General features: G+C 37.9%; 3 protein-coding genes across 9 annotated transcripts in view; all 3 read right to left on the bottom strand.

Annotated features, from left to right (window-relative positions):
• Positions 1-3791: 3791 nt before the first annotated feature.
• LOC143038003 (BTB/POZ domain-containing protein 3-like) lies at positions 3792-52778 on the bottom strand. 7 transcript variants are annotated; one of them, XM_076206815.1, is made up of 7 exons: positions 52527-52572; positions 45471-45577; positions 43351-43486; positions 35225-35455; positions 26209-26304; positions 17177-17316; positions 3792-4648 (listed from the first exon to the last, which is right to left on the bottom strand). In XM_076206815.1, the coding sequence occupies exons 3-7, from the start codon at positions 43462-43464 to the stop codon at positions 4018-4020; spliced, it is 1212 nt and encodes a 403-aa protein (XP_076062930.1). In that variant the 5' UTR covers positions 43465-43486; positions 45471-45577; positions 52527-52572; the 3' UTR covers positions 3792-4017. The 7 variants fall into 7 exon arrangements, with proteins under 7 accessions (XP_076062930.1, XP_076062932.1, XP_076062928.1 ...); XM_076206817.1 differs by lacking the exons at positions 45471-45577; positions 52527-52572 and adding an exon at positions 52666-52778; XM_076206813.1 differs by lacking the exon at positions 45471-45577 and having other exon boundaries at positions 52527-52665.
• A 7144-nt stretch (positions 52779-59922) lies between these two features.
• LOC143037722 (uncharacterized) lies at positions 59923-61197 on the bottom strand. The gene is made up of 2 exons (XM_076206266.1): positions 60187-61197; positions 59923-60051 (listed from the first exon to the last, which is right to left on the bottom strand). The coding sequence occupies exons 1-2, from the start codon at positions 61195-61197 to the stop codon at positions 59923-59925; spliced, it is 1140 nt and encodes a 379-aa protein (XP_076062381.1).
• A 103-nt stretch (positions 61198-61300) lies between these two features.
• Positions 61301-72089, bottom strand: part of LOC143037723 (uncharacterized) — a 28991-nt gene continuing 18202 nt past the window's right edge. The window contains exons 2-4 of the mRNA XM_076206267.1: positions 62214-62365; positions 62109-62169; positions 61301-61917 (exon numbers count right to left, since the gene is read on the bottom strand). Of these exons, the coding sequence (XP_076062382.1) occupies positions 61301-61917; positions 62109-62169; positions 62214-62365 (830 nt within the window). The remainder of the gene's footprint in view (positions 61918-62108; positions 62170-62213; positions 62366-72089) is intronic.

Consider the following 72089-nt stretch of genomic DNA (forward strand, 5'->3'; position numbering starts at 1 on the left):
AGCCGCCTCTTTGTTTGAAGAACATTTTTCACCACATACTGCCCTAAACTTCAAGCCATGTTGCGACTTGAAACGATATAGCCAACCTTCTGAATAATCACATTTGTGTTGCAATCCCAGCTCTTCATGACACTTTGGCTTGGTCCTTTAATAAATCACCAGCAATTTCCACATCTTCACTAACACGAAGATTAAACCAGGTTATGAGAACTTGGTCCAGTTCTGAACATTTTCCCTGTGCTACTGACTTCTTTACAAACATTTTTTTCTTTGATCCACTCTCAGAAAAGAACTTTAGTTTTTCTTTCTGTTTTTTTATGTCATACACAGTGGAGGAGCCAATGTCATAAGTTTCACAAATGGTTCGCACAGACACATTGTTACTAAGTTTTTTAAATATTTCCACTTTCTCTGCCATTGATAACCCATGATGTTTGCATTTTATGCCACCTTTCTTCTTTGTTGATTCCATATTGGGGCTATACAACAAATAAATGCTATGAGGAGAATAATGAGAAAAATGAGCAGGATTACTTGTTAGCAGGTGGAAGCATGAACCAACAGCTGATTCTGGCATAAGCGGCAGCTCCAGAAAAGAGTGGCGCACCAACGCAGGAAATATGAAAATGCGCTCCCGAAATCTGTCCCGGATTTCTGAAGGTTCCGGATTTATGGTTGCCGGATTTTTGAATGTCAACCTGTATATATTCACTAGGGTGGAATGTAGTAACACATTTATAAATCACACAAAGAACCCACAGTTGGAGTAAAAGAAAACTTGGAAGAACATTTGACTTCTATATTTTGGCTACCAGCTGTAGCCCTCTTCAGGAAAGTACAATACAGCAGAAGTGGTTGTACATATATATACATATACTCCTTTGACATAAGGAAGGGAATGTAACTTGGAACAGCTTACATGATGGGCCAGATGACCTTGCTCATGGGAAAGTTGCAAGGTCAAGCATGGGGTTGTGTGGGGGGTCCGGAGGGTGATACTTACTGATCAAGTAACTTAACACTAACCATGAAATAATGTATGGAGACCATTGTCTTTTGGAGATGTTAAAATTGGGACATTCTTCAATTAAGGCAGAGTTAACCATTTTCCTCCTGAAACCACAACTGGACTTGAACACTAGTTTGGGTTTATCAATCTGGTGGTTTTGATGACTCACATGGTGGAATACAACTCTTGGGAATATTTGATGGATCTCTTATGGTTGGTCAATCTTCTAGTGTTCAAGTGTCTACCAGTTTGGCCAAGGTACACCAGATCACAATCTTGGGAGGGTAAGTTGTATACTCCTGGAGAATCAGCCCCCTAATCCTTTGATCAACATTCACAATTTGCTTATGAATTGTGTTTGGAGAGTGGTGAGCAAATGTGAGATAATCCTTAGGAATCAAATTAGCAGAAGAATTGATGGTACTGCTGTAAGGGAATTTTAAAATGTCTCTTATGAGATGGGTGTTGAGTGGTGGGAGCTGAAGTTTGAAAATGTTTGAAGGGTTGATCTTTACATTGTTACCATAGTCACCCCTGGTGTTTATTACGTTCTCTATTTTCTGTGTGCTGACATCACAAGTTCTGTTTACGTAGGTGCAGAATCGAGTTCCGAATCAAAGTGTTTCAAAATTTAATGTATCTGAAGATATGTTTATGCTTGTGAGATTACGGTGCTCTAGTGATGTAAGAATTCATAGAAGTACTTATTGTAATTCCTTTTGGTGTATGACCAATGTATGACTTGTATTTTACAATGTTGACGATGTATGCAGGTGGATCCGGAATATTATTGGAACTGTTGTGGCAGCGAATTTGAAAGAGGCACGGTTCTCTTTCTCTCCTGCGTGTGGTGTGAAATGGATGTATGCGTCCTTGAGGGGGATCAGAATAGGGTAAATGTGAAATAGGAGAGGTAAAATAAGGGGATATAATGAAACAAGCAGGAGGGGAAGAGCAAAGGATATTGGAGGTATGTAGATTCATGATTTGTAGAGATTGAAATCCATTGGAGAGATCAGTAGGGATCTAGATAATTGAGGTATTTCAAGGAGGCAGAGCCATGTTATAGAGGCTATACGAGTATTATGTAATGTGAATTTGTCTTGTAGAATCTGTATGTGCAATGTGGATTACCTAATGGTGCTTTTAGCTTATATTGAATGTAATGCAATGACTAAGTCGATGTGGAGACAGAGCAACTCAACTGAGTAGAAGTGGAGACATTGAATACTTACCTCATATGTATAAGGACATGCATGAGTTTGATATGTAGTAGTAAATGCATACATTTAGTTTTGGTATTGTTAGGTTTATTCAATATAGATATAATTATCCATCATCTTTATCTATTCCCATTTACAATGACAATTTGGAGTAAGATATAAATTGGAAATTGAATGGATAACTTTCTAACTGATGGAAATAATGTAGTATGCAGCAAGGATAATATATACATAAATAGAAAATGAACTTATCTATATACTGATGAAAAGTGGAATAGGTTATGAGTAATCTTGAATAAGAAAGGGGATTGCATGTGTGGTGAGTGAGATTGATAATCACTCTTTGTCACCCACCTTTAAGGGATGAGGCAAGATCTGTTATTGTCCTCCTAGATCCTTTATTTACTAACCAATTGTTTTAGGGTTAGAGGTGGCCCGTGACAACATCAAAGGAGTGTATATGTCCTACTACTTCTACTATTTTGTACTTTTCTGAAGAGGGCTACAGCTGGTACCCAAAATATAGAAGTCAAACATTCTCCCAAGTTTTCTTTTACTCCAACTGTGGGTCCTTTCAATGGCCTCTTGATTTTGGGGAAAAGCCAGAAGTCGCAGGGGGCCATATCAGGAGAGTAAGGAGCCTGTTGAACCACAGGAGTCTGGTTTTTCTTTAAAAAAAAAAGTTTGAATCAAGTTCAAGGAATGTGCTAGAGCATTGTTGTGATGGAGGCGCCAATTTCCTATTGACACAACTCCAGTGTTTTGTGCCGCACAGCTTCACGTAGGCGACAGAGGTCATCCCTGTAGTAGTCTTTCGTGATTGTCTGACCCTGTGGCACATACTTATGGTGTACCACACCGTGGGAGTCAAAGAAAACAGTCAGCGTCACTTTGATGTTGCTGCGCACTTTGCGGGCCTTCTTTAGTTTTGGTGACGTAGAATGCTTCCACTGTGACGACTGGGATCTGGTTTCCAGGTTGTACCCATACCCAGGACTTGTCACCAGTGATTATGGTATTCATGAAGTCGGGGTTACTGTTTGTGGAGTCCAGCATGTCCTGTGAGACTTCAACATGAAGTTGCTTTTGCTCCCCTGTCAGCAGCTTCAGCAACAAATATCTCCCTATATAATGTATTCATAATGCACTCCACAATGTCCCCTATTAATCCTGTCACATGCTTCTCAATGTCCATGAAAGCCTAAAAACAACCTTACCCTTTGCCCAAAATGTTTGCACTTGTCTCATCACAAATATTTGATCTACACACTCCACTCCTCTCTTAAACCCACACTAATAATCCTTTCATTCCCATCACAATTAACATATGTTCTTACACCTTACCAACCATAATCAACAGACTGATCCCTCTAAAAGTACTACATTCATACTTGTCTACCTTCACTTTGTATAGTAGAATTATACCTGCATTTCTCCAATTCACTGATACACTTCTTTTCTTTAGATACACATTAAACAAATTCACCAGTTACTCTTCCATAATCACTCCACCCTTTGTCAGACATTCCACTCAGAATATTAAAAGGAAAATAAAAATCTTTGAAACAGAGGATCTGGACATCGGGGTCTGTTGTGTACAAGGTTACAGTATCCCAAAATTTAATAAAAAATATACATCAACTAACATTACTTCATATTGCTCGCACTTGCATATAGCATTTGGTACTTTCCAACCCACAGTCAAAATTCCACTTAAATACATTAGGTACCTATAACTATAACTTCAATGCCAAATACAACACATACTCAGTCTTCCTACTCCCTCTAAGGCACTATGTACTTCTTAAAGTAAATATCTACTCCACTGAAAAGTCTACAATAGCCTTTGAAGGTGATACCATAACACTCTTTCACATTTTCCTCTACTTTTGGAAAGAGAAGAATACCAGTTGTTACCAAAAGCAAACGATATCTATCTCCCGCTTTGATATGGCTTTCCCGGTACTGATGAGATCCTATACTAGAGTATACCACACTTACAATTTCATCATCCCTCCTGATAATCAGTGACCCTCGATAACCTGACACAATTTTGCAGATTAATATATCATGGTCAGAAACAAAGGAGGCAATTTCTTCTCCTTCACTGTCAGGATCTACAACTCCCTGGTCTGCTTCCTGATGAGACTTCAATGGAATGTAGAGGAGATTATGAGTGCCATTTCTGGTCTCTCTGATGTAACTACAGGGAATTTTTCGTGGTACCCGTGCTCCTCGAATTGCCTTGATAATTCCCATGCATTCATATGGGGTAAAGATCCCCTCAGTTTCAACATGGTCCATGAACTCATTTAAGGTCAGAGTCAAGAACCTTATGGACCACAAAAATCGGTTTATTAGTCCTCGAAGCATCACACTAGAGTAGTAGGAGTCGGTTTGAACTTTAGCTTTACCCCTGTGAATGAGAAAATTAGACCAAATTTAATACTGGTTGTAATGTTCAGCTTAGAAATGGGAAGCTGTGAAAAAAAGAGCAGAAATGAAGATCAAAAAAGGAAATGAGAAGAAACAGAACTTATTCTATTTCACATGGGGTCATGAACACAATAAAGAAAAAATATGGTATTGGGGAAATTTTTACAAGGAAGGAAGCCATCTCTATTTATTCATTCAGTACCAAACAAGAATTCCATTAAACCATTACACATATCATTTTACATCCCTATTGTATAAATTAAGAAAGATTTCCTATTTCTCATTTGTTCATGAATTCCTTCTAATCTGCTAAAAGTTTCCCTTTTTTTTCTTCTTCCAGAAATTGTATCTACTTCATGCGCATGATTCATTTCTTGGGTCTGTGTTTCCACTTACCAACTGAAACTTGAATACATTATACTCATAAAAAAAGTCAAATTTTTTAGACAATTATAAGGTAAAAATTTTGAGGTCAACTATCATATGAATACTACCGTATTTTTCGGACCATAAGGTCCGGGCAAAATCTTTAAAATCGGCCAAAATTGGGTGGTGCGCCTTGTGTGGCTTCATTGCAAAAAAATGCCTCGGACAATGATGTACTATTTTCACACGTTTCGTAGCTAGCCTGCCGACGGCGACAGTGCATAGGCCTAGCAAAAGTTACAACCAAGTTATAACCAAGATGCATGTATCTTGACAAGAAAATTGCGAAAACTTCGACAGTTTTCGAGTCCATGCCACCGCATTCATTAACGCTATCATGGCTATGACATGATAGTGTCTACAACAAAGACAGCCATTTTACATTGGTCTAGTCTCACTCCACTCCAACTGTAGTCATTTGGGTATTTTTTAAGTTTCGACCATGGGTGCAATATAGCTATAGAAAATTAATTATTAATTTTGTAAATTAAAATGTATCAACGTAATATGCAATTTTGTTGGAGGAAATGGAAAAAAAAAAAAAAAAACTTGCTACAAGCAAATATGCTAATGAACGAAGTCGGTAGCATAGGAACTGTATACCCCGCAAGCTGAGAGAGTGGTTGAAAAGCCCGCCAACGTCTCTCACGATGACGACAACGAGGACGAGCCGGATGACATTTAATTTGCAGGTAACGATTTATTAAACACAGATTAGGTTAGACGTCGGCATCTATCATAACAAACATGGCGTACCGTTCGTCCGACAAGACTTCGTTACTTACGAAATCTGTTTTAGTAACTTTTTTTGTTTTTTATTTCTGCTCACAAAATTGCATATTACGTTGATACATTACAATTTATAAAATTAATAATTAATTTTCTATTGCTATATTGCGCCCATGGTCGAAACTAAAAATTTACCTTCATTTGTAATCTTGTGTTTTTAAGTGAATAGAGAATTCTGGGAATAAAACTGCTAATGCTGGTTTTATTCCCTACAATTCCTGTAACGTGTTTATGTTGTTTTTTAGGGGTATTGGTAGGGCAGACCATCCATGGAGGTGGTCTGATTTCACTGACCAAAATAAAAAAATATATCATTTATTTTTGTAATTTTGCTAAATCCCAAACGATTTTTCTCATTCGACAACGAAAATGATCAGTTCTGAATGCACTCACATAAGCATGATTATCCGATGACGAGACCAGCTGCGCCTTATGTAAGGACGGGGAATAGCAAATTATGGGTGCGCCTTATGGTACGAAGTGCCTTATGGTCCGAAAAATATGGTACTTTTGACAGGCTGAAATTCAAGCTAGAATCCAAAGTACTATACTGGTAGCAGAAAACCAACTGATCTATAACCACTACAGTTCAAGTCAAATTCTCGCATGCAGCATCGGCTGCCATATGTATGATTCATCACACTACTTGCATAATAAAATATAGTCATACATACATATACCAAAGGCTTTTTCCCCCTTACATGGGAGGTAGCCAAAAAGAAAAAGGCATAGAAATCACTCCCACCCATTTCATTTCCCATATATTCCACTCCCCTCCACCCTCCTATCTTGGCACCTCCTGGATGACAGGTCATCCCTGCATCCTGTCCACTGCCCTGAGTCAGAAGCAGTGTCGCAAGACAGCACATCTACAGCAAGGCCACTTCATAAATTCGGCGACCCCCCCCCCCTCTCCGTCCCCTCATGCAGGAAAGGAGAAGACGGGGAGAAATCCCTTCGGGCTGCGTCAATTTTTTTCTCATAAATGCTTCCTCACCCCCATCCCCCACCCACTCCCCCTCATGCATCACAGCCTCATCTATACACAACCCTTCTCCATTCACCCCTATCTTCTGTCCTGTATTACTCATTCTCTTTTACTCTGAGTAATAATAAACAAAGAAAACATGATCCAACCAGTTCACAGAATCCAGGGGTAACTCATGTACAACTACAAAAAATATATAATCAAGATGCTGACACTGGCATCCTTGTGTACCCATTTGTGCCTCATGACGCCTATGTAGGGGTCATCGTACCTAAGTGGTTAAGGAAATAAAAATACAGTTGACTTTTGGTAAGACGGACCCTGTTAATCCTGATATCTGATAAGACAGACATTGTCTGACTTAAGGGGGTGCTGCCTGATGTACAATAATTAGTTGATGCATCACAATATGTGCATTATAAAATATGAAGTTATAGCTGTAGTACTTGTTCTCTTTCACCCCGAATACTGATAACCACAGAAAAAATTATCCTGTTCACAGAACATGGGGGTCACTCAACTACATACATACATATACCAAAGGCTTTTTCCCCCTTACACGGGGGTAGCCAAAAAGAAAAAGGCATAGAAATAACTCCCACCCATTTCATTTCCCATATATTCCACTCCCCTCCACCCTCATGCAGGAAAAGGAGAGGACGGGGAGAAATCCCTTCAGGCTGCGTCAAATTTTTTCTCATACATACTTCCTCACCCCTCATCCCCCACCCACTCCCCCTCATGCATCACAGCCTCATCTATACACAACCCTTCTCCATTCACTCCTATCTTCTGTCCTCTCCTGTCCTTCCTCTACAGACATTCCCCTCTTTTGTAAAAAAAAATCCAAAGGTGATGAAAAAAGCTCCCCCCCCCCTCAAAAAAAAAAAAAAAAAAAAAAAAAAAAAAAAAAAAAAAAAAAAAAAAAAAAAAAAAAAAAAAAAAAAAAAAAAAAAAAAAAAATCCTACTAGTCCTTGACAGGACATAAATCTGCCTCCAAATGTTCTCCCAATTATGCTGAATCCGAAAAGGATTTGCAGTTGAAAATCAGTGAAGGCGTTTTGGATATGAATCAAGTTAACCTCTTCACTCCAGGGCACATCGCACGTCTGGCAGCATTAGCTGCCCGACGTGCAATGTTGCGTCATAATAATTGCATTATAAAAAATAAAAGTCACTGCTCAATCGCTCGTTCTCTTTCACCCATGAATTTTGATAACCATAGAAAATATGAAGAAGCCAGTTTAGAGAGAATGAGGGTCACGCAGGTACACCTACAATAAATATAATCAAGACGCCGACGTCAGCATCACCGCGTACCCACTTGTTCCTCATGATGCCTACGTAGGCGTCACCGTATGGAAGTGGTTAAATGTGCAAAAATCAAGTTTTTCAGGAATGAGCGTCATAGTTTTTTGTTCATGGATACTAACTGGATTCATCATATAAATCTGTAATTAATCAAAATCTGGCAACAAAGAGTAGGGTGGTGCCTATGATACCCTTTCAACACCATAACATCCTAAATAATGAAAGGGGACCAGTCGCCATGAACAAAAAACTGATGCTCATTCCTGAAAAAAAAAATCATTTTTGCACATATTACTTGATTCATATCCAAAATGCCTTCACTGATTTTCAACTGCAAATCCTTTTCGGATTCAGCATAATTGGGAAAACATTTGGAGGCAGATTTATGTCCTTCTGTCAAGGACTAGTAGGATTTTTTCATATATACATTTTGTTGTTGTTTTTTTTGCTTTTTTTCATCAAATTACTTTGGATTTGTTTTTCTCATAACAGATTGATCAGAACATCATAATTCTGGCTCCATTTCTTCATCTATCTTAGCCCATTATAAAGACAAAAAAATAATCAATATCCAGTCAAAGGTCTATCCTCTGAAAAAAAAAAAAAAAAAAAAAAAAAAAAAAAAAATTATCCCCTTGAAAATGAAAAATCACAATAAAAAAAGTATAAGCATAAATGTCTTTAAAACTCTGTGGTATCTTCTTTGAGACAAGCCAGTTACTAGGAAAAAATCTCAGCCACTTTCACTCCAAACAAAAAACGTTCAATTTTCTTAATGCTCACTTCCAGCCTACTGTCACTCTCTCCCCTTGTACATCTCATCACCTTACTTTTGCCCACATTTATCTTCAACTTCCTTCTTTCACACACCTTCTCAAACTCTGACACTAACTTCCTCAATCTCTCCTCTGATCCTGCTACAAGCGCAGTGTCATCAGCAAACAACAGCTGGCTCACCTCCCACTTTTCTCCATTTTCTTTAATCATCTCCAACCCCTGACCCACTACCCTTGCATTCACCCCTCGCACCACCCCATCCATATATAGATTGAACAGCCACTTCATCCTTCCCTATTTCTCCTTCATTTTCCTCACTCATCACTATCATTTTCTTAGCGCTTCCCACTGCAACTACCTTTCCCTCCCTACCCTCCTTCACATTTAGCAACTCCCTAAAATACTCTGCCCACCTTCCTCTCACTGCCTTCTCTTCCATTATCATCTCTCCTTCTGCACCTTTTACTTTTTCTTGTCTACTTGATTCGCCTCCTCTTCCTCTTTTACCTTCCTTCCAAAACATCTTTTTATTACTTTCAAAATTTTCTGTCATACTCTTTCCCCATTTCACATCTGCTCTCCTCTTTGCTTCCTTTATCTTATGCTTAACTTCCTTTCTCTTTAATTTGTACCTCTCATACGATTCCCTCGTCCTAATTTGTAGCCAATCTATGAATGCCTGCTTCTTCTCTTCTACACCCTTCTTTGCTTCTTCAGTCCACCACTCACTACCCTTCTTTCTATTTCCTCCCGCCCTCCTTGTTCCACACACCATCTTTGCACACCTTATGACTCCCTCCTTGAACCATCCCCATTCCTCTTCCACTCCTAGTTCTACTCTATCCTTTACTCTCTCAACTTCTTATCCTCAACTACAACTATAAAATAAATATAATCAGGATGCTGATGCCAGCATCCTCGTATAACCATGCGTGCTTTATGACACTGTTGGCGTCATCACATGCTAAGGGTTAAGAGAGCTACTATTTGTCTGAGTACCATTTTCCTTTGTTAGTGAGGGCAGCATCTAGTAGCTGCCCCAATATGGCCCCAACCATGTTTGCCATATACATGAATGAAGGAGTAGAGTGTTATACAGGGTCTAACAGATAAATCCGTACAAACTTTGAAGAGGTTTTAAGCACTTAAAAAGTAACATATGGCAATTCTGATTGTTTCCAGATACTTCCATTTGTCTAATAATTTAGCCAGTTGTATACTAGCACCGGTGCAATAAACATTAAGCAATGGAACAAGCCAAACGTTCAGCCATATGCTAACTTCGTCGCGCGGGTCACACTCCTAGCGCCATAATAAGGATGCTAAAATACTCCAGACCAACTGTTTACGATGTTTGTAAACGTTTTGATGACACCAGCGAAGACCAACGAGCTGCTCACAAGCCCAGAAGGGGCAGAATTCTAACACCTCGCTTTTTAGCTGGTCTCAAGAGAAGTGTCAATGCAAATCCAGCCTTACCATTATCGACATTGGCAAAGAAGAGAGGTAGCACAATGACAATTCACAGAGCATTAAAGAAATTGGGATTAACCTCATTCTCACAAGGAAAAAGACATCTTTTGACACGAAAAATGAAAGAAATCCGCTTGACCAGGTGCCAAAAGCTGTTGAACTGGATGAAGTCGAATGGCTCAGTCATCAAGTTTTTTTCCGACGAGAAGATTTTCACGGTTGATGCGACTTTCAATAAGCGGAATGATCGCTGGATAGCCTCCTCATCCTCAGAGGTTCAACACAAGACAGTGTGGTGTCAACTGAGGGGGACGTCTTCACTCACTTCTTCAACAACAAGGAGAAAGTCAATGCCGTTGTCTATTGCAAAGTTCTAGAAGAGAAAATAATATCCTGGATGAAAGATAAGGCTAGTGGCAACCAGTTTGTCTTCCAACAAGACTCGGCTCCAGCCCACACAGCGAAGAGGACCACCAACCTTCTCGAAGGGTCAAATGTGCAGTTCTGGAACAAAGAGTTGTGGCCCTCAAATTCGCCAGACCTAAACCCTTTAGATTATTATTTTTGGGCGCGAATTGAGGCCAAGGCATGTGACAAGCCACACAGAAGTATAACAACCCTGAAGACAGACATCAAGAAGGCTGTGGGTTCATTATTAAAGTCTGAGATCATCAACGCTGTATCCAAGTTTCGTAAACGCGTTGAAAGCGTCATAACAGCTGAAGGTGGTTACATTGAATGAAATCATTGTTCTTATTGCCTTTTCTAAATATACTGAAAATTTCATAACTCTCTGTTTATTATAACCCGAGATATTAATCTTAAAACATGTGATAAGAAGTTGTACGAATATATCTGACTTGGACAAGATCTGGAAATGGACTCAAAAGTGGGAAGTGAAATTCAATATCAAGAAATGTAGTATAATGGAATTTGGAAAAAGTAAAAACAGAATATCGAGAGATTATAAAATTGGTGAAGAGGTCAAAAAAGTACACTCGGAAAAAGACCTTGGAGTGATGATCAACAAAGACATAACACAGGACAAGCAAAGTTAATATAAGTGGCATTTGTCTAATTGGATGAAGAAATGATAAAAAAAAATTTAACTCCACTAATGAGACCAAAACTCGAGTATGCAGCAATACTATGGACACCCAGTACCAAAAAGAATACAAAAAAAATTAGAAAGAATACAAAGAGCAACAACAAAACTGGCACCAACTCTTTTCAAAATGACATGAACAAAGACTGTCCAAATTAGAATTACCAACTCTAGAACAAAGAAAGGAAAGAGACCTACTATCTATAGAATTATGAAAGGAATAGAAATCTTAGATAAGAATGATTTATTGAAATGGGACAATGGAATAACAAGAGGACACACAAAGAAGCTGAAAAAAAATAATTACAGAAGAGATCTGATAAACAAAAACAAAATAGCTTCCCACAGTGTGATAGATACTTGGAACAAATCAGATAAAGAAACAGTGTGTGCGCACACTATTCAAGATTTTAAGAAAAAACTTGATGCTGAGAGATACAAAGAAGGGCACCACGAGCATAGCTCCCTTCCCGTATAATACAACTAGGTAAATATATGGATCAGCCTTCAGTGCTCATGCCAATACCACCACCACTCAAAAGTGTGTTTACCTCTGCAAGTCCGCAACATTGTGCTGTGTTAATCTGCATTTTTTACAGATATTTCAGGGACTAGGTATAGTTCAGACTTGTGTTTTTCATCATGTCTTCAAGGGGTACTGGTACTACTCAGAGGAAGGTGGCCTTATCTGTGAACCAGATCTTTAACTTATCAAAAAGCTAAAGGCCAGTGCTTCGGCGGTGAAAATGTGTCAAGAATACAGAGTGAAAACACAAACAGTATCAGGCATAAGCAAGGCAAAGGTTGAACTCGTTACTTTTTCTTTTAAATATAATCTGCATGGTGGTCCTAAAACATTGTCTGCTGGTGGAAGAAGTGTATGCAAGTTGCAATGGATACAAATCTCGAGGAAGCTGTGACAAAGTGGTTTATACAACAACAATTATGTGGTAACAAAGTCCATGGTGTAGAAATTAAAAGTTTTCTGCCAAATTAGCAAAGCATATGAGAATTGAGAACTTCGAGGCTAATGATGGGTGGTTATGGCGATTTTGAAATCACTACAGAATGTGCAATAAACTTACACATGGTGAAGCAGGAAGTGGATGGAGGCAGTGGAGCCAAACCGGAAACAGCTTAATGATTTAATTAAGAGTGAAGGGCTGCTAATTTCCCAACTGTACCATGGAGATAAGATTGGATAGTTTTGGTGGTCACTCCCCAGGAATGCCCAAGCTTTTAAACATGAGAACACCTCACCTGGCCATAAAATAAGCAAAGAGTGTTTCATGGTGTTGTGCTGTGTGAATGGAGATGGCTTGCACCTTTTGAAGCTTGCAGTGGTTTGCAGGTCAGCTCACCAGCACGTTTTGAAAGACTACATGAACCATCTCCTAATGTAATATTACAGCTCCAACAAAGCATGGTTCAACATGACAATCTTCAGTGACTGGTTCTTCACCCATTTCATACCTGCACTGTGTAAACACCAGGAAGATGTCCTCAAACAGCCTGTTTATGAGGTGAAGGCATTACTTACTTTAGACAACACACCTGCTCACCCAAATGATGAGCAACTTGTAGTCAAGATGGGAAGATACGTGCAAATTTTTGCCACCCAATATTACCTCCTTGATCTAGCCCATGGATCAGGGGGTACTTGTATCCTGCAAGAGTACCAACACAGATATTTAGATGAGGTATTTGTGGTGCTAGAAGAGGAAGATGATCTTACAACACACAGGCAAAAGAACAATTGCAAGCATAAGAACCTACAACTTCAAATCAGCTATATTCAATGTTGTAGGTGCATGGAAATAAGTCTAAATGCTTGGAAAACATTCCTCTATGATGCAGAGGTGGATTATGACTTTGAAAGACCTGAGGCCAAGGATTTTCATTGTATTCTTCAAAGGGTGGTTGAAGGAGATGTGTCTGAAGATGATATAAAGACCTGGTTAGAAGACATAGAGGGTGACCCTGGATACCGGTGATGACAGATAAAGAAATAATTGAAGATATTCTCACCAGTGACAGCAGGGATGATAGTGATGAAGATGACAAACCATTGCTCAAGAAACCCAAGCTCTCTGTTGTATGTGAATCACTTGCTAATCTCATCAGCTACATTGATTTGTCAGTAGAAAGTGAAATTCAACAATATTATCAACATTTTTTAACCTTCAGGGAACTCATGATCTGGAAACAAAATCAGACAATCGGCTAAGATGGACACCCTTTCTCCTCATTAGTCAGTTTTAAAGAGGCTTGACTGTACAATGTAAAATGAATTACAGTAACATTATTGAGTCTAGTAAATAAACATAATGAAAACAACAGCAACAAATAACTGAGGCAATGAATCAAATGTTTGACGATTACAAGGAGACTGATTTTGGAATAGAGGGGGAATTCAGGAAGATTAGAACATCAAGAAAGAGAAGAATGCCAGGTGAACTCCAGAGGTGAACAATTTTATCCTACTATTATTTTGACCCCATCATTTCAATTTTGTCCTCAGATTATTGTCACTGTACACTTTTATTTCAATTTTCATCCTACTCCAGCATTTGAATTTCATATATTTATGTCATCCTACATATGATATTTTGATTTTGGCATTTGATTTACATGTATACTGCATTTGGCAACTTGACTCCAGGGTTTGAAGTTTGTTTGTCATTTTCCTTCTACTTTTGTTTTGATCTCACTGTTTGAATTTTGTCTATAGGTTGTCATCATACACTTTGAATTTAATTGTTATCCTACTTTAGCATTTGAATTTCATATATTTTTGTCATCCTGCATATATTTTGACTCTAGCATTTGATTTAAATGTATACTGCATTTGGTCATTTAACTAGAACATTTGAAATTCATCCATTATCTTTATCCTACATTTTGATCCCAGTATTTGAATTTTGTCTAAAGGTTGTCATTGTACACACTGAATTAAATTTCTATCCCTTTCTAGCATCTCAATTTTTCATATTATGTTATCCTACTTATATTCTGATTCTAGCATTTGATTTAAATGTACTGCATTTGGCAATATGACTAGAACATTTGAAATCTGTCATTTTCATCCAACTCTTGTTTTGATCCCAGTGTTTGAATTTTGTCTCTAGGTTGTCATCATATACTTTGAATTCAATTTTCTCCCTTCAACCTGTGGTTTTACTTTTTCTCTAATGAAAACTGACTTAAAATGTTTGCATATAACTTCCACCATTTCTGTATCTTCTATGTATTCAGTATTCCTTGGTGTAGTTTCATTATTTCCTGCTTGTTTTTCAGTTTCCCATTTACATATCTATAGAATAGTTTTGGCTGATCTTTACATTTATCTATTATGTCTTTCTCATATTTACATTTTCCTTCCCTACATATTTTTACATATTCGTTTCTTTGGTTAACATATAATTGCCACTTTCTAGGTTTCCTCTCTCCTCTCCATCTCTTCTAAGCTCTGTCTTTTCTATCTTTTGCTTCACTGCATCTTCGATTAAACCAGCATTTTATGTACACTCTCTCATTTTTGCTTTGGTACATATTTTTCCACTCTCCTTCTTTATAAATCTTCATCAGAATTATCCATTTTTCTTCCACTTGTGTTTCATCTTTGTAGAATTTTTCCTCATTTGCTTCAAGAAAAAAATTCTTAAGTTTCTCAAAGTCTGTTTTGCTATGCATCAGTCTACCCTTTATGTGTTCCTCATTTCTCTTTATATATATTTCCTCTTCTAATTCTAACTTGAGTAGTATATGACCACTCTTCGCATTTGGTGACTTGTATTCAATTTTGTCTACTATTTCAGGTTCTGACATAAATATTAGATCCAGTCTTGATGGTTCTTCATTATTTCTAAACCTAGTGTTCTTTACCAATTGTGTCATTGTATATTTCATGGTCATGTCGAGTAATAGATTTCCCCACTGATCTTCTCCACCTTTCACTGTCATCTCTTCCCAACATATTTCTAGCAATTTAAGTCACCAATGAGTACTGTGTTACTTCCATCCATTAGGATGACCTTTCATCCACAAGGTGCTATGATGAAAGGGAAACAATGGTGGTGGATGAGAGTGGAATGGGTAGAAGTGGGTGCATGCTTTTTGATTTGATTATCTCCCATATAGGAGGGGGGGGTGACCCCTCTGTATATAGACTGATATATTGGGAAATTCTTTTAGCATTTTGTTTCCTGTGGTTTGCTGTTTCTATATTCATCCAAGTTGAAATCACCTTCAACTGACAGTATTACTAAGTTACACTCATTCTTTTTTGGCTCATTACAAATCTCTGTTATGTTTTGATTCATTCTTCTATATTATTTTTTTTCCTTTTGATATTTACATCCCTAAAATTTTGCACATGGGGCAACTGCCCCTATGGCTTCTTTATGTTTGGCCATGTATGCAACAATTAAGAAAACAAGTACAAAATAAAAAACAACACCAAAATAACATTTCACTCATAAATCAAAATCCTTCCAAAAGAATAGAATACGAGTTCCCAATCATTCTTTGTTTCTTTTCCTTCATCTTAACTCTCATTTGTCCTCTAGATGTTCAACATTTGATGCCTTCTTTTCATTTTCATTTGCTGCCACAGTTAAAAGCCCTTGAATCCATTCAACTCTCATATTACATCACACAAACACAGCCCATTAACCCCTTCAGTACGATGATGGCTATGTAGGCATCATGAGGCACAAGTGGGTATACAAGGATGTCAGCGCCGGGGTCTTGATTATATTTATTTTGTAGTTGTAGCTGAGTGACCCCCATATTCTGTGAACTGGCTTGATCATATTTTCTGTGGTTATTAACATTCAGAGTGAAAGAGAATGAGTAATACAGCTGTAACTTTATATTTTATAATGCAAGTATTGTGATGCATTATCATACATGAGGCAGCTGATGCTGCCCACAAGAATTTGACTCCTATTGAAGAGGTTGAACACAACAGAAAAAAACTCTAGTAGTATTCTACTCAAGCATCTACAATAACATCCACTCAGCACCCCATATTATGTCCACACAAAAACATATAACTTCAGGCCATAATATTCCTTCATGACTGCAAAATTCTCTACTTTATCAAACTCCCAATGAAATCAACCTTGGAGAGAAATCACTCCAAATACAAGCAAGAATTACACTGGCATGCCTATTTTTAGGACAACACCCTGTATTAGAACAGTGCTATCACAGAATCAGCCTGGCAACAAACACCAATTGCCCAATGCAACCACTATACAACAGACACAGATCACCTTATATCACACTGTCCTACACTACACTGGTTTAATTTGACCTACAAGTCTCCTGGAAGAGATCAATCTGTTGCCTCAGATCTCTCCTCTCTTGCAAGAGAGGAACCAAGGTAATGGATTGATTAAATTTCACTGCTTCTGCCTGCACTTGATAACTAACAGTTAGTCCCCTCAGTCATGATCTTTCTTCTACTGATAGTTTTCTGATATTAAATCTAGTCTTTAATCTCCATAGACTTAAGCCATCGACTTTTTGATAACTTAAGTCTTCTGTGTGATTATTATCTCCCTTCATAATAAAGTCTGAAACTAAAAAATACATTAGTTTAAGCACAATTCTTGAAATATGGAAAACATACCACTTAATAACAGCTTGGAAGAGTCGAATCTCAGAAGAGACTTCAAAATCCTTCCTCTTCAATAGAGACTCCAACGCCCATGAAGATAGGCTACAGATATCCTGAGACTTAATTAAATCATCTTCTCTGCCTTTAATCATCTGAGGTTTTGGAGAGAGAGAAAAAAAAAAAAAAATCAATAAAACTCAAGAATCAGTTAGTATGCTCATCTGATATTGAGAAGGTCAGGTTTTAGACAAGACTGCAATTGCAGTCTAACTTGGAGATTCTAAAAATCAGCATGATTTTGAGACACTTGTGCCCTTTAAAGAAAGTATTTACAAAAGCAAGGTTAATGTTATTGGTAATGATGTTTCCTCAAACATTTGTTATTTACATCTATATATCAAAGGCTTCTTCACCCTTTATAAGAGAGGTAGACAAATCAAAGGCACACACCCACTCCCATCTATATGACTCCTATCTACCACCCTTATTTCCTTCTCATCTTAGCTCCTTGTGGATGAAGGGTCATCTGTCTCCTCCCCATTGCCTGGGTCAGAAAAGATGCAGCAAGGCACAGTACATCCATAGCAGGGTCACTTTAATTAATTTGTTCAAATTCAGCATTGCTCTGCCTCCCTCTCATTTCCTCCCCCTCCATGCCACCTCCAATCTCAATTTCCTTTCTATTACATAATAATCAGACTATGCACTCCTTTCTTCCATGAATATATTTACATCTGGTACTAGAGTATACCCATACTGGGGATATTTACTGATGTTATTGTGCAGTATTAATTGCACAGTAGCATGTAGCCAATGCTTTAGGGACTGTTTTGAGGCACTCCTACGAACTAGAGCCACATATAATTTTGTCTATATTAGAGTAAAATCTCTACTCCTATAGGAATTATGTTACTTTTGTACTATGACTACCCCTCTATTATGCTATTCCCTTGAAACTGTCCTGTACCACTTCTGTGAGAATACTTTTTCTTTCCTCATGTGTCCCCTGTGGTAGGGGGAGGAAATAATTCTTCCGTGTTTCCCATGTGAGTCATAAAAGGCAATAGTGTGGGACCAAGTGATGGGACTACATATCCTGCTCTCTATAAAATTACCCTATGAGAGGTCAAGGCAGATCTAGGATGAGATTTCCAACCAGAACCCTAAGATTTAGACCAAAAAATTATCTGATATTCCCCCACCCTCTCCCCTTAGAACATGTGCATCCTTAACTCTCCCTACTATACTCCTGGTTACCACTATATAGTCCATTAACGCTCTACCACCCTTCCATCCACCACCCTCTTCCACACGTCCTTATGCTTGACTTTCTTCCTAAACACTGTATTTGCTATCATCAACTCTCTAGATACATCTCCATCAACTCTCCACTACAATTTATTCCAGGAACTCCACATTTACCAACCACTCCATCTATTGTTTCATTTTCTACCACAGCATTAAGGTCTTCCAATACCACTACATTGACATTTCTCCCTAATCCCTCTATGTACTCATTTAAATCTATCCAAAAAGCCTCCTTTTCCTCTACATTCTTCTCACTACCAGGCCCATATGCACTTAAAAAACCCACACACAAACCCCAGTCTGGAACGGACATCAAGAACGAGGTCTGGAGAGCAGCACTTTTTCAATACGTTGGTGGAGACATCTAGTTTGGTACGGTATTGGTACAGGGGAGCTTTGTTTATCGAGTGACCGAAATGATATATTCTCGTAAATTCACTTAGTGGTAACAATTTAAAATAGAGGATGGAAGATAGACAAAAATATGGTGAACCAAGAAAGAGAAGACTCGCTGTAAGCAGGGTTGAATTGCCGTTGGGTGTCATCCCCCCAAAAAAACAAAACAAAAACAAAAATAAATTGCAACATGGAAAAGTCACAAAGGAATCAAAGGTACAAAAGTAATATTGCATTTTCAGGGTTTGCAAGATAAGGTGGAATACTAGGTAGAGGTATAAATTTGGAAAGGGAAACAAGGTATAAAAATATCCTAAGAAATCAAGAAATCACAGGACTAATAAATTAAATTATAGATCTGAAAGCAGAATACAGGGCAATGTATAGAGAAATGAACAAGTTGAAAAGACAAAATGCTGAAACAAACAGGGAGCTTAATGATCTAAAAATGAATTAAACATAGTCAAAAATGAGAATGAAAGAATAAAAAATGAAGATACTAACAAAAACGAGGCTTTGAAAAAAGAAGTAAAAGAAATACAAGCGATGAACGAGAAAGTTGGAGAAACCATAAAAGAGACAGATCTTCATGAAATAAAAATTAATTTAAAGTGGATCAAGAAAACCAAGAAATAACTTTCAAAGAAATTGTACTAATGGAAGAAAATGCAAAAGAAACAGTCATAAAAGTAATTAAAGAGAAAGAATATTGTGTCAGAGACAGAGCTGATAGAAAAGTATATAGTACTTTATGGTATTAAAGAAAAACACAATGTAGCTAGATACTTAGGAGAAAAAGAGGAAAAAGAAATAGCAAAAGAAATTCTGAAAGAGAAAAAAGACAAGGGGCAAGAGATGTAAAAAGAAATAGAGGAGGTGCATAGAACTAGACTATACTCTAAAGAAAAAATACACCACTAAAAATTAAAGTAAGGTCTATGATAGTGGAAGAAGCACTAACAAAAATAGCAAAGTTGGCAAAAAGTGAAAATTACAAAAATATATGGATAAAAAAAGAAATGAGCAATGAGGAAAGAGGAAAAAAACACTAAAAAAATTAAGCTAATGAAAAAAGCGAGAGAAGAACAGATACCGAAAAGAAGTAAGGAGTGTTTTTGAGAGTACTGGAATTGAGGCTGAGAAAATGGGAAAAAAAAAAAAGAAAAAAAAAAGAGAGAAACTAGATATAATGTAAATTGTGGAGATGAAATTAAAAGGTCCACTAACACCAAATACTGTTGGACAAGGTTTATATAATCACTGGATAAAAAATAGAGTGGAGAAACCGGGTGGAGTTATGTTTTTGATTAAGAAAGGCTTAAATGTGACAAAGGTAAGAGAAGGAAATAATAATGTGGAATTAATTATGATAAAAGTTGAAAATAGCAACATGAAAAATAGAGTAAATTTGTAATGATATACGTGCCCCCAAAACATATTATTGGAAAGAGAGTGACCATTCCAAAATGTTGGAAGACACAAGGCATGCATTAAGAGAGAGATGGTTGGGCAGACTGTGCCTTTCTGGACCTACAAAAGGCATTTGATAAGGTACCACACAACAAACTAAGATAGAATCAATAGGTGGCATCAGAGGAAAATTATTGGAATGGATGAAACTTCCTGACTGGACGGAAAATGAGAGTAGTAATTAGAAAAATTCTCAAATTGGGAAGAAATGAAAAGTGGTGTCCCGCAGGGATAAGTACTGGCCCCGATCATGTTTGCCATATACATAAATGACATGGATGAAGGAGTAGTGTGTTATATGAATTTCTTTGCAGACGGCGCAAAAATACTAAAGAAAGTAAAAAATGAGGAGGATTGCAACTCATTACAACAAGACTTGGACAAGATCTGGAAATGGACTCAAAAGTGGGAAGTGAAATTCAATATCAAGAAATGTAGTATAATGGAATTTGGAAAAAGTAAAAACAGAATATTGAGAGATTATAAAATTGATGAAGAGATAAAAAAGTAAACTCAGAAAAAGAGCTTGGAGTGATGATCAGCAAAGACTTGACATCGGATAAGCATAGGTATTAATAAAATAGTCGGAGAAACCTACAATTTATTGAGGTCAATAAAAGTGGCATTTGCCTATTTGGATGAGGAAATGATAAAAAAAAAAAAAAAAAAACTTAACCCCTTCCATACAGTGATGCCTACGTAGGCGGCATGAGGAGCAAGTGGGTACGCGAGGATGTTGACGTCGTGTCTTGATTATATTTATTGCAGTCGTACCTGCGTGACCCCCATACTCTGTAAACTGGCTTCATCATATTTTCTATGGTTATCAAAATTCACGGGTGAAAGAGAACAAGCGATAGAGCAGTGACTTTATTTTTTATAATGCGAGTATTATGATGCAACATCGCACGTATTGAAGGGGTTAACTACACTAAGACCAAAACCCGAATATGCAGCAACACTATGGACACCCAGTGGCAAAAAGAATATAAAAAAAATAGAAAGAATACAAAGAGCAACAACAAAACTGGCACCAACTCTTTCCAAAATGACATATGAACAAAGACTGTCCAAATCAGAATTACCAACTCTGGAACAAGGAAGGGAGAGAGGAGACCTACTAACTATCTATAGAATTATGAAGGGAATGGAAATCTTAGATAAGAATGATTTATCAAAATGGGACAATGGAAAAAAAAGAGGACATGAAAAGAAACTAAAAAAAGACAATTACAGAAGAGATTAAAAAAAAAAAAAAAAAAAGCTTCCCACACAGAGTGATACTTGGAACAAATTAAACACAGAAACAGTGTGTGCAAACACTATTCAAGATTTTATGAAAAACTTGATGCTGAGAGATACAACTAGGTACAACTAGGTACATGAAATACTGAAAGGAGGAAACTTAGTAATTATGGGTGACTTTAACTCTAAAGAAATATGTTGGGAGGAGATGACAGTGAAAGGTGGAGAGGACCTTTGGGGAAATATACTACTGGACATGACCATTGAATACACAATGACTCAATGGGTAAAAGAGAATACCAGATATAGAAATAATGAAGAACTGTTAAGACTAGAATTTATATTTATGTCAGAGCCTGAAATTGTGGATAAAATGGAATACAAGACACCAACTAGGAAGAGTGAACACATACTAATTGAGTGGAAGGGTGGTGAGATAAACACATGGATCTCACCACCCTTCCACTCATCTGTCTTATATACTTCAACATACTAATTGAGTTAGAACTATATGAGGAAATTTATTTGGGAAGAAATAAGAAACACAGAAAAGGAAGACTAATATATAACAAAATGGATTTGGGGAAACTCAGAAAATCGTTTCAAAAAGCGAGTTGGGAAAACTACTTTAATGAAGAAACACAGGTGGAAGAGTAATGGACAATATTAAAAGAAATCTATAATGAAAGAGTGGATAAAACATACCAAAACAAAAACAGGAAAGGTGTACATTAAGTGCTGGTACAACAAAAAATGTAGTGAGGCAAAAGATAGAAGAGACAAAGCTTGGAAAAAATGGAGAGAGAGAGAGAGAGAAAAAAGGGTAAGTGGCAAATATATATCAAACTAAGAAATGAATATGTAAACATATGCTGGGAAGAAAAAATAAACTATGAAAAAGACACAATAGACAAATGTAAGGATCAACCTAAATTATTCTACAGATATAAAGGTATCCTTCTTCCTGTAGCCCCAAAGGGGCTACAGGAAGAAGGATACCTAGTCCTATCCCCATCCCATTCTTGTCACCTTATACGACTCAAGTGGAAAGACTTGGTGGGAGTATTCTCATCCCCCACCACAGGGTTAGGTAAAATGACAAAAAGGAATATTCAGAAAAATGGTACAGGACAGTAACAAGAGTGGGGGGACAGCATAACAGAGGGACAGTCACAGTACAATAAAGTATCATTATTTTTCTTTGAATAGAGACTTCCTCTACCACAGACAAAACGATGTGTGGCTCTGGTCCATAGGGGCATCCCACTTAGACCCTAAAGTATCAGCTGCATTCTATTTAGCAGCTTTTAACCCCACAATAACATGCAGCCAATGCCCCAGATGGGGACCAGGCTCTATTATTCTTGTAAAAACTTTTGACTGCCCTTAACCTCTTCACTCCGGGGCACATCGCACGTCTGGCAGCATTAGCTGCCCGACGTGCGATGATGCGTCATAATAATCGCATTATAAAAAATAAAGTCAGTGCTCAATCGTTCGTTCTCTTTCACCCGTGTATTTTGATAACCATAGAAAATTGATGAATCCAGTTTAGAGAGAATGGAAATTACGTAGGTACGAGTACAATAAATATAATCAAGATGCCGACGTCGCATCATCGAGTACCCACTTGCTCCTCATGCCGCCTACGTAGGCGTCACCGTATGGAAGTGGTTAACAGCTTTCCCCTAATCCCATATATCTGCAATATCTCCCACAGTGCCTTCCTGTCTACCCTGTCATAAGAATTTCCAAATCCATAAAGGCCCAAAAAACATCCTCACTATTTCCTAAAGTTTCTAACATATTTACCTTGGTACAAAATTCTGATCCACACAATACCTAGCTTTACTAAACCCAAAATACTCTTTACCAATTACTCCATCTATTCCTTTCCTAATCCTCTCAATTAAAACCCCCCAAAAGCCTTCCCAACTACACTTGGCAAACTGACTCCCTAAAACTACTACAATCACATTTGTCCCCTTTTCCTTTGTAATGTGAAACTATACAGGCACTCCTCCAGTCCTGTGATATACGTATGTTAAATAAATTCATCAAATAAAACATTCATTCTTGTAGCAGACTAGAAATAGAGAAAGAAATAGAGGCTTTGGAAAATAACCTATATTAAACCAATAAAAACAAAAAATATGCATTAATTTAACCCAATGAAACACTATGAAACAAAGATAAATACCATTTCATATGCACATTTGTTAAGAAATAGAAGAAATATGTCAATGTTTTTGGGCTTCAGTCTGTTCCTTTTAGCTGACACTAGTTCTGTTTTTGAAAACAATCTTTCAGACAGCACTGATGTCATAGATACACACAAATATCTCTTCACTATTGTGGATAACCAAGGATATTCTAATGAATGTTTTTTCCAAAACTCAAGATATCAGTCCTAGTCATTAGTTTTCCTTCAATATAATGACTAAACTTAAATGTAAATAGGAATCTGCAGTAATTGTTTCAAATATTCAATTACTGAAAAAAATAATTGAATACAATATTTTTTCAGAGTAATCACAGTAATTGACTACAAAATGTTGATTATGCCCACCACTACTGGAAAGTAGAAGTGGATGGAGTGAACTTGCAGAGATGACCAATGATAAGATGGATGGATGGGGGTGAAAAGGACTTTGAGCAAGAGGGGAATGACTGTCTAACAAGGAAGGAAGAAGCCAGGGGATTGGGGTGAGTGGAGAATATCTGTGTATTTACCTAGTTGTATTTTGCGGGAAGGGGAGCTATGCTCGTGATGTCCCGCCTTTGTATCTTGCAGTGTCTAGTTTGTTTTTAAACTCATGAATGGTTTTTGCGCATACTATTCCATTGTCCAGTTTGTTCCAAGTGTCCAAAACTCTATGAGGAAAACTGTTTTTCTTCAGTTCTCTTCTATAGCTATGTTTTTTTATTTTCTTTCCATGTCCTCTTGTGTTTCTTTTGTCCCAGTTAAGTAAGTTCTCACTATCGAGTACCTCTGTGCCTTTCATGATTCTGTAGATGGTCAATAGGTCACCTCTCTCTCTTCTTTGCTCCAGTGTCGGTAACTCCAGTTTAGCCAATCTCTCTTCGTATGATAGGTTTGCAAGTGCAGGTGCCATTTTTGTAGCTGCTCTTTGGATTCTTTCTATTTTCTTTATATTCTTTTTGGTACTGGGGGACCACAATGTCGCTGCATACTCTAATCTAGGCCTTATCAATGTAACCAATATTTTTTTCATCATGTCTTCGTCCAAGTATGTAAACGCCACTTTTATTGATCTTAGCAAGTTGTAAGTCTCCCCGACAATTTTGTTAATCTGTATATCATAGGACAAGTCGTTCGTGATAATTACTCCCAAATCTTTTTCGGATCCTACTTTCTTTACTTCTTTGGTTCCAATTGTATATTTTCCTGATATTCTGTTTTTGCTTTTTCCAAACTCCATTATGCTACACTTCTTAGTATTAAAGTCCACTTCCCATTTCTGACTCCAGTTCCATACCCTATTTAGGTCTGCTTGCAGTGCTTCACAGTCCTCATCAGTTTCTATTTTCCTTAGCAGTTTGGCGTCATCGGCAAAGAAGCTCATGTAGCAGTTCACGTCCTCATCCATGTCATTCATATAGATAGCAAACATTATTGGTGCCAGCACAGATCCTTGCGGTACTCCACTGATCACCTCTTTCCAGTCTGAATATTTTTCTCTGAGCACTACTCTCATCTTTCTACCAGTCAGAAAGTCCTCTATCCATTTTAGTAGGTTTCCCTGTATTCCTCCTATGTGTTCCAGTTTTTTTAGTAGTTTTCTGTGTGGTACTTTGTCAAAGGCTTTTTGCAAGTCTAGGAATGCACAATCAGCCCATCCATTTCTTTCTTGCACTATGGCTATTAGTCTTGAGTAAAAGCATATTAAGTTTGTGGAGCATGATCTTCCTTGTCTGAATCCGAATTGTCTTGGGTTTAATATGTCATTGTCTTCCAGATGTTTTACCCATCTATTCTTGATTATTTTCTCACAAATTTTGGCTATGGTGCTTGTTAGTGATACTGGCCTATAGTTGGTGGGTTCTTCTTTGTTTCCTCCTTTGTGTATTGGTACAATGTTAGCGTTTTTCCAGTCCTCGGGTATCTTTCCTTCTTTGAGTGAGCTGTTTATTAAGATGTGTATTTTGTCTGTTAGTTCTTCTTTGCACTCCTTTAGAATCCAATTGGATGACTTTTGATGCAGCCCAAAGAATTTCTCCCCATTTCCATTTTCTGTGCAAGGGGATGAGGAGGGAGGGTTGAACTGTAACTGAAATGGCCTTGCTGTGGATGTATTGTCTCTTGCTGCATTGCTTCTGACCCAGGGCAATTGGTGGGAGACACGGATGACCCTTCATCCATGAAGAGCCATGAAGAGGCAAAGGATTGTGGATGGGAGTGGAATGGGTGGGAGTGGGTGCATGCCTTGACTGGTTACCTCCCTTATAGGAGGAAGAATCCCTTGATATATAGATATGTATGTACAGCTGTATGTTTATATGTATGTATGTATATATATATATATATATATATATATATATATATATATAGATATATATATATATATATATATATATATATATGCACAAAACAAACCTCTTACCTGGATACATTTTTCTTCTAGTTCTGAACTCGCTGTTTGGGCTGCGACATTTAGCATTTGAAAGACCTCTTCCAGTTCCATGTGATTTATCATATACTGAAATGTTAGGCAACAATTAGAATAAAAGAATTGTAACATTACATATATGCTTTATCTAAAAGGATAAAGTTAATAAATATTTAGATATAACCACACAAACAATAAACTGAATCAATTAATTGTTGCCTTCAGTTTCACTTAGTGGAAAAACTCACACCGATCTTTCTGGGAATAAATATTCCACTGCTGTCTATAGTGTATCAATGTGGGACTGTTTCTGTCCCCAGCTCAGAGTAGTAGGGAGAGGAAGGTAGCTATTGGTTGTCAGCTATCCACAAGTTGAAAGTGAAATAATTACAGTTCAAATTCATAAAGATCTTGAGCCCAGTTTAGAAATCGAGTGTCAGACTCTTAGGGCTGTACTTCATAATGGAGGTGAGGGGGTTGATGGGTTTTAAAAATGGGCAGGCTCACTGTCCATTTTGTAGGGCCACCACATGGAGTCATCTGTCACTGGTCCCAAAATTGAATGTATATCCCTAAGTCACTGTTTCTGAAGGTCTCTCATATAAAAAACACGGCATCCCCAAGGTAGCTAGTATTAATCCCTACAATTCCTAAGTGGATCCTTCTCGCAAATGCTGTAATTTTGCCTAAGATGTATGAATATGGGGCAGTGAAGGATTATATATTCATCTCTTCAGTATGGTGTGAGCATCTGAAGCATGTGTCTAGAATTATACCAATTTTGCATTGGCATTATTTTAGTGTGGGCTGTATATGGTTACATATGATTAAGTCCAATAAATAAGCCCGAGTAATGTAGTTTTATGAGAAGAACATCAGAGATCATCATTTTTCCACCAGTCATCTTAAAATTCCATCACTATCAAACCCATCTCTATCAGTTTCAAGTAAATTCACTTTTATTACATATGGAGAGGTGATAACTAGCAAGTACTCTTATGTTCTTCCTACTAGCTAATGACAAAAATCAACTCATCCTAATAAAATAAAGACAATAGTTCAAATTTTCTCCTAAAGATATGTATGGGAGGGACCAAGACTAGTGTTGATTTCATTGACAGTGATCTGTGTGTGTAAATATTTTTGTAGGGTTGTGTTCTATGGCCTTTACTTTTTTTTAGGAATGTCTCCTTTGGGGCTACAGGGAGAAATATGCCTAATCCTATCCCCATCCCATTTTTGTTGCCTCATACAACTCAAGTAGCTTTTAACACCTCAGTCATGGGCATAAATCCACTCCTACCCATTTCATCCCCACATACTCCACTCCCATTCTCCACCACTCTTTTCTTGGCTCCTCCTGGATGATGGGTCATCCCTGCATCTTGCCCATTGCCCTGGGCCAGAAGCAATCCAGCAAGACACATCACATCCACTGCAAGGCCACTTCATTAAATTGGCAACATCCCTGCCTCTGTCCTCTCATGCAGAAAAAGAAAAGACTCAAGTAGAAATACTTGGTGGCAGTATTCTTATCCCCCACCACAGGGTTAGGCAAAATGAGAAAATGAATATTCAGAAAAATTGTACAGGACAGTAACAAGAGTGGGGGGACAGCATAATGGAGGGGCAGTCGCAGTATAATAAAGTATCATCATTTCTGTGAATAGAGATTGCCTCTACCACATACAAAAATGATGCACGACTCTGGTCCATAGGGGTGCCCCATATAGACCCTAAAGTATCAGCTGCATGCTATTCAACTTTTAACCTCTTCCACACGGTGCCGCCTACATAGGCGGCATGAGGAGCAAGTGGATACGCAAGGCTGCCATATCGGCGTCTTGATTATATTTATTGTAGTTGTCCCTGTGTAACTGACATACTCTCTAAACTGGCTTCATCATATTTTCTATGGTTATCAAAATTCACAGGTGAAAGAGAGAACAATCGATATAAGTGGTGACTATTTTTTATGGTGCGAGTATTATGACGCAACATCGTACATCTGGCAGCTAATGCTGCCCGCAAGATTTTGGCCTGGAGTGAAGTGGTTAACACCACAATAACATGCAGCCAATACCCAAGAAACAACATCCCACTTTTCTCTCAGCTTTTTCTTGTTATCCTTCTCCTTTACATTCTCATTAAACATTCTCCTTTACATTCTCATTACATTACATTTACATTCTCATTAAACAGTTTACTCTAAGCACCTCCCTACCTTCTGCCCTTTTCCTCTTTCTCCATCTATCTTCCACTCTCAACTTATCTTCCACCAAAAATTATCTGATATTCCCCAACTCTCTCCCCTTAGAACATGTACATCCAAAATTCTTATTATTCTTTTCCTGGTTTCCACTATATAGTCCATTAAAATCCTATCTACCAACCTTCCAATCCACCACCCTCTCCCATGTATACTTATGCTTGACTTTCTTCCAAAACACTGATTGTTATCATCAACTCTCTAGATACATCTTCACCATCTTCTCTCCACTATGTTTTTTTCCTGGAACTCTACATTTCCCAACCACTCCATCTATTGGTTCATCTTCTACCCTAGCATTCAGATCTCCCAATACCACTACAATGGCATTTCTCCTTAAACTCTCTATGCATTCGTTTAAATATATCCAAAAAGCCTCCTTTTCTTCTACACTCTTCTCACTACCAGGCCCATATCCACTTACAAAAACACACATCATCCTTCCCAGTTTCACCTTCATCCACATTAACCTTGAAATCTCCTTCCACTCCACCCCACATTTACCTCTCTTCACTTACCAATATAGTCACCCTTTCTCTTCCTTGTCTTCTCACTCCTGACATCCTCCCAAACTCACCTCTCCTTTTCAACTTAGTTTCACTCAGTGCCAACACATCCATCTTTCTTCTCACAAACATACTACCTATCTTTCCCCTTTTACTCTCATTTGTACCACATTCACGAACATTGAAAGAGCCAACCTTAGGGTTCTGGTTAGAAAACTCCTCCCAGACCCTCTTATGCCTTTGTTCTTTTTTAGGAATGTCCCTTTGGGGTTACAGAGAGTAAGATGCCTAGTCCTATCCCTGTTTCTTTTTTGTCACCTTTTACGACTCAATTGGGAACACTTAGTGGCAGTATTCTTTCTCCCCTACCACCATTAATGAAAATAAAGAAAACATACATACATATACCAAGGCTTTTTCCCCCTTACAAGGGAGGTAGCCAAAAAGGGAAAGGCATAAAATCATTTCCACCCATTCCATCCCTGAATACACTCCACACCCCTCCACCCTCTCTCCCATCTGAGCACCTCCTGGATGACGGGCCATCCCTGCACCCTGTCCACTGCCCTGGGTCAGAAGCAGTGTCGCAAGACACAGCACTACCACAGAAAGGCCGCTTCATTAAATTGGCAACCCCCCCCTCTCCGTCCCCCCATTGCATAAAAGGAGAGGACGGGGAGAAATCCCTTCGGGCTGCGTTAAATTTTGCTCACACATACTACCTGACCCCCCATCCCCCCGCCCATTCCACCTCATGCAATCACATCATCATCCATATACAACCATTCTCCATTCACCCGTCTTCTGTCCTCTTCCGTCCTTCCTCAACAGACATTCCCCTCTTCCCCAAAGCCCCCTTCACCCCATCCATCCACCTCATCCTAGGACGTCCCCTCATGTTCACTCCTTCCACATCTGCCTTCCATACCTCTTTTACTAGTCTTTCTTCACTCATTCTTTCCATGTGTCCAAACCATCCTAATATTCTTTCATCAACCCCATCTCCCAGCTCTTTTTCCACCCCTGTTCTCCTCACCTCCTCATTTCTCACTCTATCTAGCCTAGTAACCCCCATCATATTTCTCAGACACCTCATCTCAAACACATTCAAACTCCTTCTCTCTTCTTCTCTTATGTTCCATGTTTCTGCCCCATACAGTGCTGTTGGCACAATCACTCCTTCATACAGTCTCCTCTTAGCATCCATTCCCAAATGTCTATTCCTCATTACACTTTTTAATCCACCAAGGCATTTACTCGCTTCTCTCAATCTACATTCTACCTCCACCTTCACTCCACCTTTTCCTGCCACATTTGCACCCAAGTATCTAAAACTATCCACTTCCTCCAGTCACTCTCCCTTAATGCTCACTTCCAGTCTACTCCCACTTTCACCCCTTGTACATCTCATCACCTTACTTTTACCCACATTTATCTTTAGCTTTCTTCTATCACATACTCTCCCAAACTCTGCCACCAACTTCCTCAATCCCTCCTCAGATCCTGCCACAAGCACAGTGTTGTCAGCAAACAACAGCTGGCTCACCTCCCACTTTTCTCCATTTTCTTTAACCATCTCCAATCCCTTGCCCACTACCCTACCTCTCGCACCACCCCATCCATGTATAAGTTGAACAGCCAGGGCGACATAACGCATCCTTGACGAAGTCCCACCTTTACCTCGAGGTGGGACTTCGTCAAGGATGTGTTATGTCGCCCTGGCTGTTCAACTTATACAACAAATCTACTAAAATCAATCACAGACAGAAGGAAAATCTAATTACTATCTACAAATAATTCATAAGAACCACATTCAACTATCCTTCTACAGCATGGTTTCCAACAATTGGCAAACCAAATATAGACACTACAAACTATGCAAAAGGAAGAACTAAGAGTAATATGAGGATGCACTAAAACCACCCCAATAGGACCTACACATTGAAACCAAAATCCTCTCCATAGAATATAAAATGGAAATGATAAGTACATAGTTCTATGCATGAGCACTCAATCCTACACTTACCCATCTCATTATATCCATTATATCACAAACGCACTACCAGCTGGATATGGAGGAAAAAAAGAATTATACCTAGATCAAGACAAATCACCAAACTCAATATTTCATCTGAGCTCTCCAAACATCAGCCACATGGAAAAATCTCTCTGAGGAGAAGTAAATCACACTGGCACATTTGCATTCAGGACACTATCCACCTCTTAAGACACTAACACTGAATAGGCCTTGCCACAGAACCAAACTGCTATAGATGTAACCACCACATAGAAGATACTGAAGACCTCATACTACACTGCCACACACTAACAATCCATAGACAAAAACACACTGGACCTGCCCAACAACAACATACAAGGGAAACTACAGTGGTGGATTGAAGTGGAATGGGTGAGAGTGGATGCATGCCTTTGCCTTGGCTACCTCCCTTATAAGGGGAAGATGACATTCCCTAGTCTGTCTGGCTGAGCAGTCCCATCTCCCCAAGGAATGCCATGGCTGGAACGGGGGTTTCCCATGAATCTATTATAAAGTTTATTTTGTGTTGCTGGCATGTGTGACTGTGTACAATGCAGTCTTCCATAATGTGTTGTATAGTATGAGGTGAAATGTTACATCTTGGACAATCATCCACAATGTCTTCATCCATCCACCTCTGGTAATTAAGAAGGTTCTGGATGGTGGCTGCACTGTAGCCTGGCCAAATGGACTCTGTCCTCTTGAGGGAGAGAGGATTCAGGGAGTCTGGCATATAGTAATGCATTGTTTTTCAGTCTGTTGATGGAGTATTGAGCAATATGATTATGGATATGCCTCTGGAGGCAGATATCTATTGGTTGTAGAGGAAGAGAAGAGAGTATTTGTGTGATATGTGTATTTGGGTGTTGTTTTGATGTTTCTTGGCATATGTGGGTGTTGTTTTGATGTTTCTTGGCATATGTGGGTGTTGTTTTGATGTTTCTTGGCATATGTGGGTGTTGTTTTGATGTTTCTTGGAATATGTGGGTGTTCTGCCATGTAGTGTAGTGGATGGGCTGTGTTTGGAGGCTGTGACAAGTGTTTTGTGTGCCTCTCATGTCAAGGTGATCCTTGACTTTGAAGACTTTCATTTCGTGATGTTCTGTCGGTGTTGTATTTGTGCAGCCTGTAGTTATCTTTATGGCCTTGTTCTGCATAATCTAGAGAGCATTGTGGTATGTCTCAGTGAGGTTAGAGGCCTATGTGGGGCTTACATAATTCATCACGGAGTGTATATATTGTCTGTATAGTGTAATTGTAGTTTCTCTGCTGTGTCCAAATGTTGTACCTGCAAGTGATTTAAGCACATTAAGTCCAGTTGTACATTTTGTCTTTATGTTTGTGATTGGTTGTTTGAATGATGTGGGTGTATCATATGTTACACCAAGAACCTTAGGTGAGTGTGTGTGTGGTATGAGGGTGTTGTTGATAAAGAGGTGTGGTATGTATTTGTGTTCTCTGTCCAGTTGGTGAGAAGTGTGGGTGTGGATTTGGTTGGAGCTATTGAGTCCGTATGAAACAGGTGTTGAGCATGTTGTGATATGGTTGTAATATTTCTGTGGTTCTGTCTGCCTTATGTGTACATGTAATTGTTATATAGTCTGCATGAGAAGAGATTTGTATTTCTGGGGTGTAGGATGTGAGTATATTGTGCATGTATAGATTAAAGGTCAATTGAGACGGTTTTCAAAGAGGTGGTAAATATTTGCTAGATGTATGGCTTAAGTCACTTTTTGATAAAACAATGTAAATATAAATCCTAATTATTATGCAGTGTGATAAAAGGGCCTATCAAAATATCGGTAGCAGACAAATTTTTCCCTTGCCAATCTTCAGCTGTTCTCATAAGGCTCTATCAGCTGTGACATCAATCTTGCTATTTACATTCTGATGCATGCCACATGCATGTACTATAGAATGCCGTGCTGCATTGTCAACTTGATCAGTGATCTATCATATTTCATGTGTTAGGAAGGTTTTATAAAGTATTTAGTTTGAAAATGATTTATTGTGTCACCGCAAATTGGAACACTGATTCAATGAAACTTTCTGCTATGGATGGACTTCATTTTCATTCTCTTCTGAAAGACCCTGTTCACAAGAAGGATTGGATCATTTGGTACAGACGGCATGAGTCATGGAAGTCTGGATTGAAAGTGAAACTTTGTTCAAAACATTTTAAAGAAAAAACAGTACACTTGGGACCCTGGCCTTGTCAACAAGCACAAAGGCCATGGTGAAATATATCCAATATGTCTGTGTGAGCCTGTTGACAATAGGGAATGGCTGAAAGAAGGAAATAAACCCAGTTCACACTGTCAAAGATTTGATCAAATTTTCATCCTCTCTCCTGTGCAATGTAATAAAATTTAACAATCTTTGACAGTGTGAAACAGGTGTTTCTTGTAAACTATAATACAAAGTGTAGTGAGGCATTTGACAAAGAACTGGCATGTAGAACTGGTTGATGGGGATTAGTAGCTACTACCAACACTGCACCATATTTTTAGCTTTGCACTTACTTCATAGATGTAATCATAATCTACTTAGTTATCATGCACCACATAACAGCCTGCTTATCATCTTGCTTTCAGGTTCAAAAGCAAAGATGCTGAGTTCATAGTAATGCAGAAAGCACTTCTCAGGGATATCGGTCAGCTCTCAACTTGTCAACAAACATCAGCGCTGGAATTGTATCACAAGGTTGTTTGCTTCTTTGCTCCCAAGTCCCAGCACTTTTTTTTAACGAAGCAATGAAAGGATGGCAAGTATATAACTTCAAACATCTCTTGATGTAATTTCACTACAGTAATTCAGGCACAAGGGGGCTGAATTCATTTGAGAATGGTAAAATGCATACATGGTGACTGAAAATTATCATTATTAATTTTCCACTAACTAACTGAGCGGGTTAGGGGATGGTAGTTCGAATCCTGCCAACGGTGAAGTTGAACCAAGCCCCTTTCACCCCATCCATCCATCTCATCCTAGGTCACCCCCTCCACATCTGCCTTCCACACCTCTTTTACTAGTCTTTCTTCACTCATTTTTTCCATGTGTCCAAACCATCCCAATACTCTTTCATCAACCCTATCTCCCAACTCCCTTACCACCCCCATTCTCCTCCTCACCTCCTCATTTCTCACTCTATTCAGCCTAGTAACCCCCATCATACTTCTCAGACACCTCATCTCAAACACATGAAAATGAAAGAAATAAAGGTAACACAAAGAAATAAGAGATCAAATAAAAAAAACCTAGATGTCAGGAAATCACTTGGACCATATTGAATTGCAAATTGGATACTGAAAGAGTGTATAGACGAACTGACAGACAAAATATACAAGATAATAGACTCCTCACTCATAACAACATGCAGCCAATACCCTAGACAATGCTCCTTCACATTTAGCAACTCTCTAAAATACTCTGCCCACCTTCCTCTCACTGCCTTCTCTTCCATTATCATCTCTCCATCTGCACCTTTTACCTTTTCTTCTCTACTTGATTCACCTCCTCTTCCTCTCTTAATTTCTTTCCAAAACATCTTTTTATTACTTTCAAAATTTTCTGTCATACTCTTACCCCATTTCACATCTGCTCTCCTCTTTGCTTCCTTTATTTTATGCTTAACTTCCCTTCTCTTTACTTTGTACCTCTCATACAATTCCCTCGTCCTAATTTGTACCCAATCTATGAAAGCCTGCTTCTTCTCTTCTGCACCCTTCTTTGCTTCTACAAAAAAATAAATAATCAAAATGCTGATGCCGGCATCCTCGTGTACCCACGCACTCCTTGTGACACCTACACAGGCATCATTGTACAGAAATGGTTAAAAGAGCTTTTATAGGTAAACATCTGGAGTGTTGGAATGGATTAAAATGGTGATGATATGGTTTCACACCACAAACTCCCCCTTATCATGAGGCTTGGGCAGTGCCCCTTAACAGAGAACTTTGTAGTGTGGAATTTAATTAAATATGCCTTTGGTTCAACTTTGCCGGTAGCAGAGTTCAAACTGCCATCCCCTCAACCTTTGCTGCAAGTAATGATACCCTAACCCGCTTGGCCCATTCATTTCTTATGGGGAGAATTGTTTCAGACTTCGACCATATTGGTTCTGGAACAGTTTTCTAGAATGGATTATGGTTAAGAACCAAGGTTCTACTGTATAATAATGATATACTAAGACCATACCTGGATACAAAGTGATTCAGTTTCTTCAACTCTGTACTTGTTGCTTGTAATGCAGACTTCATGAGCAATCTCTTTGGAATCTAGCTCAAGATCTTCAAAATAAAAGTATCCAAGCATTGTGTTCATAGCTTCTGGACTGTCACCATAAACAGTCACCATTTTACCATCACCAATACCTCTCACCATCTCATGTAAAACAGAACTATGCTTGGCAAGATTCTTTCTGTGAACCTGTGTTACAAGACAATTATTAGCTTTGCAAAATGTTAGTTACAATCCTTACTCTAGAATATAAATTCTTATAAATTCATAGCCTTTTTGATAACTGACTCCTTTTCAGGGTTTTAACAATATATACTAGACAAACAAAACAAAATTTGGAAAGCAAATGTGAATAGTATGAGCTCGAGAGGACGACCAAAAAGGAGGTGAATGGATGAAATAAAAGGGCATTTGGAAGCACATGGTATGTCTATTGAACAAAATAGAAGAACTAAGCGAGATTGTAATGATAATAACTGTTGCCTCAAGTTCATAGATTGGAAACTCACAGTCACACTGTGACTGACATTGGTCCTTAAATCTTCTTAGGTAACTGGCATCAGCCTCCAGGCAGGTCCACAAGTTGCTAAGAGAAGATATATTGTGTTGTTGTCTAGGGATTATAATTGTGGAGTATTGTAGTATTTACCTAGTTGTATTATATGGGAAGGGAGCTATGCTCGTGGTGACCCGTCTTTGTATCTCTCAGTGTCAAGTTTTTTCTTAAAATCTTGAATAGTGTTTGCACACACTGTTTCTTTGTCCAATTTGTTCTAAGTATCTATCACTCTATGTGGGAAGCTATTTTTTTTTTTTTTTTCAGATCCCTTCTGTAATTATCTTTTTTTAGTTTCTTTTTGTGTTCTCTTGTTTTTCCATTGTCTCATTTCAATAAGTCATTCTTATCTAAGATTTCCATTCCCTTCATAATTCTATAGATAGTTAGTAGCTCTCCTCTTTCCCTTCTTTGTTCCAAAGTTGGTAATTCTAATTTGGACTGTCTTTGTTCATATGTCATTTTGGAAAGAGTTGGTGCCAGCTTTGTTGTTGCTCTTTATATTCTTTCAACTTTTTTATATTCTTTTTGGTACTGGGTGTCCATAGTGTTACTGTGTACTCGAGTTTTGGTCTTATTAGTGTAGTTATTTTGTTGTTTTTTTATCATTTCCTCGTCCAAATAGGCAAATGCCACTTTTATTGACCTCAATAAATTATAGGTTTCTCTGACTATTTTATTAATATGCTTATCCGGTGTCATGTCTTTGCTGATCATCACTCCAAGGTCTTTTTCAGAGGTTACTTTTTTTACCTTTTCACCAATTTTATAATCTCTCGATTTTCTGTTTTTTCTTTTTCCAAATTCCATTATACTACATTTCTTGATATTGAATTTCACTTCCCACTTTTGAGTCCATTTCCAGATCTTGTCCAAGTCTTGTTGTAACGAGTTGCAATCCTCCTCAGTTTTTACTTTTAGTATTTTTGCATCGTCTGCAAAGAAATTCATATAACACTCTACTCCTTCATCTATGTCATTTATGTATATAGCAAACATGATCGGGGCCAGTACTGATCCCTGTGGGATATCACTTTTCATTTCTTCCCAATTTGAGAATTTATCTCTAATTACTACTCTCATTTTTCTCCCAGTCAGGAAGTCTTTCATCCATTCCAATAATTTTCCTCTGATGCCACCTATTGATTCTATCTTCCTTATTAGTTTACTGTGTGGTACCTTATCAAATGCTTTTTTTAGGTCCAGAAAGGCACAGTCTGCCCATCTCTCTCTTGTATTATGTCTATTAATATTGAGTAGAAGCAGATCAAGTTTGTTGTACATGATATTCCTTGTCTGAATCCAAATTGATTTGGATTCAGTATAGTTTTTTCTTCCAAATGTTTAACCCATCTATTTTTGATGACCTTTTCGCAAATGTTTGCTACTGTGCTTGTTAGGGAGACTGGTCTGTAATTTGATGGGTCTTCCTTGTTTCCTCCCTTATAGATTGGTACAATATTTGCCTTCTTCTAGTCCTGTGACACTTTTCCTTCTTTAAGTTAGAATTTAATTATATTGTATATTTTGTCTGTTAATTCTTCCATGCATTCTTTCGGTATCCAATTTGCAATTCCGTCTGGACCATGTGATTTTCTGACGTCAAGGGTTTTGATTTGGTTGCTGATTTCCTTTTGTTACAATTATTTCTTTCATTGAAGGGGATCTCTCTCTCTCTCTCTATTTCCTCACAGTTAGGCGAGTTTTCTATTGTGAATACTGATTTGAAATGGTTGTTCATAATTTCAGCCATTTCCAGTTCTTCTGTATATTCATGTTTACTCGTACCTTGGCACAGCTTTTCGATTTCTTGTTTGTTCTTCAGTTTGCCATTTACATACCTGTAAAATAGTTTGGGTTCTTCCTTGCATTTTTCTATATATATATATATATTTTTATACTTTCTATTTTCATCTCTGAGAAATTATTTCTACATACTCATTTCTTAGTTTAATGTACATTTTCCATTTGCTTGTTTTCTTGTCTCTCTTCCATTTCTTCCAAGCTTTGTCTCTTTTATCCTTAGCCTCACTACACCTTTTGTTGTACCAGCTTTTTATGCATGTTCTTTCAATTTTTTGTTGTGGTACATATTCATTTACTCCCTCATTGTAAACCTCTTTTAGTATATTCCATTTCTCTTCCATCCCTGTTTCTTCATTTAGGATTTTTTCCCAGTTTGCGTTACAAAAGAATTTTTTGAGTTTCTCAAAATTTGTTTTGTTGTACATTAGTCTTCCTATTCAATGTTTACCCTTTCTGCTTTGATCCATTTGCTCTTTCAACTCAAATTCTATTAGTACATGGTCACTCTTTCCTATCGGAGTTTTGTAATAAATCTTATCGACAATTTCAGGCTCTGTCGTAAGTATTAAGTCCAGCCTTGATGGTTCTTCACTACTGCTATATCTGGTGTTCTTTGTCTTCTGTGAGATGATTGCATCTGGGAAAGTTTGAATCTGTGGCCAGAAACTTTCTGTGTAGGTAATATTTCAATGCTGGATGGTGTCCTGAGTGCAATAATGCCAGTCTAGTTCTTGCCAGATATAGGAGGGTTATTTGTGTGGGACTTACGTCTGGGAGTTGTTGCCAGAGATTTGAGTTTGGTGGTCTGTCTTGAGGAGAAAATGTAGATTGAGATAGCAAGTAAATAACTTGGGGGATTGAAAAGTGTCATGGGAAATAGGTCTCTGGTAATGGATGCAAAGAGAAGATTATATGAAGGGGTGCTTGTGCCTACAACAAAGTATGAGGCAGAGACTTGGAATTTCAGGGAGGCAGAAAGAAGTTTAAATGCATTTGAGATGAAGTGTCTGACAATTACTGTAGGTGTTACAAAGTTGGACAGAGTGAATTATGAGGAGGTAAGGAGGAGAGTTGGGATGGACAGGAAGTTCACAAAGTGGGCTGATGAAAGATTATTGGGATGGTTTGGGTACATTGAAGGAATGCGTGAGGAAAGGTTAACAAAAAGTGTGGAAAGTAGAGTTGGATGGAATGAACTTGAAGGAAGTCTGAGAATGAGATGGATATGAGATGAAAGGGGCTTTCAGCAAGAGGGGAATATCTATTGAGAAGGAAAAGAAGAAGCTAGGGGATAGGGGAAGTAGAGAATGGTTGTGTATGGATAATATTTTAAGGCAGTCTGAAGGGATTGCTCCCCGTCTTCTCTATTTTGTGTATAAAGGGATAAGGTGGAAGGGTTGCCATGTAGGTGAAGCAGCCTTGCTGTGGATGTACTGTAAGGATTACAAAGGCGGAGCATGCCGACAGGAGACCTTTTGATCCATATCTAGGTCGGATGCAAAAATCATAATAATAAATTAAAACTATAATAATGTAAAAATAACAAATAAAATACATAAATAAATGCATAGGTATAGTTGAATAACAAACAAAAAGGTAAATAGTAAATGATTATAAATTGACAAAAACAAATAATATAACATAAATTATAATCATTACAGCATCTTACTTAGGTATTTATCTAAATGATTCTTAAAGCTTTGAACTGAACTACATTGCACTACCTGTGCAGGAAGTTTATTCCATTCATTAACTACACGGTTGGCAAAGTTGTTTCTACCTACTTCCAAATTGAATCTATTTCCGGACAGTTTGAGACCATTGTTTCTTGTCTGATTCTCATTCAATGTGAAAATTTGGTCACTTTTGATGTTGTCAATTCCCTTTAAAATCTTAAAGACCTGTATCAAGTCACCTCTGAGTCTACGCTTTTTTAGGGAAAACAGATTCATGTGCTTAAGTCGATTTTTGTATGATTTATTTTTGATATTTGGAATCAGTTTTGTGGCTCGCCGTTGTACTTTTTCCAGTCTGTCAATGTCTTTAATGAGATTCGGTGACCATACGGAAACAGCATATTCCAAATGTGGACGAACTAACGATTTATATAGCTTGTTAATGAGTGATGGACTTTTGAAATCAAAAGATCGCGCAATCAATCCCAGAATCTTATTTGCTTTCTCAGAGGCTGAAATACACTGCTTGGATGATTTGAGGTCGTTACTGATAATTACGCCGAGATCTTTTTCACTATCCACTTTTGTTAACGAATTTCCAAATAACTTGTAATCGTACTTACTGTTATTTTTACCTATGTGCATTACCTTGCATTTACTTGTGTTAAATTTCATTAGCCACTTTTCAGACCATTGCTGTAATTGATCTAAATCTTCTTGAATATCTAATTGGTTTGAGTGATCATTTGCCACTCCGCACAGTTTTGTATCATCAGCAAATTTGGAAACAGTAGATTTTAGTCCATTGTCTATATCATTTATATATACTATGAATAGAAGTGGCCCAAGAACGGAACCCTGAGGAACTCCACTTGCAACATTTTTCCATCCAGAAGTTTTTCCATTTAAAACAACTCTCTGTTTTCGACCTTTCAACCAATTACTAGTCCAACCTAATAGGCTACCACTTATTCCATGCAAAGCTAATTTAGTAAGTAGTCTTTCGTGTGGGACGGTATCAAAAGCTTTTGCAAAGTCTAGATATATTAAATCTATATTGTTTCTTTTGTCATAATTCGAGATAACTGTGTTGTAGAATTCGAGTAAGTTAGTCACGCAAGAACGTTTCCGTCTGAAACCATGCTGGCTATCATTTATCAAACGGTTACTTTCTAAATGATATTCGATATCATCTCTGATGATAGTTTCCATTATTTTTCCTACGATCGAAGTCAAACTTATAGGCCTATAGTTATTTGGTTTCTTTTTGTCACCTTTTTTTAATATGGGAGTAACGTTAGCTAGCTTCCATTCTCTTGGGACATCTCCGGATATGATGGATTTCTTGAAAATAATTTCTAATGGAACAACAATCTCATTTTTCATTTCCTTTAAGATTCTTGGATGCCAACCGTCAGGCCCTGGTGTTTTATTAACTTTGAGTTTGTCTATACACCTTTTAATTTTTTCTTTTGTTATATTTACCGTAGTGAGTAAGTTTACCCCAGACTTTTCACAGGTTTCAGTTTGGAATTCACTTTGAGGTGTTTCGTTTACGAATACCGAGCTAAAATAATTGTTTAAGATATTACACATTCCTTCATTTGAATATTCAAGTTGACCGTCAGCAGATAATAGTGGACCAATGTGATTTCTAACAACCTTTTTATCTCTAATGTAACTATAGAATTCTTTGGGATTCTCTTTGGATTTCTCAGCGATGTTCATTTCGTATTGTCGTTTTCTTTTTCTTATTGTCTTTTTTAAATCTCTCTGTATTGATACATAACTTTCATAGTCATTAGATGCACCCGAGCACTTATATTTCTTATAAGCCTGTCTCTTTTTAGCAATACTTTTTTCAGTTTCTTTGTCGAGCCACTTTGGGCGAGCCTGATTTGGGGGACGTCTGTCCTTAAAAGGAATGTAAGTTTGAATCATCTTAGTGAGCGTATTTTGAAATATTTCCCACATCTGATCTACAGGTCTTTCGTTTAATTTTGCCTCCCAATCTGTAAGCTGAAGCTCCTGACGTAGTTCTATGAACTGAGCTTTACTGAAATCGGGTATTTTAGAAGCACAAGTATCTATTCTAAAATTGTTTAGGAGTTTGAACCTGACTAAATTGTGATCGCTATTTGCAACAGATTCACCGACTTCTACATCAGTTACCATGCTTTCGCGGCTAGTGATCAATAAATCGAGCAAGTTTCCATATCTTGTGGGCTCTTTTACATGCTGAATTAAGTAATTGTCACCAAGAAAATCAATCAAGCGACTACCTATATGGCCATGTTCAAGGGTCATCCAAGGGTCATCCAATCAATGTCATTTTACTGCATTGTTTCTGACCTGGGCAATGGGCAGGAGACAAGGATGACCCTTCATCCATGAGGAACTCAAGATGAGAGGGAAACATGGGTGGTGGATGAGAGTGGAATGGGTAGGAGTGGGAGAGTGGCTTGCCTGGTATACAGATAGAAAGGGAAAATCTAAACATGTTTGAGATCACGTGTTTGAGAAGTATGGTGGGTGTTATGAGGATGGACTGAATGAGAAATGAGGATGTGAGGAGGAGTGCAGGGGTGAAGAGGGAGCTAGCAGATGGGGCTGATGAAAAAATACTTGGATAGTTTGGGCACATGGAAAGAATGAGTAAGGAAAGACTTGCAAAAAGATTGGAAAGCAGAGATGGATGGAATAAACTTGAGGGGAAGACTAAGAATGAGATGGATGGATGAGGTGAAAGAGGCCTTATGTACAAGGGAAATGTCTGTTGAACAAAGAAGAAAAAACAAAGGATAGGTGAAAGTGAAGAATGGTTGTGAATGAACTATAAAATGACTTGGCCTGAAGGGATTTCTCCTTATCTTCTCTATTTTTGCATGAAGGGACAAGGTGGGAGGACTGGTATTAAAGTGAAGTGGCTGGCCCTGCTGTGGATGTGCTATGTCTTGCTGCATTGCTTGTGACCCAGGCAATGGGCAGGAAACAGGGACGACCTTTCATCTATGAGGAGCTAAGATGAAAGGGAAACACATGGGTGATGGATAGGAGTAGGATGGGTTAAGGTGGGTGTGTAACTTGGATGGCCTCCCTTATTAGGGGGGAAGAAGCTTTTAATATATATAGATGGATTTTTCCATAAAATAAACCTTTGGGTACACTATGTATAGAATGTAGTTAAAGATATAGATGATACTATGATGCAAGGATGGGAGGAGGTGGGGGATGGGGGAGTAGGGAGTGGTTATGAGTGAATATTTTGATGCAGCCTGAAGGGATTTCTCTCTTCCTTCTCTTTTTCAGCATAAGGTGACACAGAGGGGGGGGGGTCACTGATTAAGTGAAGCAGCCTTGCTGTGGATGTACTGTGTCTTCTTGCACTGTTTCTGACCCAGGGCAGTGGACAGGATACATGGATGGCCTGTCCTCCATGAGGAGCTAAGATGAGAGGGAGAAAAGGATGGTGGATGGGGGTGAAATGAGTGGGAGTGGGTGTTTGCTTTTTGACTTGGCTACCTCCTTTATACAGGAGAAAAAGCCTTTGGTATATAGATAAAATACAAATGGTAGCAACCAAGATGATTCCAAGCCATATATGATAAGATATATAAGGAAAGACTGAGAAAACTAGGATTTCCTACAATGGATGAGCAAAGATAAAACTGAGACATGATTATGATATTTGGATAAGAAAAAAGTGCAGGAAAAATAAATATGACCTATTGGTATAGGATGAAAGATCAACAAGAAGTCATACTAACAAGTTGGAAAAGCAAAACTCCTTAAAAGATCTTAAAAAGTTTGTGATACAAGTTGGATGAAAATATAATCCAGACTAACAATATAAATAGATTCAAAGCAAAGTACGATAAGCGGAGGCAAAGAGATGGGATCCCATGAACATATCTCCAACCCTGTATGTAAATACAGAGACAAATCTTATTCCACTTCACTTTGTTAGGTCTCATTATCTTAATATCCAAAATATAGCAAAGTATCTACTGTAAATATGTTTACATTTCTAAATAAAGTAATCATACCTTAAAATGATGCTCCTGGCCCTTATGCAACAACCGTATAGTAACATCACTAGATCCATCCTGACTGAAGTGGTGTTCTATGTGTTGACAAGGTCTGTCCTGTTTGGATGCCATATTTACTTTGCTTGGGATTCACCTGGAGTTAATGGGAAGACAGTGAAACACATGAGTTTTATTGAGTAACAACAAATAGCAAATTTCTTAGTTGCCTTATAAAAGCATGTATACCTATCACATTTTTTTTCAACAAAGGCCTCTTCTTCCCAAAGGTGATGGTTACTACCTTGTGTTCATAGTGGAGATGATCTTAAGCCTTAAAACATTACAAAAGGAAAGACTGTAGTATTTTCCTTTATCTATTAAGTCATAGAAAAGAGTTAATAGGAAAATAAAATTTACATGAAGTACAGGTTACATTTTCCTATCTAACTTCTCTACCATTTTTCTCACACCATGTATATTCCTTCCTTTAAAACATTGATGTAACTCTCCCTATTTTTTCTCTCATTTCCCCCAAACCTGCTCTTCTTATTAATTTCTCCATCAAGTGCAATACCTCTATCACTGACTCTAATGACTTGTCTACCCTATTTATACCACTTATATCCTGGCATTCTTTTGTAGTATTCTTCCATTTTATTTATGGTCTCTACTTCCTTCTACTTTAATTTTTAGATCAATGATTTTTGCCAGTTTTTTCTTTTACTCTCTTAGCTTATCTAAACCATCTCATTTTCCTCTTCCTACCACCTATGGACTCAACTGATCAACTATAGTGGCTCATCAGTTACAACCATAAAACTACATTATCTTTCAAAGTAACATTTTGTTAAATTTTCTATAAAAAGAGAAGCACACAAGTTATACTTGGGCAAAAAGATCAGAATTGGAGATGCTTCAAGGCTGCCTGGTGGCAATTGAATTTATAGTATGGGCACACTACATGAAATTCCCTGCTTCAAAAAGGAGGTATCATCCTTGCCTTCTCTGAGGGAGGGATTTTTTTTTTTTTATATTACACCTAATCAAATCAATTTCTGTTCATATAATAATAAAATAATTCCATATTAAATACTGGGGTATTTTTTTAGTTTCGACCATGGGCGCAATATAGCAATAGAAAATTAATTACTAATTTTGTAAATTAAAATGTATCAACGTAATATGCAACTTTGTGGGTGGAAATGAAAATAAAAAATACCTTGCTACAAGCAAATATGCTAATGAACGAAGTCGGTAGCATAGGATCAGGACGCCATCTTGTCGTCTGTCAATTGACGGCCTCGGTACTTCTGATAGTACCTCGCCAGGTACATTTTCTTGAAGGAATGTTATGGAGTGGAGATACTGTACATGCATTCCTTCAAGCTGCAAGAACTTTGTATACCCCACAAGCTGAGAGTGGTTAAAAAGCCCGCCAACATCTCTCACGATGACGACAACGAGGACGAGCTGGATGACATTTAATTTGCAGGTAATGATTTATTAAACACAGGTTAGGTTAGGTTAGTTTAGTTTAGGTTAGATGAATTTATCATCCTTTCATTTCTTCAATGTCGACATTTATCAAAACAAACATGGCGTACCATTCGTCCGACATGACTTCATTACTTACGAAATCTGTTTTAGCACCTTTTTTTTTTTTTTTTTCCCCGCTCACAAAATTGCATATTACGTTGATACATTATAATTTACAAAATTAATAATTAATTTTCTATTGCTATATTGCTCCCATGTTGACTGGCCTTGGGTCCTCCTATAAATTTCTCTGGGAAGAAATGTTGTACCATTATTTGAGTTGTACTAGTGTAAGATTGTTTCTATGCCCCCAGTTTATATGTAGAAAGGGAACTGTTACCATCTGTCATCTCTCCTCATGTAAAAAAAAATTGAGAAAATACAGCTGAATAAGATCTTGTGCCTGGTCGAAAGGCCAATGTCAGCCCTGGTGATGAAGGTGTTTCTAAGTTTTGAAGATTGGCAGCAGAGATATGATGTCTATCTCTTAGATCACCACTTGCAGGTAGCCACTGTTAATTCCAAAGGTTTTTTTTCTATATATATATAGAGAAATCTTAGGTCTGATCTAGAAATTATGTGCCAGGACCCTGAGGCTGCACCTCCAAGTGAAAGCAGACTTGACGATGAGTAATGGGAAGATATTTTCCGAAGAAATCCCTCTTGCAGGACAACCACATAGCTACAGGTGGCCAACACTGGTTCTTACCTAAAATGTAATGCTGTATCAATAATCACAAAAACAAATCTAATATCAAATATCTTTTACTATACAAATACAGGAAAATTATTTATAGACTGCTACTGTATAAGAAATGTCCTCATAGTATCTATTCTCTTCCACAGCAGTAGAGGCTGATATTCCACTGTCACAAGATCCTGTTTAACATTGCAGAAGTGTGGGGGCTTGTCTCAACCCAACACATATGCTCAGGTTTCATATCAGGGGACCTGTAACCCTTGGAGTGTAGTGTTGGGAAGGAACAAATTGACAGGAATGCACTCCCTGCAACAGGCCTAGCAAGCTGGCAAGGAAAAACTAAATGCTGAAGTAACAAAAGACATCACACCTGGACAGACCCAAACATCTCTCCTTGGGTATGTGGAATAATGACTCAGAACCCCAATGAACATTCTCATAGGAAACAGCAAATGGTCATAGCAACAACACTAAGCATTTCTACACTTAGAAAGAGGAGGAAATCATTGAGATGATGAAAATGTGTAAAGTGGAGGTTCTCGGGATGTGTGAGACAAGACTCAAAGGTGACAGCAAGAAATCAGTGCATGACAATTACAAGTTGATATACAGTGGTGAAGAGGATGGCAGGTATGGTGTGGCATCTGGCACCCAACATAGCAGGAAGAATGGGTGGCATAAGAAGATAAGATAAGATGAAGAATTTGGGGTCACATCATTGTTAAAGGATGTGGAAAGATAAAAATTGAGATGGCATGGACACAACAAAAGAATGGATGGCAACTGAAAACCTATAAAATACCTTGAGTAGAAGCTGCAAAGGAGAACACCTGTTGGCAGGCCAATAGTGAGATGGATGGAAGGAGTGCATTACAGACTGAAGTGATGAGGCTTTGAGATGGAACAAGTAGAAGAGCAGATGTATAAGGATCTTAACAGATGGAGACAGATTGTGAGGAGTGATGTCTGTGTGTTCTGCACACCTTTTGTTGACACCCCTTCTAACATTTGGGGCCTGTTTGTCCCCTTCATTTCCTTCCATTTTCCTCAGTAATTACAAAGGATTACAAAGGCGGGGCATGCCGACAGGAGACCTTTTGGTCCATATCTAGGTCAGATGCGAAAAAAAAAATCATAATAATAAAATAATAAATAAAAACTATAATAATGTAAATAACAAAATACATAAATAAATGCATAGGTATAGTTAAATAATAAACAGGTAAATAGTAAATAATAATAAATTGACATATAATTAATAATAAATGAAAATCAGACAAATGATAACAAAACAAAAACAAATAATATAAAATAAATTATAATCATTACAGCATCTTGCTTAGGTATTTATCTAAATAATTTTTAAAGCTTCAAACTGAACTACATTGCACTACCTGTGCAGGAAGTCCATTCATTAACTACCCGGTTGGCAAAGTTGTTTCTACCTACTTCCAAACTGAATCTATTTCCGGACAGTTTGAGACCATTGTTTCTTGTCTGATTCTCATTCAATGTGAAAATTTGGTCACTTTTGATGTTGTCAATTCCCTTTAGAATTTTAAAGACCTGTATCAAGTCACCTCTGAGTCTACGCTTTTTTAGGGAAAACAGATTCATATGTTTTAGTCGATTTTTGTATGATTTATTTTTGATATTTGGAATAAGTTTTGTGGCTCGCTGTTGTACTTTTTCCAGTCTGTCAATGTCTTTAATGAGATTCGGTGACCATACGGAAGCAGCATATTCCAAATGTGGACGAACTAACGATTTATATAGCTTGTTAATGAGTGATGGACTTTTGAAATCAAAAGATCGCACAATCAGTCCTAGAATCTTATTTGCTTAATCAGAGGCTGAAATACACTGCTTGGATGATTTGAGGTCGTTACTGATAATTACGCCGTCCTCTCATTTTATGCAATGGGGGGACGGAGAGGGGGGGTCGCCGATTTAATGAAGCGGCCTTGCTGTGGATGTGCTGTGTCTTGCGACACTGCTTCTGACCCAGGGCAGTGGACAAGGTGCAGGGATGACCCGTCATTCAGGAGGTGCTAAGATGAGAGGGAGGGTGGAGGGGTGTGGAGTGTATTCAGGGATGGAATGGGTGGGAATGATTTTATGCCTTTTTCTTTTTGGCTACTCCCCTTGTAAGAGGGAAAAAGCCTTGGTATATGTATGTACTTTTGTTAACGAATTTCCAAATAACTTGTAATCGTACTTACGCTTATTTTTACCTATGTGCATTACCTTGCATCTACTTGTGTTAAATTTCATTAGCCACTTTTCAGACCATTGCTGTAATTTATCTAAATCTTCTTGAATATCTAATTGGTTTAAGTGATCATTTGCCATTCTGCACAGTTTTGTATCATCAGCAAATTTGGAAGCAGTAGATTTGAGTCCATGGTCTATATCATTTATATATACTATGAATAGAAGTGGCCCAAGAACGGAACCCTGAGGAACTCCACTTGTAACATTTTTCCAGCTAGAAGTTTTTCCATTTAAAACAACTCTGTTTTCGACCATTCAACCAATTACTAGTCCAACTTAATAGGCTACCACTTATTCTGTGTAAAGCTAATTTAGTAAGTAGTCTTTCGTGTGGGACAGTATCAAAAGCTTTTGCAAAGTCTAGATATATTAAATCTATATTGTTTCTTTTGTCATAATTTGAGATAACTGTGTTGCAGAATTCGAGTAAGTTAGTCATGCAAGAACGTTTCCGTCTGAAACCATGCTGGCTATCATTTATCAAACGGTTACTTTCTAAATGATGTTCGATAGCATCTTTGATGATAGTTTCCATTATTTTTCCTACGATTGAAGTCAAACTTATAGGCCTATAGTTATTTGGTTTCTTTTTGTCACCTTTTTTGAATATGGGAGTAACGTTAGCTAGCTTCCATTCTCTTGGGACATCTCCGGATATGATGGATTTCTTGAAAATAATTTCTAATGGAACAACAATCTCATTTTTCATTTCCTTTAAGATTCTTGGATGCCAACCGTCAGGCCCTAGTGTTTTATTAACTTTGAGTTTATCTATACACCTTTTAATTTTTTCTCTTGTTATATTTACCGTAGTGAGTAAGTTTACCCCAGACTTTTCACAGGTTTCAGTTTGGAGTTCACTTTGAGGTGTTTTGTTTACGAATACCGAGCTAAAATAATTGTTTAAGATATTACACATTCCTTCATTTGAATATTCAAGTTGACCGTCAGCAGATAATAGTGGACCAATGTGATTCCTAACAACCTTTTTATCTCTAATGTAACTATAGAATTCTTTGGGATGCTCTTTGGAGTTATCAGCGATGTTCATTTTGTATTGTCGTTTTCTTTTTCTTATTGTCTTTTTTAAATCTCTATGTATTGATACATAATTTTCAGTCATTATATGCACCCGAGCACTTATATTTCTTATAAGCCTGTCTCTTTTTAGCAATACTTTTTTCAGTTTCTTTGTCGAGCCACTTTGGGCGAGCCTGATTTGGGGGACGTCTGTCCTTAAAAGGAATGTAAGTATGAATCATCTTAGTGAGCGTATTTTGAACTATTTCCCACATCTGATCTACAGGTCTTTCGTTTAATTTTGCCTCCCAATCTGCAAACTGAAGCTCCTGACGTAGTCCTATGAACTGAGCTTTAATGAAATCGGGTACAGTATTTTAGAAACACAAGTATCTATTCTAAAAAATTTTAGGTGTTTGAATCTAAATAAGTTGTGATCGCTACTTGCAACGGTTTCACTGACTTCTACATCAGTTACCATGCTTTCGCGGCTAGTGATCAATAGATCGAGTAAGTTTCCATATCTTGTGGGCTCTTTTATATGCTGAATTAAGTAATTGTCGCCAAGAAAATCCCTCCCTTTCTCCTTCCCACTATACCACCATGAGCTTTCCCCTTCCCTACTAATACAACAAAGGTATTCCCTCGTTGTTGAGATCGACGAAATTTGAAATTTTCCTGGAGTTCCAAACTTCACTGTCACTTCGACCGATGTGTGTGTGTATTTGTTTTTATATATAAACACACACACACATTATAAATTATACAGGTGTGTGTGTGTGTGTATAAATATATATATATATATATATATATATATATATTAACAACCACAATGCACTTTAATTATAAGCCATCAACATCAGGACACTGAATGGAGGCCGACATGTAGAAATTGAAATGCGGTACTGCTGAGGACTCAAACTCAGCAATCACATGACAAATGCAGTAGTAACTTACCAACTATGCTATCAAGAGCTTGATAGCATAGTCGGTAAGTTACTACGGCCCTTGTCATGTGACTGCTGGGTTTGAATCCTTGGCAGTACCGCATTTCAATTTCTGCATGTCGGCCTCCATTCAGTCTCCCGATGTTGATGGCTTAGAATTAAAGTGCATTGTGGTTATTAAAATGTATCTTTAATCACTGGGACCCATTCAGTGTTGTACATATGTATATGTGTATATATATATATATTTATATATATATATATATATATATATCTTATTACGGTCTCACTAATTGCCGAACAAACCGAACAAAACCGAGAAAAGCCGAACAAAACAACAAAACCCAAACAAGGACGGGTTTTGCTCAAATGCACACTTCTATATATATATGGTTGCATTATTTGAACTATTTTCTTTAAAATGTGTGATTTCCATGTAATATGATCAAAGAGAAGTTACGTTTTTATCCTCTGCAATTTTACCGACCCCAGCTACGATTTGTCCAGCCCGCCGTCTATGATCACTGGTGGTATGGATCAAACTACACTCTTTTAAGTTTCTTACTGTTTCTTACTGCTGGATAGAGTGAGAAATAAGGAGGTGAGGAGGAGAACAGGGGTGAAAAAGGAGCTGGGAGATAGGGTTGATGAAAGAATATTAGGATGATTTGGACACATGGAAAGAATGAGTGAAGAAAGACTAGTAAAAGAGGTATGGAAGGCAGATGTGGAGAGAGTGAACATGAGGAGACGTCCTAGGATGAGGTGGATGGATGGGGTGAAGGGGGCTTTGGGGAAGAGGGGAATGTCTGTTGAGGAAGGAAGGGAGAGGACGGAAGACAGAGGTGAGTGGAGAATGGTTGTATATGGATGATGTTGTGATTGCATGAGGAGGAATGGGCGGGGGTGGGCGGTGAGGTAGTATGTGTGAGCAAATTCTGACGCAGCCCGAAGGGATTTCTCCCTGTCCCCTCCTTATATGCAAGGGGGGACGGAGAGGGGGGGTCGCCGATTAAATGAAGCGGCCTTGCTGTGGATGTGCTGTGTCTTGCGACACTGCTTCTGACCCAGGGCGGTGGGCAAGGTGCAGGGATGACCCGTCATCCAGGAGGTGCTCAGATGAGTGGGAGGGATGTGGAGTGTATTTAGGGATGAAATGGGTGGGAGTGTTTTTATACCTTTCCCTTTTTGGCTACCTCCCTTGTAAGGGGGAAAAAGCCTTGGTATATGTATGTATGTGTTAAATTACATGAAAATCACACATTTTAAAGAAAAGAGTTCAATTAATTAGACTATATGCAGTCTATTATACTAATAACACAACAGTAAGAAACTTAAAAGAGTGTAGTTTGATCCATACCACCAGTGATCATAGACGGCGGGCTGGACGAATCGTAGCTGGGGTCGGTAAAATTGCAGAGGATAAAAACGTAACTTCTCTTTGATCATATTACATGGAAATCACACATTTTAAAGAAAATAGTTCAAATAATGCAACCATATATATATAGAAGTGTGCATTTGAGCAAAACCCGTCCTTGTTTGGGTTTTGTTGTTTTGTTCGGCTTTTCTCGGTTTTGTTCGGTTTGTTCGGCAATTAGTGAGACCCTCTTATTACACCTAAGTACTATGGGTCATGATGTAAACTGTGGTTCTTGCTGTGGGTCACAGTAAAAAAGTTTGAAAAATACTGGTCTAGCTTACAGATGATTTATGATCTACTAGGAGTTTGGTAAGACATGATAATAGGTAAGAGTATCTATTTTATCCTCTGTGGAGGCAATTTTAAGGCTAGATTATGGATTAACCATTAACAAACAGCTTAATATGATTATAAACAGTAAACAAGTACATATAGCTGATAAAGTGCATGACTTTGGTGTCTCCCTTGATCACAATTTGTCCCAACCCTCAAATAAATAATGTTGTTAAGAGTGCTGGTTACCACCTAAAGAACAAGTTACAATGCTTTTATCAAGAAATATCTAGATGAGAGTTCTGTGATAAATTGTGTTATTAGTAGAGTGAACTTCTGTAATTCAATTTACTGCAATGTACTTCAGATACATCTCAAACAATTTCAAAATATTTTCAATAGAACTATGGAGTAGATTACATATTTCACCTCGAAACAAGATTGTGTTGTGTTGACTGAGCTCCACTGACACCCTGTCCCTACCAAGGCCTGAACAATTTTCAAAAGTTCAAAACTTATCTTGATTCTATTCCAGTATCATACAAACAAATTTGGTGTATCTGATTGATCTATTTTTTTCCTTTGCAATTGTTACATTAGATTAAGTTAGGTTAAGGGTTACTGAAATTTATAAAATCCATTTGCTCCTACAGAATGATTATCATTACGACGTAATATAACCTAACGTAAACGTAATTTACGTTTACGTTAGGTTATATTTGTTTAGGAGCTCTTGGACAAAAGTTTTTTATGTTAAATATCGGCGTTTGCATGATTCTGGAATCCTGTCTTAACTCATGAAGCACTTAGTACTAGTTTTCCACCTTATTTGAGAGATCTGCTGCATGTGATTCAATTATCTGATAGCATCAACACACGTAAAAACTTTGTTGGACTTGCATTGCTTGAGCCAACATTTTTTCATATTTTCTAAACTTGCTACACCTAGATTTTACACCTGCCTTCTACTTTACAGCATACATATTGAGAACATTAGTTTTTATGCAAGTTGAAGACTTACTTGTTCTTCAAATATGATCAGGAAGGCTTGACAGTTTGAGAAAGATATGCTCTTTGATAAGAATATTTTTATCAAGCTCCAATATGGCTGTATCGACCTGACATTTTGAAATCAAATTTCCCAGTAAAGTTATATTTACGGTATGTCAGCCTTTTTCACTAAGCTCATTTCGTAAGAGTTATTTTTGGTCTTCCTTCTGTGCCCGAAAGTAATACTGTAAATTCTGTAATCATTGTCAACTGGTGTAACTTAAAGGAATTCCTCTCGAACTACTTTCTACTTTACAATTGTCGTATACCAACTTTAAAACTATCACATATCAGTATGTTGTTTGGATTGAGCAAATTAAATTATATTATGTTTGTATTTTTAAGAGTTTTTGTTTAAGTTTGTATCTCTAAGAGGGTAGAATGACTAAGGACTGGAGGAATGCCTGTATAATTCCACTTTACAGTGTGTTGAGTGTAGTTGGGAAGGCTTATTGGAGGGGCTTTGATAGAGAGGATTAGGAGAGGAACAGAGGGATTAATTTATGAGGAACAGTGTGGGTTTAGGAGAGGCAAGGTTGCGTGGATCAGGTTTTTGTAGTAAGACAGATATGTGAGAAAGTTTTAGTAAAAGGTAAGGATTTTTTTTTGTCATGGATTTGGAAAAGGCTTATGACAGGGCAGACAGGTAGGTACTGTGGGAGGTATTGCATATATATGAGATAGGAGGAAAGCTGTTAAGAGCAGTCAAGATCAGGATCAGTGGAGGGATTAACGAATTTAGTATATGGTTAGGAATTTGATTGAGTATTAATTTTCGTTTATTTGCATTTTATCTCGAAGATTCTATACGCGAGATCACGCATGGCATTTTGGGTAAGCTCTCACTCCACTCCCTCGTGACGTAATGAGGACGTATTCGTAGGTAAGTATAAACTAAGAACCTTAAATCTAGGAGAAGGAGAACAATTTCGAAACTGCAGTTCAGGATTCTATTAGAGGAATATAGGTCAATTTATATATGCACACAATGGTACAAGTTGATATATGGCCCATGTGTTCCTAGTGATAAATGTTGTGATATGAACAGTGGTGTACTTGATTTCCTTCGCAAGTGCGTAGTTCTCGAGATATTGAATATGAAAGATATGTAACTTGGGTTACCTCGCTTACCAGAACGATCTGAGGGGGACGTGTGGGAAAACGGGGAAATGAAGTACACCATGGTTCATATCACAACATTTATCACTAGAAACACATGAGCCATATATCAACTTGTACCATTGTGTGAATATATAAATTGTCCAAACATTATAATAAATCTGTGATCGAACAAACCAAATCTTTTGTTATAGGCAATAGGAGCATAATCGAACGATTGTGACAGGGATTGTACCCGAGATCGCTCTCTCCCAACGATAAAGATATCTCTTCCAAAGATAAAATAAATCTTAATGGATTAGGTTAGGATAGAAAGTAGGTGTAAAGTAAATATTAAATACAGTGACCAGACAGTTAGTGTGATACCCAAACGTTTCAGTCAAGCCATTGGATTGAATTGAATTGAATTGAATTTTATTCGGATACAATCATACATACAATAAGTACAATACATACAAGACTCAATATTATACACAGTATATATAATTGTACATCCGAGGATGGCACAGAAAGTCAAGACTTATTTCCACTGTGGTCCTCATATTACAATTAGGAAAGGATTATCATAGAAAAGCTAGGTTATACGAAGTGTAAATTAGGATTATAAGAAGTGTAAATTAAACATATAAACTATTTTCTTCAGAGAGAACAGTGTCTAAAAGATAACATTTAACTGATTTTTTAAAACTACTTTTAGATACAATTGATTGAATGTTGGTCGGTAAAGAGTTCCAAGCAATAGCACCAGTGTATTTGAAAGTACTTTTCCCTAACGAACTATTAAACCTAGGTACAATGACAGATGACCTACTAGAACGAGTTCTCAGGGAACGAGCATTTCTGACAAGTGTAAACGTATCTGACAAATAACTGGGACAAGAGTTGTTCACAATTTGGTGAACATGATTAAGCTTTAACTGAGCAACACGTTTCTCAACAGGTAACCAATTTAACAGTTTAAAATGCGTATAATCTAGATGAGTACGTGGATGAATTTTCAAAACGGTCCTGATTAGTTTGTTTTGACATATTTGAAGATTACTCTTAGATTTTTTAGATAGGTTGCTATACCAGGAAGAACAAGCATAGTCAATATGACACTGGACCAGGGCTGAAGCTAGTAACTTCATTGTCTCTACATCTAGGTATTTTTGTATTCTTGCCAAAAATTTTGTTCTGGAGCTGACCCTTTTAATTATTTTTTGTGCCATAACTTCTCCCGACACATTTTGATCAATTTCTGTTCCAAGATATTTGACAACAGACCTAGGTTGAATACTAGTATCATTACATTGGATATTGAAGTTGGGAGCATTTTTGAGTTTTTGATTGGAGCCAAAGAGAATGGATTCTGTTTTACCTAGATGTAGAGACAATTTGTTATCCAACAACCACTTGCTGACATTCAATAACTCTTCACTGAGTAACGTCTCAATCCTATTTACATCTTTGCCAGAAACTAGTAAGGCTGAATCATCGGCATACAACAGCAGTTTACAGTTCACAGCAGCTTTCATGTCATTCACATACAAAAGAAACAACAGCGGACCTAAAATGCTACCCTGTGGGACACCACATGTTATTTTTGCTGCTTTTGATGTTGAACCATTTACATTCACAATCTGTTCTCGACCTGTTAGATAAGACCTCATCCAATTAACAACATCTGATTTGAAGCCTAACGCTTGTAGTTTGAATAATAGAATATCATGATTTACAGTATCAAAGGCTTTCTGGAGATCTAGCATAACCATTCCACAGTAATTACCTCTGTCAATTTCACCTTTGATGTAATCAGTCAAATTGATCAAACATGCATCAGTAGAATATGATTTTCGAAAGCCTGATTGTAAATCATAGAACAAGTTATTGCTTTGAATATATTCATAAACCTGGTTATAAACAACTCTTTCCAAGACCTTCGATATAATACCGAGCACTGAGACTGGCCTATAGTTACCGGAATCTGTTTTGCTACCCTTCGGATTTCGCAAATATGATTAACACAAAAAAAGGTCTTAATTAAAGGGGGAGAATGCAATGAAATAGTTTATTCAGTAGTCATCACGTATGCAAATTATATCTTTATTTGTGGGGGTTTGGAATGGTGGCAGCATTACTAATCAAAATGATCCGACTTAGCATAAGATTTTACTAATCACCATTATATATATATATATATATATATATATATATATATATATATATATATATATATATATATATATATATACATATATATATACATATATATATATGTGTGTGTATATATGTGTATATATATATGTATATATATGTATATATATCAGGGTTCCCACGGTCCTTGAAAATTCTGGAAAGTCCTGGGAAAAAAAGTGATCCTGGAAAGTCATGGAAAAGTCCTGAAATTCTGCCAAAAATCAAGTGGTCCTGGAATTAGGACTACCAGCTAAAAAAGTCATTGAAAGTCCTTGAATTCAGTGTTGCATGGATGTTGGTTGTGCTCAATATTCTACAGTGTGCAGTGTCTGCACCTATCACAGTGGTGGTTGTACAAATACATCAGGCGAGACATAATTGATTTCTAGCTTGCCTGAACTTTTCAGGCTTTTTCTGAGGTGAGCGATTTAAATAAAAAAGGAAAGAAGCAAAAAGGACATGATTGGCAAAGTTTTCATTCTCAAGTGAGAATTAGAAATTTGTATGTTGAACTGAAATTGCAATAAGCTTTTTTATGGGAATTAGAAATTATTTGTAGTTATGTATACATAGGAGGCAGATATAGTAATGAAGTTGACAAGCAATTATGTCTCGCCTTTTATAGCGTTGAAGATGCATGTCTGGGTTTTAACATTAATTTTTCTTTTTGCAGTAGTATGGCATCCAAGAAATGTCATTTCAATCCACTCTGGGTGGAGGATCCACTGTTTTCAGCATGGGTCAAGGAAGACCCCAAGGATGACACCAAAGCATACTGCAAACTTTGCAAGAAGCGTTTTGACTTAGCAAATATGGGAGTTTCCGCTCTGAGAAGTCACATGAAAAGCAACTTGCATAACAGGATCAGCCAGTCAAGGCAAAACCCATCAGCAATCCGCAACTTCTTTGGAAAGAAGCAAGACGAAAAGGCAGATGCTGCTGCAGCCAATGTCACCTCCAGTGCACCAGTTGCTAGTACAAGTACAGCTCCACAAAGATCAGAGGTTGCAGCTGTTGTGTCAGATTTCTGCCCTCCACGCAGAGGTTCTCTGGGCTCTGAAGCTTGTTATGAGCAACTACTCATTCAATTCATCATCTGATGTGGGCATGTTGTTCCCAAGAATGTTTCCGGACAGCCAAATTGCTAAAACTTTCTCACGTGGCCTGTCTCCATATTTCCATGATCTGCTAGTGGAGAAAGTCAGAAGTGCGGAGTGCTATACCATATCCTTTGATGAGTGCATGAACCCTGTTTCACAGAATGAACAAATGGACTTCATAGTCCGTTACTGGGACAATGATTCTGGTCAGGTCAGTGTAAGGTACTTTGGGTCACAGTTCTTGGGGCATGCTCGAGCAAGCGACCTACTCAACAACTTCAAGGAAGGGACACAACAACTAGATCCCAAGCGTCTGCTTCAGGTGTCAATGGATGGACCTAATGTCAATTGGAAAATTTTCAATGACCTGCAACAGGAGTGCAAAACACACGATCTCCCAGAACTTCTGAACATCGGAAGCTATGGACTCCACATTGTCCACGGAAGCTTGCAGAAAGGGGCCAACGAGACTGGATGGAAGATTGGGAACAGGCTAAGGTCTCTGTGGCAGCTCTTCCATGATACCCCCGCAAGAAGAGAGGATTTCACCACTATCACAGGGAGCAAGCTGTACCCATTGCAATTTTGCCAGCACAGATGGGTTGAGGATGCAAAGGTTGCAGAGCGTGCGTTGCAGATGTGGCCCAACGTGGAGAAATTTGTGGCATCCTTCAAAGACCCCAAGAAGCCCTAGCACTGCCTCATTTACATCAGTGAAAGCTGCCTGTGAGGACCCACTCTCCGTCGCAAAGCTACAATTCTTCATCTCTGTAGCTAAACAACTCCAGCCATTCCTTCAGAGGTTTCAAACAGATGCACCCATGGCACCGTTCTTGGGACAGAAGCTAAAGGAAGTGGTTGTTGCGCTCATGGGACGTTTCACCAAAAAAGAAGTTCTGGACAAAGCAGACACCATGCAGAAACTGGCCAACCTGGACCCCAAGGACCAGAAGAACCAGATGCTGCCAAAACTTGTAGATCTGGGATTTGCTGCTCGAGAGTCTGTGAAGAAAGCTGCTGAGAAGAAACTGGTCAGTGATTTGAAGGTCCTGGCATTCAAGAATGAGTGTGTGACACTGCTATCAGAGCTCACATCCAAGATGTTGGACAAGAGTCCCTTGAAACTGTCCCTGGTTCGATATCTCTATGCACTGGCTCCAGATAAACTAGTTGCTCCTTCTACAGATGCAGCGACGAAGTTCCAGAAAATCCTCCAGATGCTTCTGAATGCCAACAGGCTGTCCGGGGAAGAGTGCGATGAGCTCCTTGCTCAGTACAAGGCGTTTGGCAGAGAGATGAGGCAGGAACATGCAGCAGATTTCAAGAACTTCACCCCAGATAGTGAGAGGCTGGACATATTTCTGGGCCAGTACTTTAAAGACCACAAGTACAGCAAGCTCTGGTCTGTTTTCAAGATGCTTCTCACAGTCTCCCATGGTCAGGCATCAGTAGAAAGGGGTTATTCTGCGAACAAGGACCTCCTGGTTCAGAACATGCAGGAGAAGACTATTGTAACTCTTCGTACAGTCTATGACAGTATCCAAGCCACGGGCCAGCACTTCACTGAGTTACCCTTCACTCCCAGACTGAAAAGGCATGTCAGGGCATCAAGGATGAGATACCAACAGTACCTCGCGGATCAGAAGAAGTCACAGACAGATAATGAGAAATCCTCAAAGAGAAAGGCACTACAAGAGGATATCCAGTCAGCAGAGAAAAAGAGGAAGCTCTTGAAAGATAGTATGGAGTCAATGACCAAGGAAGCAGACCAGCTGGCAAAGAAGGCAGAAACAGAGCATGACTTCACTTTGCTGGCTAAGTCCAATGCTTTCAGACTGAAAGTTTCTGAGAAGGCGGATGAAAATCTCAAACTGGAAAAGAAACTACAAGACCTCAAGCAGAAACTGAAATCAATGGAGTGACTATTTTCAAGAAAGAGCAAAGAATGAATTATACCTGATACTCTGATATATATATATATATATATATATATATATATATATATATATATATATATATATATATATTGTAATCTAACAGAGGAAGACTGCATAGTGTAATAAAGTGGGTGGAATCGGCTGGCTGTAAGGGGTGGAGGAGGCCAGAAAGATCAGTTTGTATTTGAAAATTGTTTCAGATATTCCGCTCAAAGTCCTGGAAATTTGATGATTTTTATCCTGGAATATCCTGGAAAAGTCCTGGAATTTAGTTTTCAATTTTCTGTGGGAACCCTGATATATGTATATATATATATATATGTATATATATGTATATATATATGTATACATATATATGTATATATATATGTATATATATAAATAATTATCAACATCATAAGTGGTGCTCTTGAACAAACACGATTTTATGAGGGCGTATATACATCTCGCCCATCACTTCATTGTTACAATCGCAGTAGTCATTCTGGGACTACATATATTAGGTGTCAAAGGTGGAACTACATTAGTGACAGAGTTTGGGAAGGTGTGCGAAAGAAGAAAGTTGAATATGAATGTGGGTAAAAGTAAGGTGATGAGATCAGGACCGTTTCTAGCTTTGTGGGGGCCCCAGGCAAGATGCTGTTGGGGGGGGGGGGGGGGCTATATAGATAGGTATGTAGGTACTTCATTTATTCCCGAGGGGTTTGTTAAACTGTGATGAAGCGATTCCTAGCTCTTTAGATGGTCTACTAAGGTGCAAGAAACTATTACACTTCACATTTATTTCACATCCATTTCAAAGTGCAAAGATAATAAAAAACAACACTTAGAATAATGCTTAATCAACTTCATAGTCACACACCAGAAAACAACTAATAATTTACATTATGCATAGAAACATTGTATTGTCCTCAAAATGTCTGCTTCCTGATTTTTTTTTTTTTCTCGCAAAGTCATCAATGATGTCCTCATATGACATCTGCTTGTCCACCTCATGGCTGATGCTGATTATTGCAAGACCAGTGAGTCGATCCTATCCCATGGAAGAGCTTAGATAGGTCTTAATGAGCTTCATCTTCGAGAAGCTCCTCTCTGCTGAGGCCACAGTCACAGGGAAAGTGCAGGCGATTCTCAGGGCAACCCACAGATTAGGATACAGTTCCTAAAAAAAAAAAAAAAAAAAAAAAAAAAAAAAAGTGGGTAAAGGTGGGAGCTCAAGAGCAGTCATGTCATCTGAGGGTAAGCTTGGCAAGTTTTTGACTTCCACAGCCAGTTCCTTTCCATCAATGTCACTTACATTTCCAGTGCTTAATGTCATGGAGAGGTTGTCACACTGGTTGCTCAATGCCTGATCATCCAGTTTTTGGAAATTGAGCAGCACTCCAAATCTGTCTCTCACTTCACCCAGTGTTTCAAACCTATCAGTTAAGGATTGAATGGCTGTGTCAACAACAACATTAAAGAATGTTGCTTCTAGCCTCTTCATGGCATCTGCAATGGGCTCATCTGGGGCTTCGTAAGCAAATTGTTTTTTTGTGCTTCTTAATATTTTCTCTTTGAGTACAGCCTCTACATTCATTTCCTCACACATGTCTTTAGCAGAGGCCTGAGCTGAAGCGAAGCCAGTTCTTCTGTAGTTAGTCAGAGATGTTTTTGCTTTAGTGAGAAGGTCAACTGCTACATCAAACTGCATTTTGGGAGACTGCAGGAGCTTGCTGACATGGTTCACATGGTGTAGAATGTCATACCATACGACTGTGCAAATGAGAAATCGGTATGACCCCACCTCTTCTGCCAAACTTTGGGCTTCAACCTTGGTTAGAGGATCCACCACTTCCCTGATCTTCAGCAAAGCTTCCCTTATATTAGAGGCCTGGTACCGCACAACCTCTATGCTGTTAATACGGCTCTCCCACCTTGTGTCACTCCAAGTCTTGAGTGCAACAGTGACATGATCCCTTAGGATTGCCCATCTTTGTGGTGATGCTGAAAAAAGGCTGAACAGTTTCTGTACATTGCCGAAATAGCTGGTGGCATCTGTTGAAGCTGTTGCTGCATCAGATACCACCAAGTTTAGGGAATGTGCTCCACATGAAACATAAAGTGCACGAGGGTTCTTCTCAAGAAGTCTGGCTGAAAAATGGCTGTACAGTTTCTGTATACTGCCGAAATAGCTGGTGGCATCTGTTGAGTCTGTTGCTGCATCAGATACCACCAAGTTAAGGGAATGTGTCCCACATGGAACATAAAGTGCACGAGGGTTCTTCTCAAGAAGTCTGGCTTGAACTCCTTTATTCCTTCCTCTCATGTTTGCACCGTTATTATATGATTGCCCTCTGCAATCATCAAAGGGAGTATTCAGCTCCATCAGTTTCTTCAAAATCAATGATGATAAACTAAGACCTGTTGTTTCAGAAGCTACAAGAAATCCCATAAAATGTTTTTTTTATTTCTGGTGCTTTGTCTATTTTGACAGTCCTTATGATGACTGGCATTTGTTCTTGGTGGCTTACATTGGGAGTACAGTCCAGAATGACTGAATGATATTTGGACTGTTTAATCTCAGTCACCACTGTGTCCAATATTTTCCCACTGATTGAGGCAATAAGTTCATTTTGGATGATATTTTCAAGATAACTGGAATGACTGAACTGGCCACTCTCAACATGCTCAATGTGCTGCTTCGTGACATGATCAAATTTAGCAAGTAGCTCTACTTCTTTTAAAACATCCCCATTATTTTGTTGGTGTAACGTGTTTGATAAACCTCTGAATGCAAGATTTCTCTCAGCTAGAGATTGGATGATGGAGATTAAGCGAGTCAGGACATCTCTCCAGCGCCTCTTTTCAGCCTCCAATAGTGTCCTTTCAGCTTGGTCTATTGTCTTTCCAGTTTGTAAAAGGAGCTGTAAATCTTTCCAGGTCGCTATGTATGACGTGTGTTCTGGACTGTTTTCATGACTTTTCAAAAATGTACCTAAGTTTCTCCAGTCTGTCAGTCCTTCTGTCACTAATTTGTGTTCCTTTGCTGGAAATGATTTACATCAAAAGCGGTAGAGGGCATTTTTGTTTTTAAGTAGATAAACCAAGTCCGCTCTATCTTTCCCCATTAACCAATGTTTTGTGAACATAATAATGATGAAAACTTCTGCCGTTTTTTTTTTTTTTTTTTTTTTTTTGGAGAATGTGAAATCAGAACTAATCTGAATAACCCTCTACCTACTGCATCAGTCCTGAATGAATCGGGCAGAATTGGTGGCCAGTCAGCAGGATCTACTGGCTTAGAAAAAAGGGCAGCTGAACATGTACACCTGCAGATTATACTTCCTGAGGTTCTGAGATATGTAATGGTCCTAGAGCTTCCTGGAAAGAAGGAGGTCCTGAAGAAAGTGATGGCCCTGGAGCCTCCTGATCAGGAAGTTCAGAAGATCCCTCTGGCTCAATGTCTGGAGCTCCAAAATATTTTAGAATTGCTCCTGCAAAGACAAAATTCATTACGCTATCATGCAAAAATAGACCATGAGCGCATATTCCTATTTGATCATTACAGTGATGTTGCAGACTGCAGTTATACAGAAAATTGCAATTAATTTTTTTTTATATTAATTTTTTTTATGTATAGTTTTTCTTTAAGGCTTGAACCAGTCACAAAGTTGTCACTTTTAAAAGTTTTCTGCATTAGTAAATACGTTACACTAATTAAAGTAATAAAACTAAGCTAAATGATCCATTACCACAATAGTCTAAAATAATCATCACCATTCCTAATATTCAGAAACCACATAAAAAGCAAGCGTTTAAAATATTTTCTTCGTCAGTTTTCTTTTTCTTTCGTTTTTCTGCGCCGCTGGGATAACTTCTTTTTGATGTCATTACTGTGTGTTTGTTCTGTTTATTCCTCTCGTTAACGGGAATGATGGGTCTAACTAGTCATTTAGCTGAACCTTGGCTGTATGATTCACTGTGTTCGACTCGTGTAGTTTCAGCTAACCCAATTCAACTAAAGCACAATTTTAAAATAGAAATTTCAAAAATTTTCAGGGGCCCCGGAGGCCTGGGAATTTTAAATTTTCCAGGCTACCCCGGGGGCCCCTGGTTGCTTGGTTGCTTGGGGGCCCTAGGCAATCGCCTATTCCGCCGATAGCTAGAAACGGCCCTGGATGAGACGTACAAGGAGAAAATGTGGCATTAAATTGAAAGTGAGTATTAAAGGTCAACTGAGAAGGTTTTCAAAGAGGTGGTGAATATTTGCTGGATGTACGGCTTAGTCATTTTTTGATAAAATAATGCAGAAATAAATCCTAATTATTACGCAATGTGATAAAAAGGCCCATGAAAAATATCAGTAGTAGACGAACTTTTCCTTCGCTGATCTTCGGTTGTTCTCGTAAGGCTCTATTAGCTGTGACGTCAATACTGCTGTTTACATTTTGATGCATGCCACATGCGTGCACCATAAAATGCCGTACTGCGCTGTCAACTTGATTAGTGATCTGTCGTATTTCGTATGTCGTATTTTATCAAGTATTTAGTTCAAAAATGGTTTATTGTGTCGCCGCAAAATGCAACAGTGATTCGACAAAACTTTCTGCTGCGGATGGACTGGATAAATCGGTGCAGACGGCACGAGTCATGGAAGCCTGGATTGAAAGCGCAGTAATGTTCGAAACATTTCGAAAAAAAACCCAGTAGACTCGGGACCCTGGGTTTGCAGTCACTAGGAATTAGCATAAAGTCTGTTCTAAAAGAAGATACAACACCGACAATTTTTGTCATCGACAAGACCCCAGGTTCGGCAAGCAAACGCCGTCGAAGGAGCACTTTTATTGAAAAAAGACAACGCCTGGAGGTAGGTGTATCAGTCTGTATCATGCGCAAAGCCCTTACATACCTAAGTGCCGCCCCTTGCAAAGTTCTCAGTGTTTTTTGTTTTGTTTTATATTTTGTATTGTGTGTTTAATTTCGTCAATATAAGTTCTCAATATCTATTGGAATTTTACTCTTCTCTTTTTTTCACAGAAATCTACTTTCCGAAAACTAGAAAGTTTACGAAAGAAATTAGTTTCTAATACATTTGCTGTCCATTTCAATAGAATATGTATGGAAGAAAATCTGCCACGCTTCATATACATATATTCATATACATATACATATATATATATATATATATATATATATATATATATATATATATATATATATATATATATATGCAGAATACCCAAAATGTCCTATATACTGAAATTTATATTTTTCTAGTCCAGAAGTCACACCTCATCTGAACGAAGTGCCAGTTGATTTTATCTAACTATGGGAAAGTCGTTATATGGTTGTAGAAAAGGCTTTGGTTGTATAATATATCACAGCGAACTCAGACGATTTCATTCAGCTAAGGAGTCGTTATTGTTTGAATACAACTAAAGAGAATTATGCTACGTATACTAGAGTGAAAGTAATGTCAATTCCAGTGTTTGTACTTAAATGACATATGGCAAATTTAGATAGAGTCACACAAAATATTGTAGTTTCATTATTCTTTATCTGGATATTTATTTTCTTATGAGGGAGGTAGCTAAGTCAGAGGCACGTACCTATCCCCACCCATTTCACTACCTTCCACCACCCCTTCCACACCTCTATTAACAGTTCCTCATGCATGACGGGTCATCCCTGCATCCGCCATCTGACCTGGGTGAAACTCAATGCAGCAAGGCACAGTACATACACAGAAAGGCAGCTTCACTTAATAGGCGACCCTCTCCTCTTCTCCGTCCCTTCACACACACACACACACACACACACACACACACACACACACACACACACACACACACACACACACACACACACACACACACACACACACATATATATATATATATATATTTATATATATATATATATATATATATATATATATATATATATATATATATATATATATATATATGCGGCGGCATTGTGGTCACCCAGTACCAAAAGGAATATAAAGAAAATTTAAAGAATACAGAGAGCAACCACAAAAATGGATCCAGCATTTTCAAACTTGTCATATGAAGAGAGACTGGCTAAATTGGGGTTACCGACTTTGGAGCAAAGAAGAGAGAGAGGCGACCTATTGACCATCTACAGAATCATGAAGAGCACAAAAATATTCAATAAAGAGGACTTGTTAAATTGGGACAAGAGAAACACAAGAAGACATGGAAAGAAACTCAAAAAATATAGTTATAGAAGAGATATGAAGAAGAACAGTTTTCCACAGAGTGGTGGGCACTTGAAATAATCTGGACGAAACAATAGTATGTGCAAAAACCATTCACGAATTTAAGAGCAAACTAGACACTGCGAGATACATTGGCGGGACACACGAGCGTAGCTCCCCCTCCCGTAAAATACAACTAGGTGAATACACACACACACACACACACACACACACACACACACACACACACACACACACACACACACACACACACACACACACACACACACACACACACACACACGATTCGGTGGCACGGTTGATAGAGTCCCCGACTGTCGCTACGGCGGTCCGGGTTCGAATCCTGCCCAGGGCTGAAATAATTTCAGTATCGCTGGCGATTCGAGTCGTTACTCTATCTCTCGTGGGCGGGGAGTTGGGAGTGTGTGTGCGTGTAAGGTCACAGCATTACCCATAGATCGGTCATACGAACTTTGAACTCTTCCGGGAGGGAAATAGCTGTCGCTCAATAGTACACACACACGCACGCACACACACACACACACACACACACACACACACACACACGCACACACACACACACACACAAACACAAATACACACACACATGTATATACATATATTTCCCCTCCCCTAGTCACCACTGTCACTTAAATTTGACTTGTAATATCACTCGTCTCGAGGCCCCTTGCCTCTCGTTACGTGAGGTTCACTAATATTCAAGTTCCTCTTAAGTAGTAGGCCCAATGCCTTCTTTTTCCTGTAGTCTCACTATTTTCTAGGCCCCATGCCTATTCCTCTCGTCCTTTGGGTTAATAAAAGGGGGGTGAATTTTCTTTCTTCTTTCACTGTAATTTCACCTTCAGCTTACACTCGGGATCTCTTTTCTCTCGTCTCTACATCGTCTCCTGATCCTCTCTCTACACCCTCTCTATATCTTCTCCCTATATCTTCCCTATCTCTTCTCTGTAGAACGTCTGAAGAGATCCCGTATCTTACGCTGAGCTACCTTCGTCTGACGTCACTAATTTTTCTAAACCAATCCCCGGTGACTTCTCAAATAAATGTCACTCCTTATGGGCGTGACTTTGAATTCCTGCACCAATAGTTTTTTTCTCCTTCTGCACCTTGCACCAATCCGGAAAGCCATTTCAATGCCACTAGCAAAAATTGTTTACCTCAGCATTAGTCAAACGAAGGTAACCTGCGCTTACAATGTTGTGATTCATAAGCGATTATAAAAACAGTCACCACCGTCGGTGTGTTTACATAGACAAACGTCGCCCTCACCTAGACATAACATTGCCCTCGAGCAGGCGTCGAGTCTGAATTATTCTAATACCCTAGCTCATTTCCATTCGTACACTACCGGCCTCTTACAGGGCTCGGCAGCTACCCTTGGTCGTCCCGACCAATTCTTATTTCCCTCTTACAGGGCTTGCTAATATATTTCTAGAATAAGCTAATCTACCCTTGCGTAATTGTTAATCTACCCTCCAAAATACATCATTCATGCAATAAATTGGGAATAATACATAAACATAATACCTATAAATGTGAATAACATGCATCTCAATATATATATAAGGTATTGAATTAAGCGGTTACATGGTTGATTTGCTTTGACAGAGCCATTCTCCGGAATACAACAAAGGCAATCAGTGCTGCCACTAACACTGAAAGTAAGGGTATGATAAGGATTGGTAACATATGTAAATCATTTGAGGGAGATCTTGACAATGGTCTTCTCTTAATTTTCAAGGGAGGGGAGTTTTCAGGCAATGTGAAGTTGAAGGTTGAAATGTAGGTGTCCTCGGTTAAATGCATTGTATTAAGGGTATTAGAAATGGTGGAAATAGTGTCTGCATGCAATTCGCAGTTATCTTGAATAGAGACAAGACCTTCAACCAAATCCAATTTAGGACTCAACCCGGGACAATTTATTGATACCTTTGTCTTGTTAGGGAAAAACAGGTAATGAGATCCTTGTATGTTACAATGAGGGATCTGGTCTACCAAAATTCGTTGGTAATGACAATTGTTCATAACAGACATATTCCTAACCAGAGAGTTCATGTGAAGCCTCTCAAAACACAAAAGAGATCATGCTTTCTCTTAGATTGTCTACAGTAAGGATGTAATTGATTATAAAATTCACTATGAGCACTAACTTTAAATTCTGAATGGTTTATCATCTTTCAATAGCAATTAATTTGCAAAACACACTAATCTAGAGTTCGAGTGTCTCTTCTTGTTCAATATTATTTCCAACACACTTCATTTTCAAAGACAGTCTCATTACTTTAAAATGGTCACAATACTCATGTGTGTACTCAGATGAGAGGTCCTTAAGTCCTTAAGGTTCCAAGTCTGACCACAGCAGATCCTAGGTTTTAGGTTTCCATGTATCTGCTTGACACAAAGTTCCAGTTGTCTAGGTCTCCCATCCCAAATACATACAAATGGTCAATACTATCTGTAAAATACATCAAGATTAATGTTCAACTCTTGAAAAATATCATTATAATATTCTCCACATTCTCTAGTGTTATCAATATTTATGCACAAAGTATTACTATAATCATCTTCATAGATCTGCAAGCTAATTTTCCTTATGTCATCTAAATGTCCTACCAATTCTTCTCTTGATTCTAAATGTTTAAGTTTAAACTTGTTTCCACCTGCAGAATCAATTACCCTATATGGACCAGTGTACCTTAGTGAAAGTTTATTATTGGGGGAGGTTGCTTTGACCATTACTAATTCCCCAATTTTCAATTCTAGTTTACGAGCTATTTTGTGTTGTTGTTCCCTCATCTCTTGTGAATACACCTGCATATGTTTCCTAACTCTTTGGTGAATACTTTGAAGAGTATTTATCCTATTGGATATATAATCATCCATATTATATATGGGTTTTTGCTCTGCTGTCAACATTTCATATGGCAGAGTTTTGTCCTCCCCAAAAATTATAAAATGAGGTGTATCCCCAGTTGCTACATTAATTTGATTGTTCAGGGTACACTTAACACAAGGAATCCAAGTATCCCAAGTTACACTATGAGGACTTATTAGGGTTCTAAGACATATAATTATCTTTTTGTTTAACCTTTCTACTACTCCATTACTTTGGGGATGGTTAACGAGTATATTGACTTTCTTGATGTGGAACACATTACATAGATTTTCCAAGATTTTGTTATTAAATTCAGTCCCATTATCTGAAACTAGGATGTTAGGTGTAGTAAAATTACAGATTATCTGATCATAGATTACGGAAGCAATAGTTTCAGCTTTCTTATTGATTATGGGTTGTAATATACAAAATCTTGAAAAATAATCAATAGCAACAAATAGGTATTTAAAGCCGTTCTCGGTTAGTGGTAATTCCAAAGTATCCATGTGAACTCTTTCCCAAGGTTTCTGTGGAATGGGATAGGTGAGTATAGGAGCAGGTTTTGGTGTATTTCCTTTCACCTTTACACATTTTACACATTTTTCTATATAATCATATATAGTTTTCTTCATACCTAACCAAAAGTACTTAAGTTGTGCTTGTCTATAAGTTTTATCCTTTCCAGGATGTGAACTACAATCACTATCATGAAGTAACTTCAATATCTCATTTACCAGAGTTTGTGGTATAACCAACTGATTTACTTGACCTCTAGAAATATCTTTCCCATTTACAAATGTTTTCCTATACAAAATTCCATTAATCAAATGAAATTCCTCTATCTTATACCCCTTTGGTAGCTTTGGAGGATCTCCTCTTGGGTTCATCAAATGCTTGATTATTGAATCACATGTCTCATCATCTCCCTGTTCTCTTATTAGCGTTTCTTCATCTAAAGTTACTAACTCTTCTATACTACAAACAAAATTAATCAATCCAGTCCCAGTCATTGGTTGACTAATGTTTCTAGAAAGTGGATCTGCTACATTCCTTCTACCCGGAATATAATTAAATTGAACATCATAGCACTGAAGTATCGCAAACCATCTAGCAAGTCTGCCTCTAAGATTCTTATGCTTAAATAAGTTCTGAATAGCTGTGTGATCAGTCCAAACTCTGATGGGATACCCTAGTATCATATCCCTAAAACTTTCTAAAGAATAAATTACTGCTAAAGTTTCTCTTTCAGTTATAGAATAGTTTCTCTCCGCACTATTACAAAGTCTGGATGTGTAAGCTATGGGTTTCAAAGTTCCATTTCTCTCTTGCATTAGTATGCCTCCTAACCCTATGTCAGACGCATCAGTACAAAGAATAAATTCTTTTTCATAGTCGGGGAAAATTAAAATAGGTGAACTTGTGAGTTTATCTTTCAACTTGTCAAAAGCTTGCTGTTGCGCAGGTCCCCATATGAACTTTGAGTCCTTTCTCAACAAAGAACTTAGTGGATTAGCAATGTCAGCATAACTTTGAATGAATTTTCTATAATATCCTGTTAATCCCAAAAAGCTCCTAACCTTGTCTACATTGGTCGGAACTGGAAAATTCTTGACAGCGTCCACCTTTGAATTTACTGTACTTAGTCCGTGTCTGTCTATCTTATGTCCTAAGTAAATGACACTGTCTTGCAAGAACTTACATTTTTCAAGTTTTACTTTTAACCCAGCTTCTCCTAGTCTTGAGAATATAAAATCTAATTTCTTAAAGTGCTCCACTGCAGTCTGAGAAACTATTAAAATGTCATCTAGAAATACACTGGCAGTGTTTCCTAACAATCCATCTAGAATAGTATTCATTAATCTCATGTAAGTTAATGGACTATTACATAACCCAAATGGCATTCTCTTGAACTCATAATGTCCTGTTGTAGTAGAAAATGCTGTGAACTCTCTTGAATCTTCATGCAATTCTATTTGCCAAAAAGCTGATTTGATATCTATAGTACTAAAATATCTATTCTCAGTTCCCAAACTTCTCAAAATGTCACCGATAATGGGTAATGGTAACCTGTCACGAATGGTGTGCTTATTCAGTTCCCTGTAATCAATAACTGGTCGCATAGTCCCATCAGACTTTGGTACTAGGATCAACGGAAAATTCCACTCACTTTTACTATGTTCAATAATATCCTGTGATAACATTTCAGTGATGAGTTTATCTACTACAGCTAATCTAGAGTGAGGAACTCTGTAGGCTGGTATGTAGATAGGTTGTGTTCCTGGTTTTAACTTAATGTGATGTTTTAAAACAGTTGTTTTGCCTAAGGCGTCCCCCGGCAAAGCAATTGCTTTTTTATGTTTCATAAGCAAAGCAAATAAAGCTTCATCCAACTCAGGGCAATTAGTTGATTGTAATAATTCTTTATATCTATTTCTTAAGTCTATGCCTTCTTGTACTGAACAAATTGATGAAGTTGGTAATTCTATCTCCTCACTATTCTCATTTAAAATCTTAATAGGTTTAGTACACACCTGAATACATCCTATTTGTGTACCTTTCTTTAAAACTATCTCTTTATTCATAGTATTAATTACTAATACTTCTACTCTGTTCTTATTTGTCTTATAAATCCCTGAGTCCCACTTCAATCCTTTAAGTTTAACTGTTTCTGGGACTGTAATTACTTCAGAGTCTACATTGATTCCTTTCAAACACACTTCAACCTTATTAATTGACATGGGATGTAACAATGTCGACCTTGTTAATCCGCAATCTGCAATTCTCAAGGCATCTGTGGTTAATAATTTAGTAATCTCTGGGATTTCCTGAACTTCTGAGTTGGGTTCACAAATTGTTTTACTTTCTGTAGGGTTGGACCGCTCGGCCTCGCTATCTAGGATAGAAATGTTATCTAAGGATTCATTGATTCCTGTCACTGGTCTTAAGTCTGGTTGATTTAAGAATGGGATTAACTGTGACTTCACTAAAATTCCTAAGTCAGCAGGACAAATTACCATGTTTTCTTTTCTCATAGTTGCAAATCCTATCAATAAATCTCCTGGAAAAACAGACTCTTCTACCACTATCACTGGGATGTACAATTGTTCATTTGTATATAAGGCAACTTCTAGCTCAATCTTGCCTAATGTTTTTAACTGATTTCCAGTTACACCTTGCAATGTGTAACGGATTGGTTCCAACATTTTCACTCCTGGGTTCAACTGGTTTAAAACTTTACTAGTAATTACATTAACTACAGACCCTGTATCAATAAAAATTTGAATAGGCTTATTGAACACTTGACCCGCAATGAGAGGTCCTACAGAAGTTTTACCAACAGTAATTATCAGTTTGTCAGTTTCTTTCATCTCCCTTGCATTCCCATATTTAACACAATACCGCCTATCGGTATATATATGGGGAGGTCTGAAATGGTTTATTCTGTGTCTGGGGGTTTTCCTCTTAGCCCTGGGGGTACCCGAAAATTTCGGCACTCATGAGTTCTGTGTCCGATTTTATTATGGTAAATACAGAATGGAGGGTTCCTACATTGATACTCATTGTGACCTTCGTATTTGCAATTTCTGCAAATAATCCCATAAAAACATTCTTGTGTCTTGTGTCCCCATGCATTACAATTAAAACAAAGGATTCTGGTATCCCTATCCCTAGATGGACTTCTAGCATGCCGCCTATGTCCTACTTCTGTTTTCTTAAACTCTCTAGAGTTCCTATATTGGCTATGTTGATTTATAGGCATTACATATGGGTTTATTGTTCTGGTCTCACTGTATCCTTGAAGAAGATAATCTACTTCTCCTAAACAGATATTTGATTTTAAATCTTTGTACAGCCTTTCTGCTGTTAAGTCATCAGAATTCTTTGCCAATAAGCTAAATGTGATCAATTTGATTACCTGTGAGATTTTCATCTTCTCACTAGATCTTTCTATCCAGTCTGAATCTTTCAAGATAGAATTCATGTCTTTTGACCATCTATCTAATCTAGCTAAGTACTCTGTGTCAGTTTCACTTGTCCTAACTTCCTTAATCATTTTTACCAATGATCTAATAGGATC

The sequence above is a fragment of the Oratosquilla oratoria genome, chromosome 23 (assembly GCF_046742065.1).
Source record: "Oratosquilla oratoria isolate Oo_2021 chromosome 23, ASM4674206v1, whole genome shotgun sequence".
NCBI lineage: Eukaryota > Metazoa > Arthropoda > Malacostraca > Stomatopoda > Squillidae > Oratosquilla > Oratosquilla oratoria.

Bases quoted from the DNA above. Each gene is read 5' to 3' on its own strand.
- LOC143038003 (XM_076206817.1), bottom strand. From the start codon at position 43,464: ATGGCATCCAAACAGGACAGACCTTGTCAACACATAGAACACCACTTC. The intron at 17,317-26,208 runs GTAAGAGGTTTG...CCAAAACCTCAG, and splicing joins TAGAAGAAAAATGTATCCAG to ATGATTAAAGGCAGAGAAGA. The intron at 4,649-17,176 runs GTATGTTTTCCA...TCTCATTCACAG, and splicing joins TTCCAAGCTGTTATTAAGTG to GGGTAAAGCTAAAGTTCAAA.
- LOC143037722 (XM_076206266.1), bottom strand. From the start codon at position 61,197: ATGAGAGGAAGGAATAAAGGAGTTCAAGCCAGACTTCTTGAGAAGAAC. The intron at 60,052-60,186 runs GTAAGTGACATT...TTTTTTTTTTAG, and splicing joins TGACATTAAGCACTGGAAAT to GAACTGTATCCTAATCTGTG.